The sequence below is a fragment of the Salmo trutta genome, chromosome 31, assembly GCF_901001165.1.
Source record: "Salmo trutta chromosome 31, fSalTru1.1, whole genome shotgun sequence".
Taxonomy (NCBI): domain Eukaryota; kingdom Metazoa; phylum Chordata; class Actinopteri; order Salmoniformes; family Salmonidae; genus Salmo; species Salmo trutta.
In genome coordinates, this window is record NC_042987.1 from 42,633 (window position 1) to 114,721 (window position 72,089).

Here is a 72,089-nt window from a genome sequence, read left to right on the forward strand (position 1 = left end):
CCAGCCGGACAATAGCATATTCATTCAAGAAGAAAAATAATAATATGCATATACTAGTTTCTGGGCCAGAGTAGTAACCTGTTTAAATTGGGTACGTTTTTCATCCGGCCGGGAAAATACTGCCCCCTAGCCCAGACAGGTTTTTAAGCTAGTGAGGGAGATATGAGTCTCCAGCTTCAGAGATTTTTTCATTTCGTTCCAATCGTTGGCAGCAGAGAACTGGAAGGAAAGACGACCAAAGGAGGAATTGGCTTTGGGGGTGACCAGTGAGATAGATATACCTACTGGAGCGCGTGCTACGAGTGGGTGCTGCTATGGTGACCAGTGAGCTGAGATAAGGCGGGGCTTTACCTAGCAGAGACTTGTAGATAACCTGTAGCCAGTGGGTTTGGCGACGAGTATGAAGCGAGGGCGAACCAACGAGAGCATACAGGTCGCAGTGGTGGGTAGTGTATGGGGCTTTGGTGACAAAACGGATGGCACTGTGATAGACTGCATCCAATTTGTTGAGTAGAGTGTTGGAGGTTATTTTATAGATGACATCACCGACATCGAGGATTGGTAGGATGGTCAGTTTTACGAGGGTATGTTTGGCAGCATGAGTGAAGGATGCTTTGTGCGATATAGGGAGCCGATTCTAGATTTAATTTTGGATTGGAGATGCTTAACGTGAGTCTGGAAGGAGAATTTACAGTCTAACCAGACACCTAGGTATTTGTAGTTGTCCACGTATTCTAAGGCAGAGCCGTCCAGAGCCATCCAGAGATGCTGGGCTGGCGAGCAGGTGCGGGCAGTGATCAATTGAATAGCATGCATTTAGTTTTACTTGCGTTTGAGAGCAGTTGGAGGCCACGGAAGGAGAGTTGTATGGCATTGAAGTTCGTCTGGAGGTTAGTTAACACAGTGTCCAAAGAGGGGCCAGAAGTATACAGAATGGTGTCGTCTGCGTTGAGGTGGATCAGAGAATCACCAGCAGCAAGAGCGACATCATTGATGTATACAGAGAAGAGAGTCAGCCCGAGAATTGAACCCTGTGGCACCCCCATAGAGCCTGCCAGAGGTCCGGACGACAGGCCCTCCGATTTGGCACACTGAACTCTATCAGAGAAGTAGTTGGTAAACCAGGCGAGGCAATCATTTGAGAAACCAAGGCTGTCGAGTCTGCCAATAAGAATGTGGTGATTGACAGAGTTGAAAGCCTTCGCCAGGTCGATGAATACGGCTGCACAGTAATGTCTCTTATCGATGGTGGTTATGATGTTTTTTAGTACCTTGAGCGTGGTTGAGGTGCACCCATGACCAGCTCTGAAACCAGATTGCATAGCGGAGAAGGTACGGTGGGATTCGAACTGGTCGATAATCTGTTTGTTAACTTGACTTTCGAAGACCTTAGAAAGACAGGGTAGGATAGATATAGGTCTGTAGCAGTTTGGGTCTAGAGTGTCACCCCCTTTGAAGAGGGGGATGACCGCGGCAGCTTTCCAATCTTTGGGAATCTGACAATACGAAAGAGAGGTTGAACAGGCTAGTAATAGGGGTTGCAACAATTTCGGCAGATACTTTTAGAAAGAGAGGGTCCAGATTGTCTAGCCCGGCTGATTTGTAGGCGTACAGATTTTGCAGCTCTTTCAGAACATCAGCTATCTGGATTTGGGTGAAGGAGAAATGTTGGAGGCTTTGGCGGGTTGCTGTGGAGGGTGCCGGGCAGTTGACCAGGGTAGGGGTAGCCAGGTGGAAAGCATGGCCAGCCGTAGAGAAATGCTTATTGAAATTCTCAATTATAGTGGATTTATCAGTGGTAACAGTGTTTTCTAGCCTCAGAGCAGTGGGCAGCTGGGAGGAGGTGCTCTTATTCTCCATGGACTTTACAGTGTCCCAGAACCTTTTTGAGTTAGTACTACAGGATGCAAATTTCTGTTTGAAAAAGGTAGCCTTAGCTTTCCTAACTGCCTGTGTATATTTGTTCCTAACTTCCCTGAAAAGTTGCATATCACAGGGGCTATTCGATGCTAATGCAGAACGCCACAGGATGTTTTTGTGCTGGTCAAGGGCAGACAGGTATCTATATCTATATCTATCTATATCTATTCCTAGTTCAATTTTTTTTGAATGGGACATGCTTATTTAAGATGGTGAGGAAAGAATAGCCAGGCATCATCTACTGGCAGGATGAGGTCAATGTCATTCCAGGATACCCCGGCCAGGTCGATTAGAAAGGCCTGCTCGCAGAAGTGTTTTAGGGAGCGTTTGACAGTGATGAGGGTTGGTCGTTTGGTCGCAGACCCATTACGGATGCAGGCAATGAGGCAGTGATCGCTGAGATCTTGATTGAAAACAGCAGAGGTGTATTTGGAGGGCGAGTTAGTTAGGATGAGATCTATGAGGGTGCCCGTGTTTACGGATTTGGGGTTGTACCTGGTAGGTTCATTGATAATTTGTGTGAGATTGAGGGCATCAAGCTTAGATTGTAGGATGGCCGGGGTGTTAAGCATGTCCCAGTTTAGGTCACCTAGTAGCACGAGCTCAGAAGATAGATGGGGGGCAATCAATTCACATATGGTATCGTAGGCCCCAGCTGGGGGCAGAGGGAGGTCTATAGCAAGCGACAACAGTGAGAGGCTTGTTTCTGGAAAGGTGAATTTTTAGAAGTAGAAGCTCGAATTGTTTGGGTACAGACTTGGATAGTAATAAGGAACTCTGCAGGCTATCTTTGCAGTAGATTGCAACACCGCCCCCTTTTGGCAGTTCTATCTTGGCGGAAAATGTTATAGTTAGCGATGGAGATTTCAGGGTTTTCGGTAGTTTTCCTAAGCCAGGATTCAGACACGGCTAAGACATCCGGGTTGGCAGAGTGTGCTAAAGCAGTGAGTAAAACAAACCTAGGGAGTAGGCATCTAATGTTAACATGCATGAAACCAAGGCTTTTACAGTTACATAAGTCAACAAATGAGAGCACCTGGGGAGTGGGAGTGGAGGTAGGCACTGCAGGACCTGGATTAACCTCTACATCACCAGAGGAACAGAGGAGAAGTAGGATAAGGGTACGGCTAAAGGCTATACGAACTGGCCGTCTAGCACGTTCGGAACAGAGAGTAAAAGGAGCAGGTTTCTGGGCACGATAGCAGAGATTCAAGGCATAGTGTACAGACAAAGGTAAGGTAGGATGTGAGTACATTGGAGGTAAACCTAGGCATTGAGTAATGATGAGAGAGATATAGTCTCTAGAGACGTTTAAACCAGGTGATGTCATCGCATATGTAGGAGGTGGAACAACATGGTTGGTTAAGGCATATTGAGCAGGGCTGGAGGCTCTACAGTGAAATAAGACAGTAATCACTAACCAGGACAGTAATGGATGAGGCATAGCATAGCCTTCCCTGTGGCTCAGTTGGTAGAGCATGGTGTTTGCAATGCCAGGGTTGTGGGTTCGATTCCCATGGGGGGCCAGTACAAAAAAATAAATAATGAAAAATGAAATGTATGTATTCACTACTGTAAGTCGCTCTGGATAAGAGCATCTGCTAAATGACTGTAAATGCATATTGATATTAGAGAGAGGCATGCGTAGCCAAGTGAACATATGGGTCCAGTGAGTGGTTGGGCTGACTGGGGACATGGTGATTCAGACAGTTAGCAGGCTGATGCTAACAAGCTAACACTTAGTTATCTGGGGCTAAACAAGCAAGTGGTTAGCAGACTGGGGTTAGCAAGCTAGCAGTTAGCAGACTGGGGCAAGCAAGCTAGCAGTTAGCAGATTGGGGCAAGCAAGCTAGCAGTTAGCAGCCTGGGGCAAGCAAGGTAGTAGTTAGCAGACCGGGGCTAGCAAGTTAGCAGAAGGGCCTTTGGGGGATGTCGCGATGGAGGTAAGTCTGTTTTTGTCTCTTCGTGCGGTGACGTCAATAGACCAGTCGTGGATTAGTAGGGTTCCAAGTAGCTCCATTAATGCTGATCTTGAATACACAAAACATACATGTCAACATCAAAGGGAGAGTTTCGCAAGACGTTCTGAAGTTTCAAGGTTCAAGTCATGAAAGCAGATAGCGTGGGAGTAAGATGTGGGAAGTTGTTGGTAGCAGAGACAATTGATAAGGTTTATGGTTATTCCTGCAGGGTTTGATTCCACTCTGCAGCACCAGAACCTCTTCACAGACACAACCACACATCCAGCCATCCGGTTCAGTGTTCTGTTCTTTCTCCTCCTCGCATGTCTATATGTCACCCTGGCACAAGGTACATGGTTTTGAATATGATGAACATTAACTTGAAGACATGTTTATCAAATAACTCTCTGTAATTATTATTACGCGATTAAAATCATTTATTTACTAAACTAAGTAATTCACAGAAAGCATACAAACAGTAGGTATCATTACAAAGAAATGGTAGAGTAATGTGCCCTAGTGGGCTAAACTGGCATGGCGGCTTGTTAACCTCTTACATCTAGACGCTCCGCTAGTGGAACACCTGCTCCAATATCCAATGATGGGCGTGGCGCGAAATACAAATTCCTCGAAAATCCGAAAACTTCAATTTTTCAAACATATGACTATTTTACACCATTTTAAAGACAAGACTCTCCTTTATCTAACCACACTGTCCGATTTCAAAAAGGCTTTACAGCGAAAGCAAAACATTAGATTATGTCAGCAGAGTACCCAGCCAGAAATAATCAGACACCCATTTTTCAAGCTAGCATATAATGTCACAAAAAACAAAACCACAGCTAAATGCAGTACTAACCTTTTATGATCTTCATCAGATGACACTCCTAGGACATGATGTTATACAATACATGCATGTTTTGTTCAATCAAGTTCATATTTATATCAAAAACCAGCTTTTTACATTAGCATGTGACGTTCAGAACTAGCAGTTTTCAGACCCCTTGACTTTTTCCACATATTGTTATGTTACAACCTTATTCTAAAATTGATTAAATAAACTTTTTTCCTCATCAATCTACATACAGTACCCCATAAGAACAAAGCGAAAACAGGTTTTTAGAACGTTTTGCAAATTTTGTAAAAATAAGAAACAGAAATACCATATTTACATAAGTATTCAGACCCTTAGCTGACACTCGAAATTGAACTGAGGTGCATCCTGGTTACATTGATCATCCTTGAGATGTTTCTACAATAAGAAGTCCAACTGTGGTAAATTCAATTGATTGGACATGATCTGGAAAGGTCTGTATAAGGTCCCACAGAGCTAAAACCAAACCTTGAGGCTAAACTAATCGTCCGTACAGCTCCGAGACAGGATTGTGTCGAGGCACAGATCTGGGGAAGGGTACCAAAACATTTCCGCAGCATTGAAGGTCCCAAAGAACACAGTGGCCTCCATCATTCTTAAGGAATAAGTTTGGAACCACCCAGACTCTTCCTAGAGCTGGCCCCCCGGCCAAACTGAGCAACAGAAGGGCCTTGGTCAGGGAGGTGACAAAGAAGTCAGAGCCAGAGTTCCTCTGTGGAGATGGGAGAACCTTCCAAAAGTACAACCATCTCTGCAGCACTGCACCAATCAGGCCTTTATGGTAGAGTGGCTAGATGGAAGCCACTCCTCAGTAAAAGGCACATGATAGCCCGCTTGGAGTTTGCCAAAAGGCACCAAAAGGACTCTCAGACCATGAGAAACAAGATTCTCTGTGAAACCAAGATTGAACTTAGTCCTGAACGTCAAGTGTCACATCTGGAGGAAACCTGACACCATCCCAACAGTGAAGCATGGTGGTGGCAGCATCATGCTGTGCGGATGTTTTCAGTGGCAGGGACTGGGAGACTAGTCAGGATAGAGTGAAAGATGAACAGAGAAAAGTACACCATTGGTGGGTCATGTAGGCTTACGCAAACATTGGTCAAACTGCATCTCAATCATTACCCTCACCATGGCAACAGCCAAGAGACAGAGCAGCAGCTTGCTTGTCAACAGTGGCACATGGCTCCAGAACAGCATAAAAATGCCCAAACGCAAATGTAAATTCACAGACGATTTACAGAGAAAATTCCTGTGTTTTCGTCTTGGTCGGGATCCGTGTGAAGCAGAATGCATGACCTGCAAAGCTGGCACGTACGTGTCAGTGTCAAATAAAGGTGCTAGCGACCTAGAAGCCCACATAAGCTCCGCAAAACACAAAATTGCAGCTAAAGGAGAGAGTTCGTCAGGTAAATTAACTGACTATTTTGTGAGAGTAGGTAAAACAGAAGATGCTGTTACTGCTGCGAAAGGGAGTTTTTGCATTCCACAACACGAAGCATCACAATAGCTACAGATCAATGGACTGCACGTCTGCCTTGTTAAAAAAGGCTTTCCCTGATTCCGAGACTGCGCGAAAATGTTCAAGCGCTGTGATAGCACCACATTCTGTCGACATAGCTCAGAAAGCACTAGAAGACATACCTTACTGTGGTGTTTCTACTGATGGGAGCAATCGCGGTGCTGTGAAAATATTCCCTCTGCTTATTCAGTATTTTGATTGGAAGAATGGTGGCGTGCAAAGTAAATTAGTCGAAGTTAAAAACACTCCAAATGAGACAGCTGATACGATCGCGCAATACATCAAAGAAACACTGGAAAATAATGGGATTTTTTTCCAAATGTATTGCATTTACAGGTGACAACTTCAATACAATGTTCGGGGGAATCCGACGTGATGAAGAAGGAAAGAATGTTTTTCGCAAACTTAAAGAAGTCATTGCAGAACAAGTCTTTAATCGGTGTGGGCTGCCCAGCACACATCTTGAACAATTGTGTTCATTACGGGGCAGACACACTAGATGTCGATATTGAGAACATCATCTTCAAAATATGTCAATACTTTCACATCTACACTGTGCGCACAGAGAATCTGAAGGAGTACAGTGAATTTGTTGATGTCTACTTTCTCACAGCAAGACGCGATGGCTGTCATTATTCCCAGGTATTGAGAGGCTGCTACAGATGTTTCCAGCCTTGAAAGCATTCTTTTTGTCACAGGAAAAAACACCCTCCTTGATCAAGAAGTTTTTTGAAGATGAGTTCAGTGAAATTTACCTCTGGCACATGCACTCACTCATGTGTGTGTTTCATTCACACATTCAGTGTGAATGAAACACACACATGAGTGAGTGCATGTGCCAGAGGTAAATTTCACTGAACTCATCTTCAAAAAACTTCTTGATCAAGGAGGGTGTGAAACACACACATGAGTGAGTGCATGTGCCGGTCGCGACAGAGTAATTCAATTGTGGAAGTGAAGAACCTTTTGAACAAAGTCCACACCATGCTTCTTGACCTCTGCTGGTGAGATAGGTAGTATGAATCCGTACATAAGGCAAGTGCAGCCAGACAGACACTCGATGATGGGTTGGGCCAAAGCTGTTTATTTTTAAAAAAACTCCCCGAGTTGGTAGTTACAATTGTAATACAGTCCCATCGCTGCAACTCCCATACGGACTCAGGAGAGGCGAAGGTCGAGAGCCATGCATCCTCCGAAGCACAACCCAGTAAAGCTGCACTGCTTCTTGACACAGGAAGCCACCCGCACCAATGTGTCAGAGGAAACGCCATACACTTGGCAACCGTGTCAGCATGCATTGCGCCAGGCAGGAGTCGCTAGAGTGCAATGGAATAAGAACATCCCTGCCGGACAAACCCTCCCCTAACCCAGACAACGCTGGGCCAATTGTGCGCTGCCCCATGGGTCTCCCGGTCGCAACAGAGCCTGGACTCGAACCAGGATCTCTAGCAGCACAGTTAACACTGCAATGCAGTGCCTTAGACCACTGCGCCACTCGGGAGGCCCCGGGAAGTTACTCTCTAACAGGGTACATACGACCCCTGTTGGACAGATGTATGAGTAGGCCTGTATGAGTAGGCCTACACGTGAGGCTTGACGTTAACCTACTCTCTATCCGGCTGTGACTGAGCTCTCCTAGATAGCCATGGCTGTATGAATCAAAGACTGTACATAAGGTTAGGTATGAATATATGTGCAGCCAGATAGGTGATGAGATGACAGGGCCAGAGCTGTCCAGAGAAGTTAGCTACTCACTTTCAAGAGGATTGTTACTGAACTATCCTAGCCAGATGGCTGAGACTGGGTCAGTAGTACTAGTCAGTAGTCAGTCAGTACATAGATGTGATGGAACCAATACTGAATCATGTGATGGAACCCATACTGCAGTAGAGGCTTAGTGTTAATCATGGATATCTCAACAGAGACATAATCTCAAAGCCAGTCATACACCAAATCATCCAGTACATGAAGTAGGTTTATACAGGAGCAGACACGCAGGCCAGGCAATATTCATCATCAGTAATCAAGGGCCGACACAGAAATAGAAACACAGTCTTGATGAATGACTAAGAGAGTGGGATGAATCATGGATGGAATGGAGTTAAATTGAATGAATTTAGGATATGGGGAGATTTGAGGTAAGGATAGCTTAACTAAATCTTCTACTATAACTAATATTATTTTTTATAATTACAACATTTTATATCATGGGAGTTTTATACCATGGAAGGAAAACCCCTCAAATTATTTATTGGGTTATTTTCAAATGCAGAATTCTTTATTTTCTCTAACACTGACATTACATTAACATGTACAGTATAACTTTGATGTCTGAAAACCACTAAACATTCTGGTACAGCTCACATTACAGATTCCCCTTACAATTCAAATGCTGCATTGAGAAAGGCCTTCCGGTTGAGGATTCAGGCCAATATAATGGAAAATATGATTTGAGACGCACATCATGCAATGCCTTGTGTATCTTTCAATCTTAGTAAATTGTATACAACTTGAGGACAATAGTAAAGGCACTGTTAATATTGTAAATCATTGCTCATTATCTTTTTTGCTTTGTATTCAAGAGAAATAGCTTGTGTTCACAGTACATGTAAGCTAATCTTTAATGTAAAATCATAAATAAATAGTCCCAGGTCCAGTGGTACTGATGTTGCCATGTTCCATTTATGCTTTTTTTCCCTGTGATAATTTCATAAGATTATTGGGATTAGGGTAAAAAATGTATCATAATTTTGATTAGACATTAAACTGCATTATACACTCTAACCTGAAGAAGGGAGGTTCAATAAATACTCGAGCTGGGTGTTGTCCTAATCAGGGTGTCTGATCAGTGGTTAGGTGTGACCCCAGTCACCTGATGTTGATCCAGTGATGTAGGTGAGACAGGAGAGGATCAAGACACATCCAGCACATCAAATACTAATTATTACCTTATTAATACAGGCTTACGGGATCAACATTGAGATAACAAATAAGAGCGTTAACAATATACACAAATGTTGTTTGTACTTATGTATTATCATAGACTTAATTTGAAGCACACTTCTAAAATAAAGATACAAATGGATCTAGGTAAACTCATGAGCATTACTATGGAGTTCTAGAATGTTTTACTTGATTCTAAAATAGCCAAACTTGTCTTTCACATTTTGGAATGTCTGGGCTTGAATCAAATAATTTTCTGAAATAGATTACGGTTCAACCTTGTTCTAACAATACATGTTTGGCGAAATCATATCAGTTTTTCTACATCTAAAACTTTCCCTCCCTCTTGCTCTGAGAGAAAACAAGAGTGAAAACAGAGAGAGCAGCATGGGGACATGGAAGGTCCCTGGGAGGACCCTGACCATTTGGCTTGATGTTGAATAAACACAAAGGTGTCTCCCCCCTCTAAAAACAGGCTCTGCTCTGCCCCATGCTGATCCTGTTTATGTGTTTTTGCCAGGTTTCTGTTTTAAGTCCAGGTGCTAAACACCTTCCCTCTGAGATAAGAGATGATTAATGCCTTTGAATGAGCAACGGTTTAATGGCCCAAAGCTTAATTAAGCTGTGGATGGACACACTCACCAATGGGATCCCACGGCATATATACAAGGGCCAGCCCAGCCAGCCGGCTGGGGTGAAAGGAAAACTCCATACTTTGGATATCATCCCTTTGATGTGAATGATGACCCCCGCCTTTTAGGACCCATCCTTGTCCCCTACCACCATGGAAATTTGATTAGCTTGCCCTTTTTAGCTCCACACCACTTGCAGAGAGGGTCCTTGGGCTGGTGGTGACATTTGTGACCAAAGCCTGATCCCATATAAATATCAGAGGGTGTGGAGACCAACAGGTCACTCGGTCAGGGACTAGCTATCAGGGAAGCTGTGCTTTGAGGAGGAACCATAAGGGAACATAAGGAGTATTTACCATGGATATACTGCAGCCCTACCTACTGCTCATTCTGTGGGCTCTCAACGTAGCCTGTAAGTACTGTTGTTTGTTTCTCTTTCTCTATTTGACCATAAAGCTCAATTGTGTACAGTGATGATACCTACTGATGGACTTCAATCAACATTAAGACTTTATAATCCATTTTGATACACAGTAGAACCGAGGCACTGGTACAAAGTGTGAACAGAACAGCCGTGTGACCTGCTGATGTGTATCTGAGTCTGATACTGGCTGTTTGATTTAAACTGTTTGATTTTCAGAACCTTGTTATGTGATGTGCTATATTATAGATAGTGCCTATGATATGGTTCTTAGAAGAATACCAAAGGATTTTACTAGTTTTATAGCAGTTAAAATCAGCCAAATCCCTTTGTGCATACAGACATGCTATACGTGAGAATATTGTATGTCACTATTATTAGGTAGTGTCCTGGAACTGGCCATGACCACTAAGGTCTGGGCCTTCCACAATTAATGGAAAGGGAGGATCTGATCCTAGAGCAGCACTCCTACTCTAAGATGATATTATACTTGACCAAGGAATCAGAGCCCTGACAGCTCAGGAATGCTGATGTGACCTTGGACTGCTATACAAGGTGTTGATGTGTCTGTGTTTATCTTATCCAGCAGCTTCCTTGTTGAACAAACATGTGGAGCACAGGAACCCGTTTGCACTGAGAGCCTGCTGCAAGAGACAGAGCCACTTTGTTTACATCGGCCAAGGTAAATCAATGGTAAAGCACCATAAAAGGGCAGCACTGTCTCATTCCCCATACATGACTTCTAAAGTGGTACTCAGAGTCTAGTCCCATACTGTAGCCAACTCTTCCCAATGGACTAGGCTACTACAATGCAAAGTCTTCCAAAAACCCTTGACTATACATTCCCTTGTTTTATCATAGACTTATCTCCTCCTATTCAACAATATTTGTCAGCAGAATTATGTGGTTTGATAAATGCAAACAAAACGATATCTTCATGTAAATTGGTGTAAGATACATGCGTCCATAGAGACGTTTAGGGGCTTACAGAATTTGGGGGGAGAGAAATTGGGGGGCGTAGCAATGATTGTTGTTATCATGGAATGTTTACCTTGTGTCCTCAGACATCTCTGGTAGTCCTGTGAGTGTGGATGTGGGGATGTGCAGGACGCATTGTGGGGGAGAACAAAGCAGGACATCACATGAGGCTGGACTACAGCAGGGCTATTCGAAACATTCCTCCATGTTGGAATACCTCAGGAGCAAAAAAGTAATTGAGCAGTTCCTCAAATGACCAAAAGAGAGCGCTACAACTTCAGGATTGTAAAGAGTTTAGGAATTTTAAGGAATAAAATCAGGACTCCTTATTTGAGAATTTGATCAATAAATTACAAACATATATTCGATGAAGACAAAACTAACTTTTTTTCTTAGTTAAATATGGTTACTATATTGTTGCATTACTAGGGACATTATTATCTCAACACTAGGGTGCTGAGACCCAAGATAAGAACACCATTACAACTTAATAGGCATATAGTCTTGACTAAAAACATCTCTTGACATGTTTTCTATTTTTCCCATTATAAAAGGTAAGGGTCCGCAAACCTACCACTCCAATCAGTGCCAAGGGTTCTGGTCAGGTTACGTCCTGCGGGGTGAACCATAACTGTGAGCCGACCGGGGTGAGGGTGGACCAGATGCTGCTGTTCAAGGGTCCCCGGGAGGTTGAGGTCATAGAGGAATGCCACTGTGAAAACAAACTGACCCAATGTGTCCGGGTTCCGGCGCTCAAAACCTACTTCTTTAAGACCCCATACGAGACTGTCATCGATGTGGGAAGCTGTTCGGGTTCGAAAGGTTCTCCAGGTGTGTAGGCTTATCTTTCTGAATGACAAAACAGCCAACAAAACAGCAAAACAAAACAGCCAACATTTTGAGAACATTTTGAGAAGGGTCTGACCACGTCCAGGGAAGAAGTGCCTTCTCTTTCTGTTGTCTCCCAGCTACTTCCTCGTTCTACGGGTCGACTGTAGCATTGTAGCTAAACCTAACCCTGATCCTAACCTTAACCTAATTCACCCAACCTGTTGTGTTAGTTCTCATATCCTGCTCTGCTAATTATCCTAACCTTATACATGAATTATCCTAACCTGCTATGTTAGTTCTCCTAACCTACTACGTTAATTATCCTTACCTGGTACGTTAATTATCGTAACCTGACAAAGAGGGGGCTTGGTTTTCCCTGGGCTGTTCTTCCCTGAGCGGTTCTTCCCTGGGCGGTTCTTCCCTGGAGTTTCCCTGGAGTTTCCCTGGATGCAGTCAGTCCTTATTAAAACTTTATGGTCGCAAAAAAGTAATGCGTAAAAAAAACAGGTATGGGAGATAATGTACAAATGTACAATGTGCATAAAAGTGTTGCTCGCATAGGGGTTAGGATTGAGCCCAGAAAGAGTAGATTATTATTTTGTGTCATTGCTGTAATACATGGTATAACATTTTTCATAGCACTCATTGCTGTACCAACAATTTGCACACAAAAATAAGTTCCTAATGGTAAAGTTCTACTAATAATTCAGTGGTAGCATAATTACAAAGTCCATATCACAGGACGCATGGAAGACAATAGTATTTGAATAAGAAATATCAGACTGAAACAGTTAATGGACACAGAGCTCATGAAACAGACAATCATCATGGTTCATGATCATGTTCAGAATCTAAGTAACTCTAATAATATTGAATAACTATTTCCTTCTCAGATGGGTTCTCCTGCGTGCCCACTAAATTTGACTCAGCCTTAGTGGAGACCCCTAACAAGGTAGACCTGGTCCAGACGGTGGAGGTCTGTGAGCTGAGTAAGAGCTGCTATAGAGTTCCCTACATGGAGTACTACTATGAAATAGTCTATGATGCTAACGGAGTCAAAGAGGAGAAACTCAAGGTGAGCTCACGTTCCGGTATCCTGTATTTTTATTAGTAACGCCCTGCCCTGTCAATATGCCAACGTTACCTGTGCTACACTCTAGGAATGTATCATTTTCTTTTTCATAAAAAAAATAGCAAAAAGAAAAGCTTGCAGTAACACCTATGCTTTTTTTACTTGTCTTTTGGTCTCATTCTTTATAGAAACTATTTTGCCACTCTTCTTTTTTTAATAATGAACTTTAAAGCTATGCACAGACTACATAAGATTAACCCTGAGCTTATTCATTTATCAGCTAGGCAGCTTCACACCAATCAGATGTTTAATCAGAGAGCAGAGGAAGTTAGTGATTCTATCTGAGTGTCAGACACACTAACAAGTCACCTCAATTTGTCAGATAGATCTGGAAGTAAAAGGTTATTGGCCCGCTTTAATCAATTTCCCCCGCACATCCAAACCACTCCCCACTGGTTGGCACCGCACAGTCAGACACAGCAGGTGTGAAATGTGGTACTCTTAATGTACACGTCTGTGACAGCCCAAAAAAGTGATGTCTGTCTCTTTGGCTGGGAAATAAAGAGATGGAGTCTCTTCAATGGGTTCAGCTCTCAAAAAATTGAAAAGTTTAACTGGATGGATGCCATGTGCACAGTGGCTTTTTATGGGGCACATTGCGAACAAAACACTTACACTGCCTTCAGAAAGTATTCACAGCCCTTGACTGACATTTTATTGGGTTACAGTCTGAATTTTAAATGGATTAAATGTAGATTTTTTTGGTCACTACACACAATACCACATAACGTCAAAGTGGAATTATGTTTTAAAAAATGTTTACCAATGAATTACAAATGAAAAGCTGAAATGTCTTGAGTCAATAAGTATTTAACCCTTTTGTTATGGTAAGCCTAAATAAGTTCAGGAGTAAACATTTGCTTAACATGTCACATAATATGTTGCACGGACTCAGTCTGTGTGTAATAATAGTGTTTAACATGATTTTTGAATGACTACCTCATCTCTGTACCCCACACATACAATTATCTATAAGGTCCCTCAGTCGAGCAGTGAATTTCAAACACAGATTCAACCACAAAGACCAGGGAGGTTTTCCAATGGCTCGCAAAGAAGGGCACCTATTGGTAGGAAGGTAAACATTTTTAAAAAGCAGACAATGAATATCAATTTGAGCATGGTGAAGTTATTAATTACACTTTGGATGGTGTATCAATACACCCAGTCACTACAAAGATACAGTCGTCCTTCCTAACTCAGTTGCCGGAGAGGAAGGATAATGCTCAGGGAATTCACCATGAGGCCAATGGTGACTTAAAACAGTTACTGTGATAGGAGAAAACTGAGAATGGATAAACAACATCGAAGTTACTCCACAATACTAACCTAATTGACAGAGTGAAAAGAAGGAAGCCTGTACAGAATAAAACATATTTCAAAACATGCAATAAGTTTGCAATAAGGCACTAAATTAAAACTGGCAAAAATGTGGCAAAGAAATTAACTTTATGTTCTGAATACAAAGCGTTATGTTTGGGGCAAATCCAATACAACACATCACTGTGTACCACTCTTCATATTTTCAATCATGGTGGTGGCTACATCATGTTATGGGTATGCTTGTTATCTAGGCAAAATCCTATAGGAAAACCTGGTTCAGTTAGCTTTGCAACATAAACTGGGAGACAAATTCACCTTTCAGCAGGACCATAACATAAAACACAAGGCCAAATATACACTGGAGTTGCTATCCAAGACAAAATTGAATGTTCCTGAAAGACAACATTAAATATTCCTTAGTGGCCTAGTTACAGTTTTGACTTAAATTGGCTTTTAATTCTATGGCAAGACTTGAAAATGGCTGTCTTGCAGTGATCAACAACCATCTTGACAGAGCTTGAAGAATTTTGAAAAGAATAATGTGCAAATATTCTACAATCCAGGTGTGCAAAGTTCTTAGAGACTTTCCCAGAAAGATTCACTGGTGTAATCGCTGGCGAAGGTGATTCTAACACATATTGACTCAGGTGGGTGAATACTTATCTAATCAAGATATATTAGTGTTTATTTTTTACAGATGTTCGATTTTTCCTACACTTTGACAATACAGAGTATTTTGTGTAGATCGTTGACAAAAAAATGACAATTAAATACATTTTAATCCCACTTTGTAAGACAACAAAATGTGGAAAGGTCAAAGGGGTGTAAATACTTTCTGAAGGCACATGCATATATAAGAGCAAACAAAAAATACACAGGGTTCAAGCGTGTACAAGGGGGTTCACCATTTTCAAGTCTTGCCATAGATTTTAAAGCCGATTTAAGTCAAAACTGTAACTAGGCCACGAAGGAACATTCCATTTTAGGCCTCCCGAGTGGCACAGAGGTCTAAGGCACTGCATTGCAGCGTCACTACAGACTATGGCTCGTTCCCAGGCTGTGTCACAACTGGCCATGATCGGGAGCCCCATAGGGCGGCGCACAATTGGCCCCGCGTTGTCCGGGTTAGGGGAGGGTTTGTCCGGAGGGTAGGCCATCATTGTAAATAAGAATTTGATCTTAACTGACTTGCCTAGTTAAATAAAAGTTAAATAAAAATAAAATACAAAAATAAAAACCTCAACCTGCAGCACCTTCTTGTTTAAGTAAATTGTATTTACTACTATTGTTTAAGACTAAGTATTTTTTATTTTATTTTTTGCAATATTGTTTGTTGACAAAGATAGAGCTGGCAAAATATAGTTATTTAACTAATCTAATTCCCAGGTCTGTTAAATTGAGCCTATAGGCCAGGAGTATTCAAATCTTGCCCTACGAGGTCTGGACTACTGATGGTTTTCTGTTCTACCTGATAATGAATTGCACCCACCTGGGATCCCAGGTCTAAATAAGTCTCTGATTAGAAGGGAAAAGAGGGGAAAAATGAAAAAAAATGCAGTGGAACTGGCTTCAAGGTCCAGATTTGAATTCGAGGGCTATAGACTGTCTGCTACCTCCTCTCACAAAAGGTGTGAGGAGAGCAAACACAAATGGTACTTGCAGGTGTTAAATCAAAGCATTTAACATAGAACCCCCCCCTCCCTGCTGGTGGGTTGGCCTGGCTGGTGTTTTCAGCCTGTGGTGATTTGATTGCTGATGGCCTTGTCTCTGTATTGCTAATGTTCCAACAGGAAATAGACGTGGGCAGATGTTTAGGAGGCTGCACCACAGGAAACCGCTGTCTTCTCAGGTAAGCTGAACACATGCAGCTGCTCCCTCCCTCCCTGAAGCACCCCAGCCCTCCTCTCTTCTCTTCCTCCATCATTCTACCACCCCTATCCTAACAACTGCCTGCTAGCTTATAGCTCTAACACTCTGTAATACCCATAAAGTGTAGCTGTTGTGGTTTAAATACGGCTTGTTTGGTTTGGTTTCTGATTTACACTCCCTCCCAATTGTCCTCAAGGTATTTTCCATTTTCAAGTTTTGATTTGTGATTTCGGTGTATATTTTAGGGATAGGTCTATATTTTAACATTTGAAAGTGTGTCTGCCAGAGAAATAGATAAGACTTCAGTATTTGGAGTGCTTTTTATGACAAATGTTCAGTCTTACAACTTCTGTTTTCTCTCTCTGTATTGCAGAAGCCACTCTGATTCCGAAGTGTGCTATCTGTGGGCAGAGAGACCCACCAACTCTTGTGTCCCTCGGGGCTACGACAGCCACATGTCCCTCAACCAGCATGGCCAGATCCGTACAGTTCTTTCCATCTCCTCTTGTTTCTGTCAGTCCTGAACCAGTCCTCAGTATGATGCCCTCTAGGTGGAGCAGAAACACGCTGATATCCCCTGAGAACAAGAGGCTTCTGCCCTGTCAGGACCAGAAACAACCCTTATAGTCTCTAACCCTTATCAAGTAATGTAGATCTCAAATACTTTGATAGGTAAAAGCAATGAATGATTGTAATCTCACTTGCCAATCCACTTGTCTATCTAAATGCAGCATTGAAGTGCCACATAAAGTGCCCAAGGATTAGGGGCTAGGGATTATATTGTGTGGTGTCTTCAAATCTTCCTTGGTTTAGACTGCAGTCCTATACAATTAGTTTCTCCACAGTGTAGAGCTAATGATCTCATTGCAACAAATTGCTGGAAATATTATTGTATTGTATGTAATATATGTATAAAATAATTTTCTAAATAAAATGTATTCCAAAACCATTCATCAACTGGCTATCAGCCATCAAATTATTGAGTGAACCCCAAACTGGCCCAAATTCTCCCATAACAGAACCAGTCAAAATTGGGACACACCTACTCATTCAAGAGTTTTTCTTTATTTTTACTATTTTGTACATTGTAGAATAATAGTGAAGACATCAAAACCATGAAATAACACATGGAATCATGTAGTAAAAAGTGTTAAACAAATCAAAATATATGTTATATTTGAGATTCTTCAAAGTTGCCACCCATTGCCTTGGTGACAGCTTTGCACACTCTTGGCATTCTCTAAACCAGCTTCATGAAGTAGTCACCTGGAATGCATTTCAATTAACAAGTGTGCCTTGTTAAAAGTTAATTTGTGTAATTTCTTTCTAAATGTGTTTGAGCCAATCAGTTGTATTGTGACAAAGTAGGGGTGGTATACAGAAGATAACCCTATTTGGTAAAAGATGGCAAGAACAGCTAAAAGATGGCAAGAACAGCTCAAATAAGCAAAGAGAAACGACAGTCCATCATTACTTTAAGACATGAATGTCAGTCAATGTGGAAAAATTTCAAGAACTTTGAACGTTTCTTCAAATGCAGTAGCAAAAACAATCAAGCACTATGATGAAACTGGCTCTCACAAGGCCCGCCACAGGAAAGGAAGACCCAGAATTACCTCTGCTGCAGAGTATAAGTTCATTAAAGTCACCAGCTTCAGAAATTGCAGCCCAAATAAATGCTTCACAGAGTTCAAGTAACAGACACATCTCAACATGAACTGTTCAGAGGAGACTGCGTGAATCAGGCCTTCATGGTCGAATTGCTGCAAAGAAACCACTACTAAAGGACACCAATAATAAGAAGAGACTTGCTTGGGCCAAGAAACACAGGCTGTCTAAGGGCTATTTGACCAAGAAGGAGACTGATGGAGTGCTGCATCAGATGAACTGGCCTCCACAATCACACGACCTCAACCCAATTGAGATGGTTTGGGATGAGTTGGACCGCAGGGCGAAGGAAAAGCAGCCAACAAGTGCTCAGCATATGTGGGAACTCCTTCAAGACTTTTGGAAAAGCATTCCAGGTGAAGCTGGTTGAGAGAATGCCAAGAGTGTGCAAAGCTGTCATCAAGGCAAAGGGTGGCTATGTTTTTACCATAGATATAAAAGCAGATTTAAGTCAAAAATGTAACTAGCCCACTAAGGAACATTGAATTTTAGGCCTTGTCACACTGGTATAAAGGATTTGGAGACAGGTGCAGGAATACACAATAGGGGTTTTTAATACACCCAAAACAAACACATATACAAAAACACTGAGCTGTACCCAAACAAAAGAGCGAGGGTAAACCACATTGAATGACACCGGACGATACCCGTAATACACAATATATAAAGCACGCAGCATAACAGCTGCACCAACGCATAAGTACTCACACAACCAACAGACATGGGAACATTAACTGACAAAGACAGAGGGCACATATATAACATAATAATCAGGGGAAATGGGAACCAGGTGAGTGTAATCAGACAGTTCAGGGTTGATGATAATAAATCCTGTTCAGTGAAGCCTAGAAAGCAGGTGAAGTAGACCTCCGGAATTTACGAACAGAATGAGCAGCAGTACCATGGGGATCCATCACAGGCACAGCGGTCTAAGGCACTGCATTTTTTAAAACTATTTGCTACCTACCACCCAAGTGGTGACTGTCATTTTACAAATTCTTCATTTTACAGGACTTAGAATTTTTCTCAATTTGCTAAAAACATGTGTGTAATGATGAAAGGAACCAAAAGGCATACCACCGGTAGTTCTTAATACTCACTATAAAACTTTTCTTAACCAGTAATAATGATAACTACAACATAATGTAAATAATAAATGAATAATAAAAACCAATCTAGTGCCTAGTTCTGTTGCTAAAAATAGCCCATGTGTAAGAAGATAGAGACTGCTAGAATAGTCGAAAACAGCTGAACGTGAAAGACTACATTTAGCAACACAATTCGATTGCCACACACAATTGGCAATCAAAAAAGTGGATTAAGATATTTTACAAGAGTGTTCTAGTCTGGATATAAATGATTAATAGCTTACTGGAACTAAAAAAGCCAACTGTAATGCATCCTGTAAAATCCCTTAATTCCACGAGGGCGCACAAGCCTGAATTTATCCACACTAATAAATGTTGAATTTACACATTTAGAGATGGGTTCAATTATTGTAGCAGGATTTCAAAAATGAGTTTAGCGAGGTCAAAATAGTTGGTGTTGTGTTTGACCAGCTGCCAAGACATAATTAAAATGTAAATGAAGTGTACATCCCCAAATAGGTGGCCTCCTTATATTTATACAGGTAGGCAAATTGTTGTTCCCGTAAGACGTTATCCCCATTTGTCTAAATGAATGGATTAATTTGGTGGCGGTTAACCTCTTCCTCAGGTATGCTGTCTACAGAAAGGTTTAATCATTTTCTGGATCTTTTACATTTAATGTTTTAATTTGACCCAAATTACCATGAAAACATTATTTTTTTCTCATCAGACATTGAGAGGAACGTTTGAATGAAATCTACAATCGGGTTCACACCTTGTTAAATTAGCCTTCCTTTACAATCGCTGATTGTTGATTTACATTTGCGACTAAAGAGCATTCTTTTTTTATGGTTGTTGTCCGAGGGTTTAAGAACACTGTAGCCAATGCTGGAGCATTTGATAAAAACTTGGGACTGCTGGAGGACAAGACACTGATGCTTCAAGGACCCACAACAATAATAATGCATCACCACTCTGAGATGTTACCTGTTGCCATGATCATCGCCACGTTAGTGGGCTTGGCTACTGCAAAACCATCACTACATTTGGAAAATCACTTTTCCATGGAGAACAAATCTGAAGAAGTGTGTTTAGCTGCTATCAAGAGGCTCCTGGAGGTTTTTGGTATGGAGGACCCTTCTCTCCTCAAGGGCGATAAGCAGCCGCCTCAGTACATGCTCGACCTGTACAACGCAGTCGGAGATGTGGACAACGTTACCAAGGACCCCTACATTCTGGGAGGAATACAGTTTGCATTTTCTTCGACAAACGTACGATTGGCGATAGATCATCTCTGTTATACCTACCTGCCAGAATGTATGATTCGCTTCATACAATGGTTGAAATTATTTGTCTTTTATGCAGAAATTACACACAGAAATGATGCACGGGTAGTAAGCCCAAAGTTGATCTATCATCAGGAAACTTGTGTTGCGTTCTCATCTTGACAATACGCATCCTTCTCTCATACAGTGCACAATGAACAAGTGGAGTTCGTTTTAGGAAGGAACCATCCCCATGCTGGTGCTGTTCACTAATGATGGCCGCCGTGCTGCTGCTCTGGAGAACACACTCAAAGGTAGATTTTGACACCGCAACTGTGTTATTACTTTGGTATTACAACATGATTCTCACTGTGTAGTTTTACTTAATCTTTTATTTGCACTAAAATCATAATTTACTCTATCACTACTCTATTTAAGTATTCTATTTGACTATGTCTTTACAATAACATTTTATCACTTTAATCTTCTTTTAACATACACTACCGTTGAAAAGGTTGGGGTCACTTAGAAATGTCCTTGTTTTTGAAAGAAAAGCACATTTTTTGTTCATTAAAATAACATCAAATTGATCAGAAATACAGCATAGTGTAACGGTTGTCTTCATAAATGGACCAAGGCGCAGCAGGTATGTGAATACTCATGGTTTTTTATTACCAAAAAAGAGTAAAGCATCCACTTGAAAAAACAATAAAGGTGACAACAGTAACAGTTTTACAGGCTATAAACGCAGTGCAAAAACAACCACCCACAAACCCCAGTGACAAACATACTCCTACATATATGACTCCCAATCAGGAACAACGATCCCCAGCTGTTCCTGATCAGGAGTCACAAGACACACAGAACAATCAAACACACACACAAGACTGCCACGTCCTGACCCCCAAACTACTACAACAGCTCCATCTGCTGGTCAGGACGTGACACATAGTCATTGTTAATGTTATAAATGACTATTGTAGCTTGAAACGGCTGATTTTTAATGGAATATCTACATAGGTGTACAGAGGCCCATTATCAGCAACCATCACTCCTGTGTTCCAATGGCATGTTGTGTTAGCTAATCCAAGTTATCATTAGAAAACCCTTTTGCAATTATCTTAGCACAGCTGAAAACTGTTGTCCTGATTAAAGAAGCAATAACACGGGCCTTCTTTAGACTAGTTGAGTATCTGAAGCATCAGCATTTGTGGGTTCGATTACAGGATCAAAATGGCCACAAACAAAGGCCTTTCTTCTGAAACTCGTCAGTCTATTCTTGCTCTGAGAAATGAAGGCTATTCGATGCGAGAAATTGACAAGAAACTGAAGATCTCGTACAATGCTGTGTACTACCCCCTTCACAGAACAACGCAAACTGGCTCTAACCAGAATAGAAAGAGGAATGGGAGGCCCCGGTGCACAACTGAGCAAGAGGACAAGGACATTGGAGTGTCTAGTTTGAGAAACAGACGCCTCACAAGTGCTCAACTGGCAGCTTCATTAAATAGTACCCGCAAAACACCAGTCTCAACATCAACAGTGAAGAGGCGACTCCGGGATGCTGGCCTTCTAGGCAGAGTTGCAAAGAAAAAGCCATATCTCAGACTGGCCAATAAAAAGAAAAGATTAAGATGGGAAAAAGAACACAGTCACTGGACTGAGGAACTCGGCCTAGAAGGCCAGCATCCCGGAGTCGCCTCTTCACTGTTGACTGGTGTTTTGCGGGTACTATTGGTGACATTATGTCTATGAGCATCCAACAATATCACATTTCCTGGACATGGCTTTATGCACAAGGTTCACATGAAACTTATATGCAAGCCTCACAAAGAGCTCTCTCTAAACTGGTGGCAGGCTGTGTTATTCTCTGTGTGCAGGAGGGGTTTACCTCTCTAACTAAAGGGTCCACTGCTGCAATCTAGAGAGATGCTCCACGATGCCCACCCCCAGAGAGTCACCCAGCACGCTAGTGGTGGTCCTCAGATGATCTCTGGAGAGACAGAGAATATGGGTTAAGAAATTATGAGGACAATGATATGGAATGTTGTAGACAGACAGACAGCAACACGCACACTCACATGCATGAATGTACACAAACACACTTTTCATGACATCTACAGGAACCAGTAGAAAGCTATAATGAGGGTGATGTCATTAGTGGGCAGACCGACAGAGTACAGTACGATCACCATGGTGTCGTGTCTTTGGCTATGCCGGATTAACCTCTCTGGCGCATGTGGGACGAACTCGTCCCACCTACGTAACAGCCACTGAAATCCAGTGGCGCGATTTTTGAATCGTTAGAAATACTATTACTTCAATTTCTCAAACATATGACTATTTTACAGCTATTTAAAGACAAGAATCTCGTTAATCTAACCCCACTGTCCGATTTCAAAAAGGCTTTACAACGAAAGCAAAACATTAGATTATGTCAGCAGAGTGCCCAGCCAGAAATAATCAGACACCCATTTTTCAAGCTAGCATATCATGTCACATAAACCCAAACCACAGCTAAATGCAGCACTAACCTTTTATGATCTTCATCAGATGACACACCTAGGACATTGTGTTATACAATACATGCATGTCTGTTCAATCAAGTTCATATTTATATCAAAAAACAGCTTTTTACATTAGCATGTGACGTTCAGAAAAAGCATAACCCCCGCAAACTTCCGGGGAATTTACTAACAGTTTGCTAAATTACTCACGATAAACGTTCACAAAAAGCATAACAATTATTTTAAGAATTATAGATACATTACTCCTCTATGCACTCGATATGTCCGATTTTAAAATAGCTTTTCGGATGAAGCACATTTTGCAATAATCTAAGTACATAGCCCGGCATCACAGGGCTAGCTATTTAGACACCCACCCAGGTCAGCCTCCACCAAAATCACATTTCCTATAAGAAAAATGTTCTTACCTTGCTTGTTCTTCGTCAGAATACACTGCCAGGACTTCTACTTCAATAACAAATGTTGGTTTGGTCCCAAATAATCCATCGTTATATCCAAACAGCGACGTTTTGTTCGTGAGTTCTAGACACTATCAGAATGCTACATCACGGTCTTGCGCATGGCGCATTGGCGTGACAAAAAAATTCTAAATATTCCATTACCGTACTTCGAAGCATGTCAACCGCTGTTTAAAACCAATTTTTATGCCATTTATCTCGTAGAAAAGCGATAATATTCCGACCGGGAATATGCATTGAGCCTAAACAGCCGAATTAAATTTCTCCTCAGGAGCGAATCGTGCACGCGCCTCATTCAAAGGTCCTCTGATCCGCCACTTACCAAAGGCGATAATGTGTTTCAGCCTGAGGCTGCCTCGTCAACCTTCAGGTATTTCCCGGGTTCTGAGAGCCTATCGGAGCCCTGGGAATTGTCACGTTACAGCTAAGATCCTTACTTTTCAATAAACAGATGCAAGACGCACGACTCCTTGTCAGACAGGGTACTTCCTGCATGAAACCTTGTCAGGTTTTTGCCTGCCATAGGAGTTCTGTTATACTCACAGTTTTAGAAAATTCAGAGTGTTTTCTATCCAAACCTGAACAATAATATGCATCTTCTAGCTTCTGAGTTGGTGTAGGAGGCAGTTAAAAATGGGCACATATTTTTTCCAAAATTCTCAATACTGCCCCCTATCCCAAACAGGTTTTAAGTGATATGACATGCTAACTTATAAAATGATTTCTCTGTAATTAATATTACCTGATTAAGCTAATCATGTAAATGTAATTAACTAGAAAGTCGGGGCACCACAGAAGAACGTTTATAGAGCTGTTATCTTCCGAATAAACTCTTAAAATACTTAGTAATATTTTACATCGATAGCAGTCAATATTAACCCTTATCTTATTTTCAGTCTCATAATGAAAGTTGTAAATTCTTGGTTATCTTCACGAACCCTGGCTAACAAGTTGAATCAGGAATACAAAATTGGGTTTAATTATTTATTTACTAAATACCTAAACTAATCACACAGAATTACAAATACACAGAATACAATGATGTCATACAGAATTCACCCCTGGTGAACGGAACCTGTATGAAAGTTGGTTACACAAAGGAAAGGGGGTTGGGCTTGAATGAAAGAGCGGGAAGATTTAGGAACAAAGAAACAGCAGCTATGCTATCGTAAATACATTATCTTATGCATTCTAAATTACCGCCCATTTGGAAAAGGAAAATGCAATAAATATTTACTCTGAGCTGCGCTTCGGTAGATTGGTCGTAGATGCTGGCCGGGTTGGCCAACAGATCTTCCTGTAGTGGAAGAATGTCAATGGTGGTAAATTGGATACGTGGTGGTATCTTCGTCTGGTTGTTAGACTGGATCCGTCGTCCGTCCTTTCCTAGCCCCCGTCAACAGCGGCCGCTGCTAACTCAACGGCTAGGAAGTATCCCTTCTGTAGTGAATAAGCTCAAAGTTCATACCAGTTCATACCATAGCTCACGCCGAGGTTGGCTTAGTTCTGTCCTTGATATGTGTCTGTCCTTCTAACGTAGAGGCTGCAGACCTCCCGTACTGGAACATGTGAATGTCTTTTCGTCAAAGGCTTATATAGTGGAGAGGAGGGAAGGAGGTGTTTCATCGTTTATAACCCCTGTCTCTTCACAGGGTTGGCCACTGATTGAGCAGGGCACTTTCCTTAAGAAAACCCAATTCTCTCATTTGGAAGCTAAAATTACATTTAATCTCCTAACAAACAATTTCAATATCAAACATTTCAATTGCATAACAATTCCATGTGACTCTGATAACTAGAGGGTGTATACTTTCTCAGGTACAGTTTATGTCGTCCTGTCATCAATCATAATGTCTCAGATAACAATGAACTGACATACATACTCGTTACGTTATCAAGCATATTTCCAACTGGTTTTATTATCAAAAGATGGTTCCTTTCCCCATTTGTTTGATGTTCCCAGACTCTCTATATTTAACAGGACAGCAGTCCTTCAGTAGGGTCAGTAAGAGAGGGGAAGGGAGAAAGGTATTCATGGGGGGGTCATAAACCTTACCCACAGGCCAACGTCATGACAGTCCCCCCATGTTGGGTTCAATCTTGCGATTAAACTGCATGTTGTAAACCAACATAAAAATGAACGTGGGTTGTCATGGTTGTGGATCATTGTTGTGGTCACCATCTGGCGGTCGACCCGGGTAGGGTGTCTGCAAATGAAGAAGTCCGCTCCAAGGCTGGGCAGCAGATGTCCAGTTGGTGGTTGCTATTGCAGTCCCCCCTCTGGTGGTCGACCCGGGTAGGGTCTCTGCAAATGAAGATGTCCGTTCCATGACTCGGCAGCGGATGTCCGGATTGGGATCGCCGTTCCGGACCCGTCGTCTGGTCATCCAGACTGGAATATCTGGGCAGTAACTTAGGCAGAGGTTAACAACGCACACACACTCATGAAATATATCATTACATTTCCTCCCAAATGAGCGGCGTTGTGGCACTAACTGATGGTTGTATGGGGGAGTTGTTTATAGCTCTATCACTTTCTATGTGCCAAAGAAAATGAAACAAAATTAATGAAAGCATAAACAAAACAAAATAGTTATGCCACCTTAATCATCTAATTGGACTGTATTCTATCTACGTCCATGGTCTTGGCAAAATGACCCTATCATGGCATTGTCTAATGACATATTTAGGGCTTTCCTAATTTGCGGGGTGGCGCTTAGGGTACTATCCTAAGTTGACAACTATATGATAAGTCTACAGCTGTAAGGCACTAGTTTTGGGCAGTCTACAGGATGACCTATGGACTTCTGGTTAGAAAACTGGTGAGTGCTGTAGAGTCAAAGGCCTAGAAGTAAATGTTCAACTTTACTAAGGCTGATATTTTGCTTGGACCCTTAACTGATCCTAGCATAAATCCTAATTGGATGTTCCGTTGTGCATGTGCGTTTATGCTTACACAATCGCGCATGTCAAGGGAAGATAACCAAGTATCCTGGCAGATTACAACTTGTTCAGAATGAGTCTGACTTAGTCAGGTAATTTTCAGGTCAATGCCTGGAGGTCAGTCAGAATTGGTGTCAAGGGAGTCTGTAGTAGTTTTTCTACAAGTCACTGTGTCTTCCACTATTGTAGTGGCGGTAGGTATGAAGTCTATTTCATAGCTATGTTATCCACGGAGGAGCTAACCTCACGACGGAAGTACTCTAAGTATTAGACCAGTCGTACGTGGTGTGATCATGGTTCATGACTTCTAATAACTTTTCTCCTGAACGGAGGGTTCTATTTATTAGTGGCATGTGTTAACCATTGGAAGAGTGCAATGGAGATTCCCTTCCCCGTGTTGCACTCTGAGTGACTCCTATGTCGCTATTATCAATAGCAATTTAACTTGTGAGGTTACTAATCCTCTTACTGAGTGTTGCTGGACTGACTGTGGTATTGGTACTGGTATTCAAGGGGTCCAGTTGTCCTACCGATTTATTCTGAAATATTATCTACCGGAACACATGATTGGAGCATATTACTAGTTGTATTGTAGTTGAACCTACACATGGCAAGGAATGATTATTGTTGACATTTGTTTTGGAGGTGGACAAGTCCATTGGACTTCCTTTACGACCAGTGTGGTACACCTCAGTACTATCTTAGATGTGTTCTAAGATAATCCCCGTCTAGGGGCCTGTCTGCTCCTCACTGTTCTCATAGGGGAGTTTACAACTAGATTTGATTTATGCTCTGGCGGCCTTGTACGGTGTTGTCCGTAGTCTCGATCCCCCCACCGGCCTCGATAAGGCTCATCATGGGCCTGGGCTGCTATTCCCCCCCTTTGTGTCTCGGGACCCCCCCACCAGCGGGTGGTGTTGGTGTCCGAGGCGCAAACAAAAAGGTCGGACCCTATGTACGAGTTGTCAGTGGCCGCGTTATTATGAGAATGGCTGTAACCTTTCAACCAAATCTCCTGGTGTTTGTGCTTCAACACCCTCAGTGGCTGTCGAGGTCTGTCAGTCACCACCGCGTCCGCGTGTGGCAACCTCTTCAGTACCTGCAAACTGAGACGAGGATATCGGTCTGTGATATCGCAAAGTGTTTCACCAGTGGGAGTCATCGGGTCAGTTGCTGGACTGACGCCATTAGTGTCATTGTAAGGGGTGACAGTCCCCAACAAAGCAGAAGGTGTATCATCGGAAGCAGAGTGTACTCTGCACATCAATGTTTTTCTTGCTGAGACAGCCGCAGTGCTTGCGGAAGTGTCCGAAGGGCCAGAGAAGTTCATCTCAACTACCGTATTGCACGACTGCAAGAAGGAGGGAAGTTGCTCATTCACAGAGACAGCTGGCTCGAAATCATGAAAAGAATGGTCAATCAGATTGGCTGATGGAATGTGTCGAGATATCGTAATATCTCCTTGGATCGGCTTCTGCACCAAGAGGTTTCTAAACGTCTTTTTCCCAAGGGGTGCTTTTGACAGATACCCCTCGTGAATGACTGCATTGCAGCTAGCGTTAGGGGAAGACAGTGTGGTCAGTGGAGAAGGCACTGTGGCCTGTGACCATACCTGGTTGGTTTTCCAATCCATCAATGAGAGTAACCGATCCATCAAGTCTGCTCCAAGTAGCAGGGTTACAGTTTCGAGGCTGGTAACATACACAGGGTGAACGAGCGATACGTCCTGGAAGGGTAGTTTCAGCATGACTCTCAATGTGAGAGGCGAGGTAGTCTGAGTGACCCCTCGAAGTTTAGTGTCGCATCGTTCCACTTTTAACCAACGTTTAGTTGGCTTCAAAGCCCTTTTGAGATCATCAAACAATGTTTGAGAGATGAGTGATATTGTCGCACCCGAATCAATTAGCGCATGACAAGTTAAGCAGTCCTCCAGGACTGTTTCCAGGTATGGCCATTTAGATTCGTGGTTAGTGGACATATTCCCCACAAAGTGGAGTGGTCGTTCGCAACGACGTGATGTGCCATTTCTGTTCAAGGTGGAAGCAGATTGACCTATTCCGATTTTGAGTGGGCTTGGCTTTAACGAAGCGTTTGACCTTTATCTTCGCAACTTTTGTATCAGAGTCTACAGACAAAGCCCGGGGGCTTGTTTCTTGATCAAGCGGGCCCTGGATAGGGTCTTGAATGAGAGCGGGAGAAATTTGAACTTTAACGTCCATGCTATGGGTGTTAATTCCTGCGGACCTGGTGTCCAGTAATTCCCCGTCTAGTCCTTGTGACTTATCTTTTACCCTTTTCTCAAATTGTTCTAGCTTTAGTTCTTCACGTAGTGGAACTTCTGGAGAACATTGGTCTACGTTTTGATCGTCCTTCAACCCTTTGTTACCCTTGTGTTCTGACACTTTGTGTGGGTTGGGTGCAGGAACGTAGCGAACGGGTCGATTGTAGCGGTAGTCGTTTTGAAGGCGACGTACTTTACAGTTATTTCGACCGCGGCGGTTATTGGAATCATGGTTTCGTGGTAGAAACTGTTGTTGTGCGTGAGCTCTCGACGCTCCAATACCTGATAATGCACCCTCTAACTGGAGTGAGTGCTCCTGGTCAAACTTCAAAACCGAGTGGCCAGGGCTCTTAGCGTTGCGAGCTTTTGATGCCTCAAAAGCTGTGCTTGCAAGCTCTCTGAGTTGTAAGATAGGCAAGCCAACGTGGGCTGCAGGGCCCAAGTAGGTAATGAAGGTGGGATATATGTTCGACAGAAACATTTGTTTGAATGGTAACAGCTCTTCCATTCCTGTTTCCGTGAGTAGGCCAAAGTAAGCTGAACGAAGCCTATGATTGAAAGCTTGTGGGTGTTCGTTCCGAGCTTGTTTGACCGTGTTAGCCAGTGAGCTATCGTGTTTGCGAGTCGCAGAACCACTGAATTCTAATTTCAAAGCTGTGGCAAGTTTAGCGTAGTCATTTAGCACGTGTTGCTGTTGTAGGCGAATGAACCTCGTCACGTGTCTATTCGACGTTCGCTTCAACAGGTAAACCCTGTCAGAACCCGTAGCGTTCGGGTAGCCACCCAACGCGTCCTCTATGTCAGCTAGGAACGTCTCAGTATCGTTTGGCTGACCTGGAACGGGGTCAAAGGTGGGGAAATTCTTGACGAGTTTGTCAAGGTATTCCGCGCCAAGCGGGCGGAGAGGATTGGCTTCATCCTGTGGAGAAATTGGGGCCGAAAGGCCAAGCTTTGGCTTTGTTGGCCAAGAGGCTCCATATTACTCAGTGCCGAATGGCCAAGAGGAGAAGACTGAGGGACACATGATGGATGCAATGTCTGATACCTATCGTCTTCACTCCTTTGAGTACCGGACTCCGGTTGCTTGGATGGGTAGTCATGCTGTAGAGCGTGACCATTCTGGATTTCCTCCAGATGGTACCTAAGGGTGGTCTTCTGCTGCATTGCAGAGTCCACTTGAGCACTTAGAGTACCAATTTTGGACACGTGAGTGTCACACCTGCTCCTTTCGGTCTCAAACTTATCTGTCATGGTTTGCAGATAGAGGTCTCGAGTACGGAGCGAGAGATTCAGTGATGAGATTTCCTTTGCTTGCTTAGAAATCAATATTTCCATCCTCATCACCTGAGTCCTCTCATCATTCAATTGGTCAGCGACTTCAATAAGTTCTGCTGACTTATCATCCGACTTTGTCACTGTGTTCATTAACTGATCGTCTTTGGTCTGCAGCGCTTTGAGGAGCACCGTGTTATTTTGAGTAACATTCAACAAAACAGCATGCATGTTGTCAAGTTGAGCGCTCCTGTTTGTAGATAACTTCAGATTTATCTAGTTTGGCGTGGACATCATCGTATTTAGTTTTGGCTAAATCGAGTTGTTCCTGTAGCATATGATTTTGTTGAAGAGCTTGTGCTCGTTCATCGTCATAAGTATTTGCAATTACTTTTAATTGTTCCGATTTCAAACACAGTTCCTCGACTAGCAGAATGTTTTCATTTCCTGCTTTTGTCAATAGTTGCTCAGTTCTCTCCACCTGTGCCCTCATGTTAGCCATGTCTTGCACGTGCTTCAGCTGTGCACTGTGGTATTGGATAGATGCCAACCTTTGATGGCGATACATACGTGCTAAAGTGGAGAGAACCATCACAAAGCCTGTGTTTGATGGTTGATTTTGGACAGCGTTCGCAATTTCGGCTGATTTTTCACTAATGGCATAATTAGGGTTGGTATCGCTGCTGAGGTCAGAGATCAATCCTTTTATGGGTGGAGGTTCCCTAATTAGCGGAGGAGTGGTGACCACCTCCTTTGGTAGCTTGCACATTATTAGAAAAATTTAGAGGAAAAATGTTCCTATTTTATTCAATGTTTGGGTTGGAATTCATTGGAAGCTGCAAAGACAAGTTTAATCTATTTATAGATGTTGACAAACCATCAGTACTGTACCAGTAATGTGGAAGTTGGGTGTGAATGAATTTGCAAAAGCAAATTGAATTAATTAATCAATGCCAATGATTAATCCTACCTGGGTATTAAACTTGAATTAACCTGAGGTTGCTTCATCCAGGTTAATATGGGAAGTTTAAAAGTGTCTCATTTGATTGCAAGAACATTAAGGTTTGTTCAACAATTTAACTTATTAAATTGAATGAGATGATAATCCATACAATCTCCATTGATTGGATATCATAAGTGTAAACAGTAGATTAAATGTTGGGAACACTTCCCACTATGGTACACTTCTTCCTTGGGCCGAAGCCACATGGGATTCCCGCTGGGGCGGGACTTCTGTCAGTACTGGATTACTGAATGGGTTTTGCAAAAAACCAAATTTTACTGATTGATCAATTTTAATGATAAATCAAACCTGTATAGGCTATTTGGGATTTAAACTTTAATTAACCTGAGAGGTTTATTCATCTAGGTTAATGTGGAAAAAAAAGATTACAATGTCTCATTTAGAAACCTCATCAATTTGGATATTTTTTTAAAAGATCCACTTGAGAATGTAAATCTGGCAATTTCACTTATTAGTTCAATTGAATAAGACATCGATATCCATCTGGATATCATGAGTAACAACTTGAGTGTCACCTGACTAATTATTTGACGGAAAGTACTGGTGACTCTCATAGGGGAGTCTGCTGGCACACACTGAAATCAAACAGAAGTACCCAGGGCAGGACTTTCGTTCCGCAAGTCGGATGAATTACAATGTGGCACAAACAAAATGGCTGTTTTCCCTTTTGTTAGCTTAGCATCTCAAGCAAGCTAATGCTACTTGATGCCTGAAAAATGCTCACATAGGATTCCCTTGGCAAGGGAAAGGTTTTACTTATAACGTATTATGTTCAAACCCTTTTCGGCGATATTTGACGATGTTTTAACCGGAACTCGCGGTAAACAACAAAATGCACCGTGGTCTCCTCGCATCGAAACGCGAGAGACAGACAGAGAGATACTTATAAACTGGTCAAGCTAATCTCTCCTCAATTTCAATCGGCTGGGTCTTTGTCCTCGCTCGAGAAATTAATAATGACCTAGCCAACACGCGTCTGAAACGCGCGAGGCAGAAATAGCTCAGCGTTTGGCCAAACGCGCTATTTCTCAGATAGCTTTATCAGTCCTCCTACAGAACTGTATAGCTTATGCTCGCCACTGACTACGTCAGAGCACAACACGGAGGCGATTCTCCAGAGCACACACGCACCAATAATTCCGGTCTACAATTCCCATAATGTATATAATCAACTTGGTATATTATGTCATCTGCTTTTCAATTTTATCTAGGCTGAATCAAAATGAAAGCTTCATCCTATTTTAGATTCCTCGCACGGGGGCTCCATATGTCGTGTCTTTGGCTATGCCGGATTAAGTGATATGACATGCTAACTTATAAAATGATTTCTCTGTAATTAATATTTCCTGATTAAGCTAATCATGTAAATGTAATTAACTAGAAAGTCGGGGCACCACAGAAGAACTCTTAAAATACTTAGTAATATTTTACATCGATAGCAGTCAATATTAACCCTTATCTTATTTTCAGTCTCATAATGAAAGTTGTAAATTCTTGGTTATCTTCACGAACCCTGGCTAACAAGTTGAATCGGCAATACAAAATTGGGTTTAATTATTTATTTACTAAATACCTAAACTAATCACACAGAATTACAAATACACAGAATACAATGATGTCATACAGAATTCACCCCTGGTGAACGGAACCTGTATGAAAGTTGGTTACACAAAGGAAAGGGGGTTGGGCTTGAATGAAAGAGCGGGAAGATTTAGGAACAAAGAAACAGCAGCTATGCTATCGTAAATACATTATCTTATGCATTCTAAATTACCGCCCATTTGGAAAAGGAAAATGCAATAAATATTTACTCTGAGCTGCGCTTCGGTAGATTGGTCGTAGATGCTGGCCGGGTTGGCCAACAGATCTTCCTGTAGTGGAAGAATGTCAATGGTGGTAAATTGGATACGTGGTGGTATCTTCGTCTGGTTGTTAGACTGGATCCGTCGTCCGTCCTTTCCTAGCCCCCGTCTACAGCGGCCGCTGCTAACTCAACGGCTAGGAAGTATCCCTTCTGTAGTGAATAAGCTCAAAGTTCATACCAGTTCATACCATAGCTCACGCCGAGGTTGGCTTAGTTCTGTCCTTGATATGTGTCTGTCCTTCTAACGTAGAGGCTGCAGACCTCCCGTACTGGAACATGTGAATGTCTTTTCGTCAAAGGCTTATATAGTGGAGAGGAGGGAAGGAGGTGTTTCATCGTTTATAACCCCTGTCTCTTCACAGGGTTGGCCACTGATCGAGCAGGGCACTTTCCTTATGAAAACCCAATTCTCTCATTTGGAAGCTTAAATTACATTTAATCTCCTAACAAACAATTTCAATATCAAACATTTCAATTGCATAACAATTCCATGTGACTCTGATAACTAGAGGGTGTATACTTTCTCAGGTACAGTTTATGTCGTCCTGTCATCAATCATAATGTCTCAGATAACAATGAACTGACATACATACTCGTTACGTTATCAAGCATATTTCCAACTGGTTTTATTATCAAAAGATGGTTCCTTTCCCCATTTGTTTGATGTTCCCAGACTCTCTATATTTAACAGGACAGCAGTCCTTCAGTAGGGTCAGTAAGAGAGGGGAAGGGAGAAAGGTATTTATGGGGGGGGGTCATAAACCTTACCCACAGGCCAACGTCATGACAATGGTGACCAGGCCAGCTTGAGGGATCCCTGCTGCTCTGATACTGGCTGCTGTAGCCGTGATGCCGGTAACAGGAAATAGTCTTGCGTATTCATATCCTGAAATCACGTTATCACGCTTCCTTTGGAGGTCTGGAGAATTTTGTATTAGCTGAAATGGTTAGAATGGTCTGCTACATTATTGGATGTAACATTTCAAGAACCCTCACCCCACATGCCTGTAGAAAGGGTGCTGTGTGTTTTGTTCATCACTGTTTTTCGACCGGGTAGGACACATTTTGCAGAGAGTTGTTGCATATGCTAGTTTGCAGCATTGCAGAAAATGGAAGAAAACCTGGAGGAAAAACGTAATTCTGTTTTGCCAGAAGTGTGCTCTATACACAAAATCGAGTCGATGAAGGCATTAGAATCTCTCTGCTTGAATACTCTCCGCTCAAGCAAAGTATTTGATTGGTTTGTCGTGTTGCGAGGCGTCACTGATTTACAACGGGTTTGGACCCCTTTCTAGCTACTTCCTGCCATTCACTTCATCAGGCTTTCCAATTAGGGAAGCCTGGTACTTGACAAAGATAGATAACTACAGAATATGACTATAGGGCCCTGAGGTTTACTGACTTCAACTTGCCTGGTCCCCCCTCCAACACAATGTAATTCACTTTAGCTTCAACAGTACATAACTGTAATGTAACCAAGAAAAATGTATTTTCAGGGACTATAAAATTACTCCAATCTTAACTCCAATCCATTATTATTCAGTATCGTAATCTAATGGTAATGACCTGGCCAAAGTTGAGGTCCATGTGAGGATAGTCGCCACAGCCTCGTAGACCTCCGTCCCGTCCATGGCGCCCACGGGGAGCATGAAGCGCGTCACCCTCTTGTCTACGCCATTTGTATCCTCCAGATAGCGGAAGGTGATGGGTAGGGTGGCAGAGCTGAGGCTGAAAGAAGCAGATGGTTTGGAACTAAATTACATGAGTGGATGGATAGATTAATGAATTTCTGTTTCAATCATAAGACCTTCATCAGGACCCTGAGTTTATTATTCTATGTTATTCAACATAATAACACTGATAATAGCAAATAATGTGTTGTTCCTCTTCCTGAAGTCCAACCCAAAGCTCCAGGGTGTGCAGTGTTTCCTGAGTAGCCTCACCTGGAGGAGGTGCCCAGTGCAGTGAGTAGGGCCTGCAGCAGGCCTCCTATAAACAGGTAGGGGTTCCTGTGTGTGACAGTGAGGTAGAGCAGGGGCAGGGAGATCAGGCTGTGGACCAGCAGACCTGTTATCACAGAGTGTACATGCCTAGCTGACCCCCCATCTCCCCAACATCACACATCTCAACGATTTTTCCAGCAATTAGGAACAAGATTCCTACCTGTGGGATGGAGACCAGGGTGGGGCAAGATTAGTAAAGAGAGACAAAGGGAGCTCAGCAGATTTCCACCATTCACATACTGTAAGTTGTAAAAAAATAAATATATATATTAAAAAAAAAACATTGGCCTGTTCTTGTAGCCCTGGGTCTTCAGGAAAAAAGGTATACAATGTTTATCTATAAACAATGTTTAAAACAAACTATACATACTAATATACATTATAATCCCTTACCAGATGATGATGCTGACCAGGCGCATGATGGCTTTATTCAGGCAGTCAAAGAAGTCCTTCAGTGGCTGTCCCTGTCACGTCCTGGCCAGCATAAGGGTTAATTAGTATTGTAGTTTGGTCAGGACGTGGCAGAGGGTATTTGTTTTATGTGGTTCAGGGTGGTGTGTTGGTTAAAAGGGTGTTTGAATAAGTATTCCGGGGTTTTTGGGCACTGTTTGGTTTTCATGTATTTCTATGTTTAGTCTAGTGTGTGTGGTTCTATGTTGAGTTAATTGGGGTTGGACTTCCAATTGAAGGCAGCTGTTTGGTGTTGCCTTTGATTGGAAGTCCTATATTAGTTGGGTGTGTTTGTCTTGTATTTGGTGGGAGATTGTTCTGTGTTTAGCCTTGTGCCTTACCAGACTGTTTTTTGTCGATCGTAATTCTGTTTGTTATTTTGGGTGTTCATTTTGATAGTTAATAAAAGTCAAGATGAGCCTGCACATACCTGCTGCGTTTTGGTCCTCCTTCACCGATGACAACCGTGACAGTCCCCGTGTCTTCATCCTTCCCAGGACCAGACCAAAGGCTGTAGAGAAGACCACCAGACCCAGGGCATTCATTTCGCTGGATGAGCCTGCTATAGGCATCATGTCCATCCCCTGTTCCTCTGTGGGGCTGTCTGGGATGGAGGAGGTGATGGTCCCACTGGTCTGGGCAAGATTGACCATGGTGGTTATGTTCTTCTTGGAGATTCTCTTGGAGTAAAGGGTTTTATGCTAGATGGATATTGATAGAGATTTATGTTAATGTTACTCGTTGATTTTCCTATGAAAAGAGATATGTAAATCATCAAATAATCCTAATCTTGGTGGGCCTTTTGAGATACAGGAAAAGAAAAGGCTTGACCTCACCTGTTTGAAACAGGCTTCCACCAGATTAGAAGGGAACATGTTTCTAGAACAAAAACAACCATTTGGTGAGCAACACTGACAATAAGCACTCAACAAAATACATACATACATACATGTGGAAAATAGATGCTTAACCCTCTACTTACTTTTAGATTTACTACAACATTATAAATTATTTTGTCAGTGTCACGTCCTGGCCAGTATATAAGGTTAATTGTTTTGTAGTTTGGTCAGGGCGTGGCAGAGGGTATTTGTTTTATGTGGTTCAGGGTGGTGTGTTTGTTTAAAGGGTGTTTGATGTAGTATTTCCGGGGTTTTGGTTTATAGTCTATGTTTATGTATTTCTATGTGTAGTCTGGTGAGTGTGTTTCTATGTGTTGATTGGGGTTGGGACTCTCAGTTGAAGGCAGGTGTTGTCTATCTGCCTTTGATTGAGAGTCCCATATATTGGGGTGTGTTTGTTTGTGATTCGTGGGTAATTGTTCTGTGTTGAGCCTATGCTTTGCAGACTGTCAGTTTATCGTTCGTTTTCTTGTTTATTGTTTTTGTATTCGTGTTGATTTAATTAAATGTTCAAAATGGAATATATCGACTCTGCTGCGTATTGGTCATCCTTTTCCGACGATGATTTCGTTATATCGTCAGAAGACGAAGATACTTGTGACAGTCAGGAGTTTTTCCCTAACAACATTAGCTGACCAGGGAAACATTGATCGCCCTATGAATGATGAATCACCTTTAAAAATAGGAATATTAAAAGGTAGGCAGGCTCATGTCACTCACAAATCTGTGAAAACATGTTTAAAAAATCCAAACAGTTCTTTAACTGACCAGATCCATGAAGGAGTCTAGAGTCTGCACCGTCTTAATGGTGCCACCAGAGGGTGCTGTTGCAGCCCTGGTGCCTTTCCCTGGCTGGAGTATTATCACCAGGATGATGCTAGTGAACACAGCGATGATGGTGTAGTAGATGATAGCCTGAACACCCATCCTCCCTGATGCTTTATTGTCCAGAGAACTAATCCCTTGAAGATAGAAACCAAGGAATGGCTGAAATAGTAGTCTAATAATAGTATGTGATTGCGTGCATGCGTACGTGTGTAATTCCATGCATGCATGCGTGGGCATGTGCACTTCCTTTACCTGTGACAAGGCTGGAGACGATGAGAGGAAGCACCAGCATCTCCAGGGAAAGATAAATATTTATTCTCTCTGGCCGTCATGTCCCGGGAGCGCAGAGCGAAACCCAGACCAACCCCTAGAGAGAAATAAACTAACAATAAACAAATTGAAGTCACTCAATTCAGGAAGTGATTTGAATTTTAAAAAACGAAAACAAAAAAACATTTTGATATAAATAGATTCTCCTTTTCAGTTTATTGAGAAATCATTGCAAATTTATGTAATTTTTTCAATTACTGAATTGGAATTTCAGTTTATTTCCTGAATTCTCTGAATACAATATACAGTACAATATAATATAGAAACATTTATAATTGAATTGTATATATTATACAATAAAGAGAAATGTGAGCTCTGTATTTTGAAGATTTAATTTCACTTCCCTATTATGGCTGCAGCCACAGTGAGGACCACAAAGGCATTCTTCATGAGGTGGCTGATAGCATGGTCAGAGCTCCGAGTCCCGTGGCTCTGCCCCTGCCTGGGTCTCTGTGCCCCGTTCTGGGCTGGGCATCCCTCTTCTCTATGTCCTCAGCAGCCAGAGAAGAGCCATTACAGCTGGGAGGCATCAAGGTCAAGACACAGGATATGGTTTATTATTTCTACCTGACCATAAGGATCATTTTAATACCATAGAATAAGCTATAGAATGTAACAAAAACATAACCAACTTTCGTTGTTAAATTAAACAATAATCAAATTTTCAATTGTTAGAAACCTTTTGTCAAATTTGACCAAAACTGTCACTCATGTTTATCCAAACATTAACATGGTAAGAAAATATTTGCTCACCTTTTTTAAATGTAAATATTCCAGATGTCCTTCCCTGTTTATTTGCCAGCGCTTTAGATTACCATCTGAATAATCTTTACACGACGTGCGGTTCTGTCTGGGGCTCTGGGCGTAGGCCAACCATGTCTCCTTCAGATTAGGAAAAGGCACTCAACACAAAACTACTGAATATCCACCTGTCATCCAATGATATGACTTATTTTAAAGTTAATTACAAAATACCATCTAAATGTATAGGACATGTACTGTTTCCAAGGCATGCTCGCAGACTATACATTCCCATAGCTACAGTTGAAGTCAGAAGTTTACATACACCTTAGCCAAATATATTTAAACTCAGTTGAAAAATTCTTGACATTTAATCCAAGTAAAAATTCCCTGTTTTAGGTCAGTTATGATCACCACTTTATTTTAAGAATGTGAAATGGCAGAATAAAAGTAGAGAATGATTTATTTCAGCTTTAATTTCTTTCATCACATTCAGAAGATTACATACACTCAATTAGTATTTGGTAGCATTGCATTTAAATTGTTGAACTTGGGTCAAACGTTTTGGGTAGCCTTAAGCTTTCCACAATAAGTTCGGTGAATTTTGGCCCATTCCTCCTGACAGAGCTGGTGTAACTGAGTCAGGTTTGTAGGCCTCCTTGCTCGCACACACTTTTTCAGTTCTGCCCACAAATTTTCTATAGGATTGAGGTCAGGACTTTGTGATGGCCACTCCAATATCTTGACTTTGTTGTCCTTAAGCCATTTTTCCACAACTTTGGAAGTATGCTTGGGTTCATTGTCCATTTGGAAGACCCATTTGCGACCAAGCTATAACTTCCTGACTGATGTCTTGAGATGTTGCTTCAATATATCCACATAATTTTCCTCACTCATGATGCCATCTATTTTGTGAAGTGCACCAGTCCCTCCTGCAGCAAAGCACCCCCACAACATGATGCTGCCACCCCCGTGCTTCACGGTTGGGATGGTGTTCTTCGGCTTGCAAGCATCCCCCTTTTCCCTCCAAACATAACGACGGTCATTATGGGCAAACAGTTCTATTTTTGTTTCATCAGACCAGAGGACATTTCTCCAAAAAGTATGATCTTTGTCCCCATGTGCAGTTGCAAACCGTAGTCTGGCTTTTTTAATGGCGGATTTGGAGCAGTGGCTTCTTCCTTGCTGAGCGGCCTTTCAGGTTATGTCGATATAGGACTCGTTTTACTGTGGATATAGATACTTTTGTACCTGTTTCCTCCAGCATCTTCACAAGGTCCTTTGTTGTTGTTCTGGAATTGATTTGCACTTTTCACACCAAAGAACGTTCATCTCTCAGAGACAGAACGCATCTCCTTCCTGAGCGGTATGACGGCTGCATGGTCCCATGGGGTTTATACTTGCGTACGATTGTTTGTACAGATGAATGTGGTACCTTCAGGTGTTTGGAAATTGCTCCCAAGGATGAACCAGACTTGTGGAGGTTTACAATTTTTTCTGAGGTCTTGGCTAATTTCTTTTGATTTTCCCATGATGTCAAGCAAAGAGGCACTGTGTTTGAAGGTAGGCCTTGAAATATATCCACAGGTACTCCTCCAATTGACTCAAATTATGTCAATTAGCCTATCAGAAGCTTCTAAAGCAATGACATTTTCAGGATTTTTCCAAGCTGTTTAAAGGCACAGTCAACTTAGTGTATGTAAACTTCTGACCCACTGGAATTGTGATACAGTGAATTATAAATTAAATAATCTGTCTGTAAACAATTGTTGGAAAAATTACTTGCATCATGCAAAAGGTAGTGGTTGAACAACGAGTTATAATGACTCCAACCTAAGTGTATGTAAACTTCCGGGGGGGGGGGGGGGGGGGGGGCCTGTGGGGAGGCCTACAACAGTTCATTTTTCTTTGCACCTGTTGTTTTTACACACAGACCATTTTCTGATATATTGATAACAAAGCCAGAGCAGATTTCATAATATACAAAATAGATATTACAAAGTCTGACTCTGATGTGATATCTGATATTGTATGTAGTCAACTTCAACTTTCTTTCCCCCTCGTAGACTATTCTACCGTTATTGTGACTTGGCACCACTGACCAGCCAGATGTGAGACTACCATACGAGCAGTATGCCAGAACTGAAAGTATACCCCCATTAGTGGATACGTCCCAAATGGCAACCTATTCCCTAGACAGTGCACTACTTTTGGCCAGGGCCTTAGTGCTGTGGACAAAAGTAGTGCACTATATAGGGAATAGAGTCCCATTTGGGATGCAGCCAATGTGTGATTATTAATACACAACTAATTGATAACAGTCTCTGAGCGTCTATGTGTTACCTGACTCTATTAAACTTGAAAGAGGCCAGTGAGGACCTATAGGGCACACTTGGTACGATTGGGTCTATTATGCTCATCTTTACACACACACACACACACACACACACACACACACACACACACACACACACACACACACACACACACACACGTCATCTCACAATGACAACAACAGAAACAACTGATATCAGTGCCCTCAGGTCTGTTGTTGTGGCACCTGAGCGAAAGGGAGATGCCCTTCAAGCTCTGTACTCCTCTTGGCTATTTCCTGTTCCTCAAAGAGGTTGTGTAGTAGCCGGAGGTGGTTTAGTGAACCTTGCCTTAACACAAATCTTCAGGACTAACTCCCCGCAATATTACCAAGTCTTTAGCTCAGTGAGCTAACACAGTTGTGTTAGAGTTCAAATCTTGTGTTAGTCACAGGGTTTGCTTTCTCCAACTAAGGATCATTGACTTGTGTTAGCTCCCCAAACTAATGAGGCTTTAGCTCAGTGAGCTAACACAAACATGCAGGGGAATCCGGGTTAAAATCCTGTTTCAGTCCCAGTGTTTGGTCTCTCCTCAGGACAACACATTTCAGAGGCTTGCTTACTTATGTTTGCTCCCCAAGTTAATGCCAAGGTTTTAGCTCAGCAGTCTAACACAGCAGGCTAACACAGCAGGCTAACGCAATGACCTAGGTTCAGTAACAGTGTTGCATCTCTCAAACAGAAGCGATGCCAAGGCTTTAGCACAGTGGACTAACACAGACGTGTCTCTCCTCAGGACAACCCATTCCGCCAGAGGATCGCTGAGGTTTTCTCAGAGGACAGAGAAGGAAACATGACTCTAGATGACTTCCTAGATAAGTTGTTATTGCTGAGTGAGATGTCTCCACGAGACCTGAAGGCCTACTACACATTTAAAATAAATCGACAGTCAGTGGGCCAAAATTCATATTGTCTAGTCAATCATAGAAAGGGAAGTTAATTAGCAAACAGACACACAAAGCAATGTCCAAGACAAAGTCCATAGAAGATGGGATCCGACCTGGGTTCAAATACCAATTAAAGTCTATGGTCATGGATAGCTATTAATATTTAAGAAGCAACTTACAAAAAGGGCCTCATTCTTGTAGCCATGGAGGTGAGCAGCTGGAGCAGAGGCTATAGATGTACAGTATAATAACCACGCTTGGAGGACCAAAAGGTTGTGAATGATTGATAAAGGCATTATAGAAGAGTCCAGGCAGCCTACAGTGCCTTCAGAAAGTATTCACACCCCTCAACTTTTTCCACATTTTGTTGTGTTACAGCCTGAATTAAAATGGATTAAATTGAGATTGGGGCATTGTGTGTAGGCCAGTGACACACAATGTCAAAGTTTTTAAAAAGTATGAAAAAAGGAAAAGAAGTTCTTGCGTCAATAAGTATTCAACACCTTTGTTATGGCAAGCCTAAATAAAAAGTGTTTTACAAGTCACATAATAAGTTGCTTGGACTCAATAAGAATGTTTAACATGATTTTTTAATGACCTAATCTCTGTACCTCACATATACTGTACAAATATCTCCAAGGTCCCACATTCAAGCAGTGAATTTCAACCACAAAGACCAGGGAGGTTTTTCAATTCCTCGCAAAGAAGGGCATTTTACATTTGACATTTTAGTCATTTAGCAGACGCTCTTATCCAGAGCGACTTACAGTAGTGAATGCATACATTTCATACAATTTCATACATTTCATACATTTTTTTTTCTGTGCTGGCCCCCCATGGGAATCGAACCCACAACCCTGGCGTTGCAAACACCATGCTCTACCAACTGAGCTACAGGGAAGGCTGTAGGGCACCCATTGGTAGGTGGCTGTAGGGCACCCATTGGTAGGGCACCCATTGGTTAAAAGCATACATTAAATATCCCTTCGAACAGGGTGGTTATTAATTACACTTTGGATGGTGTATCAATACACCCAGTCACTACAAAGACACAGGCGTCCTTCCAAACTCAGTTGCCGGAGAGGAAGAAAAACGCTCAGGGATTTCGTCATGAGGCCAATGGTGACTTTCAAAGCAAATCAAATTAAATTGAATTTGTCAAATGCGCCGAATACAACAGGTCTACTTACAAGATCTTAACCAACAAAGCAGTTAAGAAAATACCTATAAAAAAACAATTATAATAATAAAAAAACATTACATAAGTATAACAGAATGAAAATGTTATAAAAAATAAATAAATAAGTAAGAGTGTCACGACTTCTGCCGAAGTCGATGCCCCTCCTTGTTTGGGTGGTGCTCAGCGATCGACGTCACCGGTCTTCTAGCCACCATTGATCAGTTTTTCATTTTCCATTGGTTTTGTCTGGTCTCCTTACACACCAGTTTCTTATCCCTGTAATTACATGTGTATTTAACCCTCTGTTTCCCCTCATATCCTTGTCGGTGATTGTTGTTTATGTATCGGTGTGCGACGGGTTATTGTTTACCCGGATTATTTACTACGTTGGTTTTGGAGTGAGTTTTTAAAAATAAATACTCCATTTTTTACCACTTTGGTTTCTCCTGCGCCTGACTTCCCTGCCACCTACATACACGGATAATGACAAAGAGACAAGAATAACAAATGATTAAAGAGCGGCTGTAGATGACAATAGCGGGGCTATATACAGGGGGTACCGGTATAGAGTCAACGTGCAGGGGCACAGGTGTTGAGATAATTGAGGTAATATGTGCATGTAGGTAGAGTTATTAAAGTTTAAAACAGTTACAGAGTTTAATGGCTGTGATAGGAGAAAACGGAGGATGGATCAGCAACATTGTAGTTACTCTACAATAATAACCCAAATGACAGAGGAAAAAGAAGAAAGCCTGTACAGAATAAAATATACCAAAACATGCATCCTGTTTCAACAAGGGACTAAAGCAATACTGCAAAAATGTGGCAAAGCATTTAGGTTTTTGTCCTGAATAAAAAAGTGTTATGTTGGGGGCAAATCCAATAGAACACATTACTGAGTACCACTCTCCATATTTTCAAGCAGAGTGGTGGCTGCATCGTATTATTGGTATCCTTGCAATCGCTAAGGACCGGGGAGTTTTTCAGTATAAAAAGAAAACGGAATGGAGCTAAGCACAGGAAACCTGGTTCAGTCTGCTTTCCACCAGACACTGGGAGATTAATTCACCTTTCAGCAAGACAATAACCTAAAACACAAGGCCAAATCTACACTGGAGTTGCTTACCAAGAAGACAGTGAATGAGTGGCCAAGTTACAGTTTTGACTTAAATCTACATGAAAATCTATGGCAGGACCTGAAAATGGTTGTCTAGCAATGATTTGACAGAGCTTGAATAGAGCTTTGAAAATAATAAATGGGCAAATGTTCCACAATCCAGGTGTGGAAAGTGCTTAGAGACTCACAGCTGTAATCACTGCCAAAGGTGCTTCTACAAAGTATTGACTCAGGGATGTGGATACTTATATAAATTAGATGTTTCTGTATTTCATTTTCAATAAATTAGCAAAAATGTCTTTCCCACTTTGTCATTATGGGGTATTGTGTGTAGATTGGTGAGAAAAAAATATATTTAGTACGTTTTGAATTTGGGCTGTAACACAACAAATGTGGAATAAGTCAAGGGGTATGAATACGAACAAACTGTGTATATACACAGTGTACAAAGCATTAGGAACACCTTCCTAATATTGAGTGGCACCCCTTTTGCCTTCAGACAAGCCTCAATTCGTCAGGGCATGGACTTTACAAGGTGTCGAAAGCGTTCTAAAGGGAACCAAGTTGACTCCAATGCTTCCTACAGTTGTGTCAAGTTGGCTGTAGTGAATCTACTCCAAATAGCTCGTTCTATCTCATCCCACAGATGCTCAACTGGATTGAGATCTGGTGACTGGGCAGGCCACTGCAGGAAGCTGAATTCACCCATGTTCGTGGAACCATTCCTGGACAATCCTAGCCTTGTGGCATGGGGCATTATGGGACAATGATGTTCAGATATCCTGCGACATTCAAACGTTGCCCCACTTTTATCAAGGGGCCCAATGTGTGCCATGAAAACACACCCCACACCACCACTAGCAGCCTTTTCTCCATACCCTAGTCCTCCCATCAGTGTGAAACAGCAGGAACCGGGATTCATCATACCAGGCAATGTTTTTCCAAATCTCCAGTGTCCAGCGTTTTCGTTCCTTAGCCCACTGCAAGTGCAGTTTCTTGTTTTTTGCTGAAAGAAGTAGAACTCAAAAGTCGTCAGCTGCCATACCCCATTCGTGTCAAGGTAAGACAAGTTGTGCCTTCTTTTATGGGTCTTTGGGCACCAATGTTGTACTGGACTGTCAGTTGACTAACTGTAGCCCGTCTGTTGCTCTGCACAAAGTGTCAGCCTCATTTGGCCTCTTATCAATTACCCACTTTCAACCACTGGCCAGCTGTTGGCTGGATGTCCTTTGGGTGGTGGACTATTCTTGATACACACGGGAAACTGTTGAGCGTGCAAAACCCAGCAGCGTTGCAGTTCTTCACACAAACTGGTGCGCTTGGCACCTACTACCATACCCCATTCATAGGCACTTCAATATTTTGTCTTGCCCATTCACCCTCTGAATGGCACGCATACACAATTCATGTCTCAATTGTCTCAAGGCTTACAAATCCTTCTTTAACCTCTCCTCCCTTTCATCTACACTGATTGACATGGATTTAACAGGTGACATCAATAAGGGATCATAGACTGACGAGGTGAAAGCTATGTTATGGAAAGAACATTCATAATGTTTTGTACACTCAGTGTACATGTAGCCTGGCTGTACAAAAAAGGACTTGTATGGTTTGTGGAACCATACCGGTTAATTAACCGGCGATGACAGATAAAGATGTTTCACCGTAGGCGGTGGAGCGGAGACAACCACGGTCATGGGTCAATTAACATTTTCAGCCATTCATTCATAAAAGAAAATGCATAGGAAATGTAGGAAAGCTCCATTCAGAAAGGCTTAGCTACTGGACGAAAAGAAAGTAAAAGCATCTGAACTGGCCTTTTTTCGCAATAGATATGAGGTCTGTTGGTTATGTTAAGGAACATGGAAATATGATATAGTAAGCAACCTAGTCATCATACATAGTCATCAGTCATACATCATATACAGTATTATACAATGACAGCTTCTAGTCACAATTGTTGATTAGACCCTTTCACCACCTCTGTGGCCTGACTGACAGGGTTAACAACCTCATTGAAGAGAAACAATCAACAGAGGCCACGACATCAAACCAGGACTTAGTGCATACATATTGGCTAAGTGAAAACAGACAAAGTCCTTGAGACTAGTAGACTACCTAGCTTACTCTGTTCTTCCTGCTCTCCTCTCAGACTTCAACAATAACTTCCTGTGTAAGTCTGACCTGGAGAAGACCCACGAGCAGATGGAGGACAAGGTGAGGACGGTGTGTGAGAAGGTGATCGACAAGGCTGACCTGGACAACGATGGAAGGCTCTCGGGAGGACTTCCAGCACGACTGTCCGCACACCAGACTTCCTCAGGTCTGTCTGGTGTGCAGAGTGCCTTCATAGTTAGAGCCAGTTGCAACCCGTCATTCAAAAAGTTGCCTGTTTTGCATGTTATTTTGGCATTAATACGTGTCACATATCAGTTTGCAAACAATGAAACAAAAATCAATAAATCCTTGAGTTAATAAACATGGTCTCTTTTGTCGCTTTCTTGAGTAAGCGAACTCCAAAATGCAGCCTAGCTCAGTGATCTCTGTGGTGATGGTGCAGGCGGTGGAAAATACAGAGCGTAGGGGTTGTTAAGTTAATGTCGTCTAGTTGCGCCGTGATTGGCTCAGTGTTCTGTCACTCATGGGGACATTACGTCGCCGCGAAGTCTACGGGGAGAGCTCGAAAATTCAAGCCCCTTGGGTGCTGCCATAGAGTTACATTAGAAGTGTTGATCCACGAAGGAACAAGGTTATTGACCACAGGTAAAATTACATCCAACCTTTATTTATCTTACAGTTCTGACCTGGTGTACAGGAAGAATACTGTAAGAACTGCCCATGTTCTGAATTCTGTCGCTGTACATTTCAAAAGTGCTGAACAAATAGCTATATTGTCTACATCTGTCCTAGCTCGCTCTTTAATGTCTTAATCAAAATTACGGATTGCCTCTTATCTGCTCTTCGTCCCCGTATGCCATAGTTTGTACATCTCAATAGTCAGTAGAAACCACATTTGTTTAAACAAGTCAGCCATAGTGGCTATGTTTTTTAAAAGGCAGTAAATGAGGCTGAATGAACTGTTTCACTGCCAGACAAGGTTCCACTGATAGCCAGGTGTAGCAGTGATAGTTGTTGGGACTCTGCTGTTGGGACAGCTGTATGTAGGCCGTAACAGTTGATGGGCACTGTTCGTCACCACTATAGTGCAATTAATGTATTGTTTAGTGTTGTGGCTTTCTTGGCATGTATACACTTTTTTGGGGGGGGGTTTGCCCCACCAAGATTTACATGCTAAAATCACCACTGGTTAGAGCCATGAGTTTTTCCTGACACATAATGGGGAAATAACAAGCCATAACTTCATACTTGTTATTTTGAGGGCTGGTTTTCATACACAGATTTAGCCCAGTCCTGGATAACACATGAGCATGCTTTTTTTAGTCCAGGTACAGTTCTTATTTAGCCAGGTAAGTCAAAAACCTGTATTCTAACATGTATGTTGTCTTTATTCCCAAAGTACCTTCCATAGGATAGGATATGAAGACTAAAGAGATGCCATAAACACTAGCAATGAAAAATACACTTTAGGAAGAATTACATTGGATTCCACCTTGGATCGATCTAGAGTGCCTTCGGAAAGTATTCAGATCCTTTGACTTTTTCCACTTTGTTAGGTTAAAGCCTTATTCGAAAATGGATGAAATCGTTTTTTCCCCCTCATCAATCTACACAAAATACCCCATGATTACAACACAAAAAACAGGTTTTAGATTTTTTTGCTAATTTATAATAAAAAAAAAATGAAATAACATTTACATAAGTATTCAGACCTTTACTCAGTACTTTGTTGAAGCACCTTTGGCAGCGATTACAGCCTCAAGTCTTCTTGGGTATGACGCTACAAGCTTGGCACACCTGTATTTGGGAAGTTTCTCCCATTCGTCTCTGCAGATCCTCTCAAGCTCTGTCAGGTTGGATGGGGAGCGTCGCTGTACAGCAATTTTCAGGTCTCTCCAGAGATGTTCCATCGGGTTCAAGTCCGGGCTCTGGTTGGGTCACTCGAGGACATTCAGAGACTTGTCCAGAAGCCACTCCTGCGTTGTCTTGGCGATGTGCTTAGGGTTGTTATCCTGTTGGAAAGTGAACCTTCCCCCCAGAGGTCCTGAGCGCTCTGGAGCAGGTTTTCGTCAATGATCTCTCTGTACTTTGCTTTGTTCATCTTTCCCTCTATCCTGACTAGTCTCCCAGTCCATGTCACTGAAAAACATCCCCACAGCATGATACTGCCACCACCATGCTTCACTGTAGGGATGGTGTCAGGTTTCCTCCAGATGTGACGCTTGACATTCAGGCCAGAGTTGAATCTTGATGTTCATGGTCTGAGGCCTTTTAGCAAACTCCAAGCGGGTTGTCATGTGCCTTTTACTGGAGTGTATTCCGTCTGGCCACTCTACCATAAAGGCCTGATTGGTGGAGTGCTGCAGAGACAGTTGTCCTTCTGGAAGGCTCTCCCATCTCCAGAGTGACCATCAGGTTCTTGGTCACCTCCCTTACCAAGGCCCTTCTCCCCCGATTGCTCAGTTTGGCCGGGCGGCCAGCTCTAGGAAGAGTCTTGGTGGTTCCAAACTTATTCCATTTAAGAATGATGGAGGCCACTGTCTTCTTGGGGACCTTCAAAGGTGCATTAATGTTTTGGTACCCTTCCCCAGATCTGTTCATCGACACAATTCTGTCCCGGAGCTCTACGGACAATTATTTCGACCTCATGGCTTGGTTTTTGCTCTGACATGCACTGTCAACTGGGGGACCTTAGCTACACAGGTGTGTGCTTTCCAAACAATTTCCAATCAATTGAATTGACCACAGGTGGACTCCAATGAAGTTGTAGAAACATCAAGGATGATCAATGGAAACAGGATGCACCTGAGCTCAATTTAGAGTCTCATAGCAAAGTGTCTGAATACTTATGAGAATAAGATGTGTTTTTTATTTTCAATACATTTGCAAACTTTTTTAAAAACCTGTTTTTACTTTGTCATTATGGGGTATTGTGTATAGATTGATGAGAACCTTTCTTATTTTAGCCATTTTAGAATAAGGCTGTAATGTAACAAAATGTGGAAAAAGTCAAGGGGTCTGAGTAATTTCTGGATGCACTGGAAACATTCTCTAAAATATGTTGTATGAGCATTATACAGTAGTGTGTGGGCCTTCTTGTTTCTTCATGGCATTGTAGGCCAGCCCAGAGCCTTATGTTTTTATCCAAGTACATTGGCAGCTGACCTGCTATTGCAGCTAAATAGTATATTATGAAGATCTAACTCCTATGGCTATCAGGATTGGGCTTCTTAACTATGATGACCAACAGTACATTTGTATTCTCGTCTACCGGGTCTCAGTTACAGCAGGCTATAGCAACATCTGCCATGATATTTCACTGAACCATGGAGGAGTAATGGAGGGAGAGGCATCTGTGTCATGGACGTATAAGCACTCCATTCTAAACTAATTTGTTCAGCTGACACTCAATAGTCCCTATCCACAATGTATGTCGTCACTCATTAATGCACACACCGTAGGCAAAGGTTTTGCAATGAAAATGAGAGAACAACCAAAAGTTCAGGTAGTCCCTCCCTGTTTTGGTCATCCCCCCCCCCCCCCCCCGTTTAGTTTCCAGTAAATAAGGCCTGTAACAGTCATTTAAAATGGAGAAAATCATAATTCACACCTTTACTGACAGAAAGAACAAGGAGACATGGATAACACATTTTACTGTTGTAAGATTAAAGCTATCAAAAGAAAGAAAACAGTAATCTCTCATTTGTGCCAACTTCTGTCTACCCATCTTCAGTATCACAAAAAAATCTAGCATATCATTGCATTGAAAGTACCAAAAATAGAAGGGGAAAAACAAGTATAAATTGGTCATATGCTTGGTTCAAGGCAAGACAAACAAGTCCATACTCTTTCAATAATAACGTCATCGAATTCCACGTCAAGAGACAGGTTTTTAAAGGAAGAATGTATGACATGTGGGGCAACCATTTCACAGATATAGAACTCTAAAAATAACAAAATCACAGAAGTCCAAATGTCATAATGCATAGCTTCAAACTAGGCTGGGTGACAGCCTGTTTCTGCTCTCTTGCCAACTCCTTCTGGAATTCTCATGTCAAACACTTGCAATGGCTTGACAATGACAGTGATGGAATTGACAAGAGCACAGACAGATCTGGGACCAGGCTTGCTCCAAACTGGAAAAGACTGAGTATTAGTTATTATTAAGACATGTGGTTTAGAGGAGGGTGCAATATTAGGTCCCAGTACAGTAGTAGATATAGAAAAGTGCAGGCTAGGATAAAGGAGTTGGCATGATAGCACAGTCTGGCACTCAGGCATGTAAAATAACAGGAAGTGGAAAACTGGAAAGTCTGGGGTAAAGAGGACTCGATGGTACAGATCAACAAAGCAAAAATGTTTACATTACACATGCACATTTTTTCTTCCATTTCCAAAACATTACACAGCATTTTAATGGAATTGTCAGTGCATACTAAGGATATTTTCTTGCTGTTAGAACACACAATGTATTGTTCCCATGTTATAAGTGTCAGCTGGTGATATGGTGCCACCTAGCTGTCAAACAAGGTTCTGACCAAAAGGACAAACAAAACAGAGGACATACTACAACAAACAAAAACTTGAAGTTGACTGGTTTTAACTTGACTTCATAAGCCAAGAGATCATCACATAAGGAGTATACTCAAATCTGTCAGGGCAGAAGCATACAACTAAAACTGTAAACACCATACCATAACAAATTATTGTTGGAACAACCACCATGACAATGTAGGATTTCTTTACTGATACCAGGGCCTATATTCATCAAGTGTATCAGAGTAGGAATGCTATTCTAGGATCAGTTTTGCCTCTTAAATCATAACAAATAAGAGGGAGTACCAGATTCTAGATTAGCATTCATATTCTGAGACATTTGTCAACACATGCCCTAAACCGTAGAACACTAATTAAAAGTAGAAAAGGATCGAAAGCCATTTATAAAAAGGTGTAAGAATTGTCTAATAGAATTCATATATTATCAAAGGTATGGACAAGGTATCTACCACTCATTACCATAATCCAATCAAATAGATCAGAAATGCCATTCAATTCAACCAAAATAAAATGCTCGTCTTGTATTACGAAATAATCACTTGGCACAGACTTCACACAGGTTACTGGTAAAGTGCAAGTAATGGATTGGAAGGTGTTTTGTCTGTCCACACTGTAACATTGATGTTTGTACAAGCAGACAGACAGATACACACCCCTGTTCAGAGATGTCATATAGCTGGGGATAAACCAGATCTCATGAATGGATGTTGTTGCTGTGCTGCCCTGACTGAAAACAAATACACTATGGGTGTGTCTGAAAAGGCAACCTAATCCCTATGTAGTGCCCTATTCTCTGGCTGGCTAAGTGACAACTCTGTACAATATTACATTTCAACAAATTTTATACTACTGTTCTAAAGAAACAACAACACTGTAGAGCTGGAATGTAGTCCCAGGCCTTGTCTTAAGAGGTAAACCTTCAAGGACATTCATGTGTGAAGGTTCTCAAGCCTGAAGAAAAAAGACCAGGGACTGGCAGTAAACAAGTCAAACAACAACGGAATAGCTACAGCACAAGAACATTCAGAGAAAGCGGCTTGTTGCAATTCAGGCATCTCATGTTTAGAGTACTGTAGCATTAAACTATTGTCTTAAAAGGAACAGAATAGAATGCACATGGAACAAATTGTGTCTTTCTTTCAGTCTGAATAATCAAATGATTTAGTGATCACTTTCCTGAAAGAAAGTGCATCTTCAAGGCAAATTTCATCATTCATTAAACAACTCTGTTTCATCAAACCAAAAAAAGCTTATCAGCCTCTGGACCATGTTAACAATGTGGCTAGAGAGTAAATATCATCTAAACATCCACATCATGTTCCCTAACCCAAACCTCTGAGGTTATTCAAGCTACTCTAAGAGGGAAGTAAGTGGAGCTCCAACTTTGGCAGTTGTGCATCCAGGTGGGTGAGTGTGAAAAATGTAAAATGTTATACGTAGAGAGACCAATGTGAAACAGAAGGAAGGAAGAGCCCATCTTTGTGTGAAATTATATTTTAACAAAGTTTTGAAAAACGAGTGTTGTCTTCACCGGTTGGTCAGTCTGTCTGACTCGTGGAGAGAGAAACACGAGCTTGGTGGGCGAGCTGGAAGAACTGCAGCATCACCAGGTATCATGTGGACGTTGTGAATGGGAGACGTGGAGTAGTCAACCTGCCCTTGAGCATGATGTTGGGAGAGGAGGACAGGGAGGTAGGCAATTTCCAATTCTCTCCCTACCAATTCCCATTGGTCCTAAGTCTTCAATGTTCAGATCTGTAAGGTGTAAACAGTATGGTGGAAGCTCCAACACTAAACTGCTTATACCTATCCAAACACTTCAGATGCACAAACATCTAACAGGTTAGGTCCAAGGGGAAGAGGTAGGGAATGAATTGGGACTGGTTGAAGAAAATAGGTAGAAGGAGAGGGGGTGCTGGGAGCAAGCACAGTCCAGTTGTGTCCAGCTAGCCAGCGCCCCAGCCAGGGAAGGGCAGGCAAGGCCTTGGGTGTACATCCCAAACAGCACCCTATTCTCTACATAGCGTACTACTTTTGACCAGAGCCCTATAGGCCATGGTCAAAAGTAGTGCACTAAATTGGGAATAGGGTTCCATTTAGGATATAACCTTGGTCTGGTCCTCACAGTAGGGCACAGGGGAAGAAGCTGATCTTCTTCTGGGGCTCAGAGATCTTCACCCCGTGGCTGCTCCCCTGGGGACTGTCGCCCTCCTGGAACAAAGACAGTTTATTTTAAATTTCTTTAAAAAAACTATATACTGCTCAAAAAAATAAAGGGAACACTTAAACAACACATCCTAGATCTGAATGAAATAAATAATCTTAAATACTTTTTTCTTTACATAGTTGAATGTGCTGACAACAAAATCACACAAAAATAATCAATGGAAATCCAATTTATCAACCCATGGAGGTCTGGATTTGGAGTCACACTCAAAATTAAAGTGGAAAACCACACTACAGGCTGATCCAACTTTGATGTAATGTCCTTAAAGCAAGTCATTATGAGGCTAAGTAGTGTGTGTGGCCTCCACGTGCCTGTATGACCTCCCTACAACGCCTGGGCATGCTCCTGATGAGGTGGCGGAGGGTCTCCTGAGGGATCTCCTCCCAGACCTGGACTAAAGCATCCACCAACTCCTGGACAGTCTGTGGTGCAACGTGGCGTTGGTGGATGGAGCGAGACATGATGTCCCAGATGTGCTCAATTGGATTCAGGTCTGGGGAACGGGTGGGCCAGTCCATAGCATCAATGCCTTCCTCTTGCAGGAACTGCTGACACACTCCAGCCACATGAGGTCTAGCATTGTCTTGCATTAGGAGGAACCCAGGGCCAACCGCACCAGCATATGGTCTCACAAGGGGTCTGAGGATCTCATCTCGGTACCTAATGGCAGTCAGGCTACCTCTGGCGAGCACATGGAGGGCTGTGCGGCCCCCCAAAGAAATGCCACCCCACACCATGACTGACCCACCGCCAAACCGGTCATGCTGGAGGATGTTGCAGGCAGCAGAACGTTCTCCACGGCGTCTCCAGACTCGGTCACGTCTGTCACGTGCTCAGTGTGAACCTGCTTTCATCTGTGAAGAGCACAGGGCGCCAGTGGCAAATTTGCCAATCTTGGTGTTCTCTGGCAAATGCCAAACGTCCTGCACGGTGTTGGGCTGTAAGCACAACCCCCACCTGTGGACGTCGGGCCCTCATAGAGTCTGTTTCTGACCGTTTGAGCAGACACATGCACATTTGTGGCCTGCTGGAGGTCATTTTGCAGGGCTCTGGCAGTGCTCCTCCTGCTCCTAATTGCCTATAATTTCCACCTGTTGTCTATTCCATTTGCACAACAGCATGTGAAATGTATTGTCAATCAGTGTTGCTTCCTAAGTGGACAGTTTGATTTCACAGAAGTGTGATTAACTTGGAGTTACATTGTGTTGTTTAAGTTTTCCCTTTATTTTTTTGAGCAGTGTATATTGTTCACATTCTTAAAGTTCCTTCTTTAAAACCTAAGTCATTATTGAACTATAATCTATTGTTCATATGGAAAAGTGGAAGAAAGGGAGGTTGAACTTACCAATTTTGTGTCCATCTTCGATTTGATGTCTCTGGCAAGTGTCAAAAACGCATTTTCCACATTGATATTGGCCTTTGCACTGGTCTCCATGAACTTGATACCATACTCCAACGCCAGCTGAGAAAAAAAGGGAGTAATGCTTTGACTCTACATCAGGGACATCAGAATTTATTTTGCCCGTGTCTTCAACGAAGTTTGGAGGTTCGCACTGCCTTGCCGCAGAAAGTTGTGGGGGATAATTCCTCTATCCATCAATTTTGCCATTTCTGATGCTTTCTGAAACTGTAGCCTTTGTTTTCCATCAGTTCTGTAATGATTTCAGTGGTTATTACCAGGCTAATGTTACTATTAGGTTTGGGCCGTATGCCATATACTGGGGTATTTGGAAATAGCCACTAAATGTTTTTGAATTCAGTCAAAACTATTTATCTCAAGTTTTTTAATACATTTTAAGATTTGTAGCTACTTAAGTAAATACCTGCAGTCAACTTGTGCAATACTTTAGGAGATAAAGCAGATAGCATTCTTTATTTCACCGGTCACATTATGAAGCTTACCATAGTTCACCAGAACAGTTGAGCCAGTGAAGTGTTTGTTTGTAAATAGCAAAACGGGAGAAAGTGATAGCAGGCGAGTCCAGCTGTGTATTGACGGGTCGCGTTTTATATTGAAAGTCAGTGTTTTTCTTGCGTCAATAGAGTGATCAGGGGCCTGCAACTATAGTTCTTTCACAGAGAATACATTAGTGCAACACATTCGGCATAAAATAGCATCATTTTCATCAGATGACAACAGAATTGCAGCGCTATTTGGCTGGCAGCCACACAAATAAATGAGCTTAGAATGAAAAAGCAAGGTCTTTTGGCAAATATGATACATGGCCATCATATTTCTGTTTTCCATAGAAAGAATGTAGCCAGTTACATTTCCTAATGTATTTCTTAAAGTTAATCTTGCATTTTACAGGAGAAAAGTAGGATACACCTAGAAAAGAACCATAGAAAAGTAGCTACACATCAGTCAGAGCGTGGTCTGCTGATAGAATGCCTGTTCGTGAATTCTCACCAGAGCGGAGAAGTGCAACTGAAGCAAAGATGTGTCGAGCAGGAATTACAAAGCATTTTAGATCAGTATTTACAAAACGCAGCCAGATATTCCTTATACAGTCCCTTTTTTTCCGCGTGACAAACACAGAATTCTGTGTTAACTAGCAAGTTAAACTTAGATGCATTTTCTAATCCTGCCTGTTCTGGTCAGAGAAGAGGGGGGAATAAAAGGAGACGAGGTATCATATAGTGTTATCTTTCTGCCGTGTTTGAGAAGTCAAAGCCATTGGATTAATTATATGTACAGCTGCCACTTCGATCTTGATTTTTTGTTGTTTTTTCTCCTCTCCGTTCTTGGCCCGTCTGCTCCTCCAACCTCTTCTCTGACCAGAACAGGCAGGCCTGTTGCCCTAGCCACTCCAGACAGACAGTGTGTGCACATGCTGCACCAGAGCCAGTACAGTTCTTCCTTCAGACAAGCAGACATTTGGCAGCTACTATCTATTTATGTATAACTTTATGAGCTGATTGCCTGTCATTACAATTAGTTTATTCGTTTGTGCTCGATAACATATTTAGCAAGCAACCTCATAGAAATTCGCTATTACTTGTGCTAATTATGTTAGCATTCTGGTATAGACGACCAATGATCTTTTTTGCATTTTTGCCACCCCCTTGTGTACTAAGCCGGTAATACCGTAAATCCTGGGATGAGAGAAGGATGGTATGATGACATGAAAATCTGGATACCGTCAATCCTAGTTACTATCGTCGTGTGTTACTAGTTACTATAGTCATCCTAGTTACTATCGTCAGTTTCTCTTTTTTGTATTTTTTTAAATGTACCTACACAACATGGCAGGCCACATGGCGGACCTTGTTGTTATACAATGCTCTACATCAGTGGTCGCCAACCGGTCGAGCGCGATCGTATTGAGCTGTTGCCGGTAGCTGCACTTGATTCAAAAGTCCTGCCCAATCAGATATCTCAAATCACTGTGGCTACAGAGCTTCCATGACCCTGGCCACAGCCAAGTTTAATAGGCTACTAGCCTGTGTAAGATTTAACAACTTTTAAAACCATGACTACAGAGAGAATGTCAACGAATACAGCAAAGACCTGCTGTTTTTATGAGTGAGTTCATGTTGAAGTTCATATTCAGGATTGTCACAGTTTTTATTCAACACTATTACAAAACGCGCTTCTCAGTACTTCCGCTCGGGCTGCAGCTGCAATGAATGAGTAGCCAAGAATTGATAGCCCTGTGTTTAATTATTATTAGCAGCTCGTCATGTCGATTTTAATATTAAGGAATATTTCACTTTCTCTGGTCATAGGAACAACATGAATTTGTGCATGAGGCAGATGCGGTGCAACTTGAGTTTCGCCATTAGGTGGAAGACCGTGTCCCTTCTCTCTGGTCAGTCTCACCGGAGGGAAAGGAAGGAGAGAGCAGGGACCGTGAGAGGCGGTTGGCAAAAATAATTTTGAACGGGCATCCAATTCGGAAACTCGGGCATCTTCCCAGAGCTCAGAATTTTCAACCTGAAGATCACTGACGTCGTGACCTTAACAATATTGGCAGGCCAATCATATAGCCAATATGCTGTGATAATGTATTAGGCCTACTGCCCAAACCTCATTACTAAAAAACTGTTTGTGTGAGGTTAATGAAAAAAAATTATAATATGAGCAGTAGTTCTCAGCTTGCTTTTTGACTGCAAAAGTGATCTTGACTCAGAAAAGGTTGGTGACCACTGCTCTACATCATCCAAGCCATTTAGGCTGTACAGTGACAACCACAAGAACTGAGCTTGTGATTCATTACATGATTGCAGCAGAACTCACCTTCTCTCCCCTTTCTTTGGACACCTGCCGTTTGTCATTGATGTCACATTTGTTACCAAGGACCATCTTCTCAACATCAGCCGATGCATGCTATGGAGAAGACAAGAGTGGTTTACTACTAGGATACAAATACTACATACTGTTGACTTTGACAGATTAAACTAGAGAACTACTAGTCAGTCAGTATGTGGGTCGTGTTTAGAATAGAAAATAATACAATAGAAATGTAAGCAAACATACCTCCTCTATGTTACGTATCCAGTTCTTGATGTTTTCAAAGGACTTTTCATTGGTGATGTCGTAGACTAGCATGATACCCTACAGAGAGATGCGAGACAATGAAACGTCAGAGGATGGAAAACCGGAAATCAAATCTTCAATGTTGACTCAATGCCTCAAGGAAGAAGAAAGATGTGTTTACCCACCTCTATAGTATGCTGTTGTGATTGTTCGAAAACGCTCCTGTCCTGCAGTGTCCCTGCAAAAGACACATCATAGGACAACAATCAGCTGAATTACATGGACATTATTAATATCCTCCAGGATAGTTACCTAGCTATACAACGCCCATTCTCTCTGTATGGGCTCCAAGTGGCACAGTGGTCTAAGACACTGCATCTCAGTGCTAGAGGCGTAACCTGGTTCGAATCCAAACTGTATCACAACCGGCCGTGATTGGGAGTCCCATAGGGATTGGCCCAGAGTCGTCTGAATTTGGCCGGTGTAGGCCGTCATTGTAAATAAGAATTTGTTCTTCACTGACTTGCCTTGTTAAATAAATAAATAAAAAATAACAGCAAAGCAAAATCCTTCGTGGTGTAGCCTAGGCCTACCCTTTCTCATTCTCTCTGTATGAAAAGCAGTCGACGCTCAAGGAGAAGTGCATGAAAAGGACACAACTTACCATATCTGTAACTTTATCTTCTTGCCATCTAGTTCTATTGTTCTAATCTTAAAGTCAATGCCTACAGGAGAATAATAAGAGCGACAGGGAATATGAATTTAGATACTATTGTGTGTAATGGCTAGGTATGACTCATCTACAACTTCCTATACAATAAAAAAATGTAAAAGGTTCATGTTTATGATACGTGGCATCAACAGCATCCAGGGTAAACTAGCCGAATTGTTAACTAGCTGGATAATACGCCATTGAATTATGTTCTGCACACGCCCACTTCACAGAGGACGCTCTCTAACGGAAATATGCAAATACATGTTACAACGCACAAATAGGATCTCGCTAGCTCATGCCTGGCTCTGCCCATCTCCGAGTTTGTTCGGCCCACTATGTTTCATTCGCTCCCACTATAAACGACAGATGAACTATCTTGAGTTAGAAATATATTTGGCCCGTAGCTACACTTTAACATTTGGATTTAACTAACATCAGCTATCTACTAGCGCTAACAATTAGTAAACTATAGAAAGTTCAGTAAGTAAAAAAAAAAAAAAAAACAGGCTAACAATCTTCAGTATCTACTTAACTTTAACTAGCTAGCTACAAAGCTAATGCTAGCTAAAATGTTTGAAGATATAGCTATGTACTACAGCTAATGTCAATGGCATTGTAACTTTACACTGTATTCAATGTGATTGTAGATAATCAGTTAGCTAACCAACCTTATTTAGTCCATTACTCAATAATCAAAGGCTAATAAGCTAACTGCTTTATGTGGTGATGAGACGTTTTGTAAACATTGAATTGTGTGGCTAACCAAAGTCACACCTATTTATGGTTTAAAAAAAAAAAAAAACACCTACCTATGGTGGAGATGAATGTGGAGTTAAATGCATCCTCTGAGAACCTGAACAACACGCATGTCTTCCCGACACCAGAATCTCCGATTAACAGTAATTTAAACAAATAATCGTATGTCTTAGCCATACTTGATATTGCGTAAATCCCAACCGCTGTGAAACCAGCAAGGATAACTAAGTAGTTCCGGGTCACGGACGTTTCTTCTTCTTGCGTTTTTTTTTATTTTTAGGCAAGTCAGTCAAGAACAAATTCTTATTTACAATGACATCCCCCCCAAAAAAGGGTATTGCCGCAACCTACTGTTTGGGGTGAAAGCAGATACTTTAACAATTTTTAAATTCTTTTTTTGATAAAGAAATATAAACACTACCATTCAAAAGTTTGGGGTCACTTAGAAATGTCCTTGTTTTTGAAAGAAAAGCACATTTTTTTGTCCATTAAAATAACATCAAATTGATCGGAAATACAGTGTAGACAATTGTTAATGTTGTAAATGACTATTGAATCTGGAAACGGCAGATTTTTTAATGGTGTATCAGGAGTACAGAGGTCCATCAGCACGCATCACTCCTGTGTTCCAATGGCACGTTGTCTTAGCGAATCCAAGTTTATCATTTTATAAGGCAAGTTGATCATTAGAAAACCTTTTTGCAATTATGTTAGCACAGCTGAAAACTGTTGTCCTCATTAAAGAAGCAATACAACTGGCCTTCTTTAGACTAGTTGAGTGTCTGGAGCATCAGCATTTGTGGGTTTAATTGCAGGCTCAAAATGGCCAGAAACAACAACCTTTCTTCTGAAACTCGTCAGTCTATTCTTGCTCTGAGAAATGAAGGCTATTCCATGTGAGAAATTGCCAAGAAACTGAAGATCTTGTACAACGATGTGTGTTACTCCATTCACAGAATAGTGCAAACTGACTCTAACCAGAATAGAAAAAGGAGTGGGAGGCCCCAGTGGACAATTGAGCAAGAGGACAAGTGCATTAGAGTGTCTAGTTTGAGAAACGGATGCCTCACAAGTACTCAACTGGCAGCTTCATTAAATTGCACCCGCAAAACACCAGTCTCAACGCCAACAGTGAAGAGGCAACTCCGGGATGCTGGCCTTCTAGGCAGAGTTGCAAAGAAAAAGCCATATGTCAGACTGGCCAATAAAAATAAAAGATTAAGGTGGGCAAAAGAACACAGACACTGCACAGAGGAACTCTGCCTAGAAGGCCAGCATCCTGGAGTCGCCTCTTCACTATTGAGGTTGAGACTTGTGTTTTGCAGTACCAGTCAAAAGTTTGGAGCGGCAGGTAGCCTAGTGGTTAGCGTTGGGCCAGTAACTGAAAGGTTGCTGGATCGAATCCCCGAGCTGACAAGGTCAAAATCTGTCATTCTACCCTTGAGCAAGGCAGTTAACCCACTGTTTCCCGGTCGCTGAAGACGTGGATGTCGATTAAGGCAGCCCCTCACACCTCTCTGATTCAGATGGATTGGGTTAAATGCAGAAGACACATTTCAGTTGAATACATTCAGTTGGACAACTGACTAGGTATCCCCCTTTCCCTTTCCCATTTAGAGAAGAGACGAGGCGTCCCATTTAAAATGGGCATAGGTGAAGTGTGAAAGGTGAAAGGTCATCTAAATGTCAGTGAGGGTGTGGTCCAGCTCCTCAGTGATGGCCTTGTACTTCAGCTGCTGAGCATACAGTTAATCTAGAGGTCAAAGTTCAGCCAAATGTCAGCAGGTCAGAGGAAAGGACCAGATGCAGCAGGTGTGGCAGGATGCAGCAGGATCAGAGGTTATAATTTATAGGGGTGCCAGGTAGGTTGTGCCTACCAGAGAAAATATTAGTTTCTCCTTTTAGTTTGATAGGGAATGAGTCCCATCTGGTCCGTCAAGTCTACACCAATACAAAGGACTCATGTAAATGTCAGGATGGAAATACACTTTTCATGAACCCTTAAAACATTGGAAAGAACTTACAAAACAACTGTATTCTTTTGCATGGATGTATTAACAACATAAATGATCACACACAACAATATAACAATAATGAGCTTTAAACAGCTCTGGTTCCTTCAGAAATGTCCTGTACCTCGGGACTAAAAAGAGTCCAGCCCGGTAAACAAGTTCAGGGAACTCAACTGACCTTAGTCACGCAATGGTTGTCCGTTCATATAGTGTAGCGTAAACCCAGTGTCAATCATACAATGAAAATAACACATTTTACCACACATTTCAATAAATCCTCAACTACAACTAACTACATAAATCATCACAGTATACATCACCCCAAAACAAATGAAATACCGTATACAAAAAAGGTTGTAGTCAGTCGGTCAGTCAGAGAATCCAATCCGCCGACAGATCTCCAGCGAGAAAGGCCACAAAAACCAATGGAGAGGTGTAGTCCACAGACGCAAGAGTGGATCCGATCCTGGGTAGATTTTCTATTAGGCTACACAAAGCACACTTTTACAGCAACACAACAAACGGAAGAGAGACGCTTCAGAACTGAGGGTCGAAAACATCCTCATTCATGTTTCCATCACAACTCCACTTTTGCGCAGCTGATGCTGGCTATTTAATTGGGAATTAAAGGGGAAGCGCTCTATTGGAAGAAGCACTAATTAATTGGGAATTAAAGGAAAAGCGCTCTATTGGAAGGAGAAGCACTGAGACGGTTCAGGAAAATTCAGGGCCGTCACAACACACACAGGGTAGAGATTCTTCACCTACAGTATGAGAAGAAGAAGGGAAATGGTATATAGCTCCTTAAACTATGGGCCAGTTTCTTGGACACAGATTAAGCCCAGACCTGGGCCCATATTCATAAAGTGTATAAGAGGAGTGCAGATCTGTGATCCGTTTAGCCATTTAAATCAATCAAAATAAGAAGGAGGACCTGATCCTAGATCAGCACTCTTACTCTGAGACATTGTGTAAATACGGGCCCTGGACCAGGAGTGATGCATGGCAACTTGTTGTAGTCCTAAACTGACCTCTCGCTCACGTCAGCAGCATTCTCAGCTTCCTCTAGTTTCTGCAGAGCAGAGGCCAGCCTCTCCTGAGCCCGGTCCAACTCCTCCACCAGCTGAATCCTGCGGTTCAGAGCTGCTACATCACCCTCAGCCTGCAGGGGGGAAAAGCCTGAGGTTAAAGGTCAGAGGTCACAATAAAGTAAAGCACCATAAATAAAGGGTTGGAGTTACTGTTAATCTGTTCATAACTGTGCATCTGTGTTGAAAGTCATTCCTCAAATTACACTGTGTATGCCAATGTTTTCTCAATAATTAAGAAAGGTTGATAAATTGAACGTTTATAAGAACGTTCAGTCAGTTTGTGTGGGTTTACAACAACCCTGATGTCTCTCTGTCTGACAGAAGAGGCTGGAGAAGATCTACCATAGTAGTTTCTGCAGATTCTGCTTCACTCCTGTCATGTCCTTTCATTCAATAGGGAATACTGTTTATCAATAGAGGGTTAAAACATCCTTTGCTTGACACATGCCTTGACTTGATAAAGTTGACTTCTGACCTAGTGTACAGTGTAGTCTATTTGAATGACTCATAGGTTGTATAAGGTCCTATAAAACATTTTCTATAATATCACCATTTTTACAATATCTACAGCAGCAATCAGCAATTGTAATAATGTTTCTGTAAAAATATGAAGGATGGGGCTGGAGAAATCTCACCCATCTCAAATGTATAGACAGAGCTATGGATGCTAGGACCATCAATGATAAAACAATTATAGTTTTAATAATGTTTTGAGGCTATATGACTGAGGTACTGTAGGTGGTTGTACCTAGTTATCTTAAGATGAATGCACTAACTGTAAGTCGCTCTGGATAAGACTGTCTGCTATATGACTAAAATGTAAATGTATGTATATTGTGTTCGTTTACATTTACTTTGTTTACAGACATTTGAGTAAAACAATTTGATATTTTTCCATTAATGCATGGTTTAAATTTTTTAGGTAGGCTATATTATGCCAAATCAATTTGTTAGAATAAAATTATTGCAATGCACTTGACTGTTTGTTGGCAATGGCAAGATACTATTTTAAATTAGTTCATGCAAATACGTTGCCCAGATAACAGAAAAGAACCAACAAAACTAAACACTGTAGCAACATTCTCACATTTTTGCACAATTCCCGTTCATCAACTAACTATTTCTGTAAAAGTATTGAGTGATTGCTGTTGAAGCGCATGGATATTTATTTTCACCATGTCCAATGATTCACCTCTCATGTTGAGATAAGTGATAGATCTAAAGTTGAAGTCGGAAGTTTACATACACCTTAGCCAAATATATTCAAACCCAGTTATTCACAATTCTTGACATTTAATCAGAGTAAAAATTCCCTGTCTTAGGTCAGTTAGGATCACCACTTTACTTTAAGAATGTGAAATGTCAGAATAATAGTAGAGAGAATGATTTATTTCAGCTTTTATTTCTTTCATCACATTCCCAGTGGGTCAGAAGTTTACATACACTCAATTAGTATTTGGTAGCATTGCCATTATATTGTTTAACTTGGGTCAAACGGTTTGGATAGCCTTCCACAAGCTTTTCACAATAAGTTGGGTGAATTTTGGCCCATTCCTCCTGACAGAGCTGGTGTAACTGAGTCAGGTTTGTAGGCCTCCTTGCTCGCACACACTTTTTCAGTTCTGCCCACAAATTTTCTATAGGATTGAGGTCAGGGCTTTGTGATGGCCACTCCACTACCTTGAGGAAGACCCATTTGCGACCAAGCTTTAACTTCCTGACTGACATCTTACATTTACATTTACATTTAAGTCATTTAGCAGACGCTCTTATCCAGAGCGACTTACAAATTGGTGCATTCACCTTATGATATCCAGTGGAACAACCACTTTACAATAGTGCATCTAAATATTTTAGGGGGGGGGGGGGGTTAGAAGGATTACTTTATCCTATCCTAGGTATTCCTTAAAGAGGTGGGGTTTCAGGTGTCTCCGGAAGGTGGTGATTGACTCCGCTGTCCTGGCGTCGTGAGGGAGCTTGTTCCACCAAGCTCAACATTATGGATACATTATGGATACACACAAAGCTCAACATTATGGATACACACAAACTGTGCAGGTCTGCTCACTACAGAGAGAAGTGTTTTGACGTCCATCTCAGGGTGGAACGACATCAACGTGGTTCACTGATGCTATAATCTGTGTAGTCTAGGTCAGTTAGCGGCCCAACGCAGAATTTGTTTATATGGAAGGCATGTGCAACCTTTACAGATGCTAAATACCTTTTAGTTCAAACCTGAACGTCCAAGCCAGTTCTACTGCATTTTTTCATGCTTCCCCTCTAATCAGGGACTGATTTAGACCTGGGACACCAGGTGTGTGCAATTTAATGATCAGGTAGAACAGAAAACCAGCAGCAGTCTGGCCTTTTGAATACCCCTTCCTGAATACTACTACAGGGGGCTCCTTCTGCAGTATGGGAATTACGGGAAAAACATGAACAAGAGTGAGTGAGTGCTACGCGAGTGCTACAAGAGTGAGTGCTACGCGAACAAGCATAACACAGTATATACAACGACAAAAAAACAGAAGGCAGGGAAACAGGAATCCTGCACGTTTTCAAATTAAAAGTCTCCATTGTCTATTACTCCTCAGCTGACTTCACATTTAGGTAACAACTGTCATGGATTTGTTTGCCAGCGTAAGCTAAAAATCACTAGCTGTATTGCCTACAACAGCGAAGTTTCATTCCGCTAGGAATATCTCTACAGGATGGACATATCTCTGGGTGACGTGGACATCCCCATGCATGCACCTTATCAAAATATGACTAATACAATATTGCACCATCCCATTCTCTGGGCTCTTTCTGCAATCATAACCAGTAGTATCTACCAGGAATAATGATTCATAACCAGTAGTATCCACCAGGAATAATGAATCATAACCAGTAGATTCTACCAGGAATAATGAATCTACCAGGAATCATGAATCATAACCAGTAGTATCCACCAGGAATCATGAATCATAACCAGTAGTATCTACCAGGAATAATGATTCATAACCAGTAGTATCCACCAGGAATAATGAATCATAACCAGTAGTATCTACCAGGAATAATGAATAATGAATCTACCAGGATGTTGCTTCAATATATCCACATAATTTCCCTTCCTCATGATGCCATCTACTTTGTGAAATGCACCAGTCCCTCCTGCAGCAAAGCACCCCCACAACATGATGCTGCCACCCCCGTGCTTCATGGTTGGGATGGTGATCTTCGGTTTGTGAGCCTCTCCCTTTTTCCTCCAAACATAACGATGGTCATTATGGCCAAACAGTTCTATTTTTGTTTCGTCAGACTAGAGGACATTTCTCCAAAAAGTACGATCTTTGTCCCCATGGGCAGTTGCAAACCATAGTCTGGCTTTTTTTATGGCAGTTTTGGAGCAGTGGCTTCTTCCTTGCTGAGCGGACTTTCAAGTTATGTCAATAAAGGACTCGTTTTACTGTGGATATAGATACTTTTGTACCTGTTTCCTCCAGCATCTTCACAAGGTCCTTTGCTGTTGTTCTGGGATTGATTTGCAAAGTACGTTCATCTCTAGGAGACAGAACGCGTCTCCTTCCTGAGTGGTATGACGGCTGCGTGGTCCCATGGGGTTTACAGTCGTATGAAAAAGTTTGGGCACCCCTCTGAGGCTGCATAATAATTTACTCTGTCGTCACAGAAAATGATCACAGTGGCATGCCATTCATTTTCTAATAAAAGCTGAGTTCTGGGGTATTGTCCAGACAAAGATTTTTAGTGTAGCAATATTAAGTTGTATGAAATTAAATCAGATGTGAAAAATAGGCTATGCAAAAATTTGGGCACCCTTGTCATTCTGTTGATTTGAATACCTGTAACTACTTAGCACTGATTAATTGGAACACACAATTGGTTTGGTGAGCTCATTAAGCCTTGAACTTCATAGACAAGTTCATCCAATCATGAGAAAAGGTATTTAAGGTGGCCAATTGCAAGTTGTTGTTCTCTTTGACTCTCCTCTGAAGAGTAGCAACATGGGGGCCTCAAAACAACTCTCAAATGACCTGAAAACAAAGATTGTTCAACATTATGGTTTAGAGGAAGGCTACAAAAAGCTATCGCAGAGATGTAAGCTGTCAGTGTCCACTGTGAGGAACATAGTGAGGAAATGGAAGGCCACAGGCACAGTTCTTGTTAAGGCCAGAAGTGGCAGGCCAAGTAAAATATTGGAGAGGCAAAGGCGAAGGATGGTGAGAACGGTCAAAAACAGCCCACAGACCACCTTCAAAGACCTACAACCTCATCTTGCTGCAGATGGTGTCACTGTGCATCGTTCAACAATTCAGCGCACTTTGCACAAGGAGAAGCTGTATGGGAGAGTGATGTGGAAGAAGCCTTTTCTGCACACACGCCATAAACAGAGTCGCTTGAGGTATGCAAACGAACATTTGGACAAGCCAGCTTCATTTTGGAATAAGGTGCTGTGGACTGATGAAACAAAGATTGAGTTATTTGGTCATAACAAGGGACGTTATGCATGGCGGCAAAAGAACACAGCGTTCCAAGAAAAACACTTGCTACCCACAGTAAAATTTGGTGGGGGTTCTATCATGCTGTGGGGCTGTGTGGCCAGTGCCGGTACTGGGAATCTTGTTAAAGTTGAGGGTCGCATGGATTCCACTCAATATCAGCAGATTCTTGGGAATAATGTTGAAGAATCAGTCACAAAGTTGAAGTTACGCCGGGGCTGGATATTTCAACAAGACAACGACCCAAAACACTGCTCAAAATCTACCCGGGCATTTATGCAGAGGAACAAGTACAATGTTCTGGAATGGCCATCCCAGTCCCCAGACCTGAATATCATTGAGAATCTGTGGGATGATTTGAAGCGGGCTGTCCATGCTCGGCAACCATCAAACCTAACTGAACTGGAGATGTTTTGTAAGGAGGAATGGTCCAAAATACCTTCATCCAGAATCCACACACTCATTAGAGGCTATAGGAAGCGTCTAGAGTCTGTTATTTTAGCAAAAGGAGGCTCTACTAAATATTGATGTGATTTTTCTATTGGGGTGCCCAAATTTATGCACCTGTCTAATTTTGTTTTGATGCATATTGCACATTTTCTGTTAATCCAATAAACCTCATTTCACTACTGAAATATTACTGTGTCCATCAGTTATTTGATAGATCAAAATGAAATTGCTGATCCAAACACCCAATTATTTATAAATGGAAATCATGGAAATTGTCAGGGGTGCCCAAACTTTTTCATACGACTGTATATGTCACGTCCTGACCAGTAATAGGGGTTATTTGTTAGTTATATATAGTTGTAGTTTGGTCAGGACGTGGCAGAGGGTATTTATTTTATGTGGTTCGGGGTGTTGGTTTGTTTAGTAGGGTATTTGATTTATGTATTCCGGGGGTTTTTGGGCACTGTTATATGTTAGTGTATTTCTATGTTCTGTCTAGTCTTTTGTATTTCTATGTTTTGTTAATTGGGGTAGGACTCTCAATTGGAGGCAGGTGTTTTCTAGTTGCCCCTGATTGAGAGTCCTATATATAGGCGTGTGTTTGTTGAGTACTTTGTGGGAGATTGTTCTGTGTATAGCCTTGCGCCTGGTTTCTTTGTTTTTGGGTCTCATTCTTGTCCGTTTATAATAAAGAAGATGAGTGCACATTTCCCCACTGCATTTTGGTCTATATCCGACGACAACCGTTACATTATACTTGCGCACTATTGTTTGTACAGATGAACGTGGTACCTTCATGCACTTGGAAATTGCTCTCAAGGATGAACCAGACTTGTGGAGGACTACAATTTTTTTTATGAGGTCTTGGCTGATTTCTTTTGATAGTTCCATGATGTCAAGCAAAGAGGTATGTAGTGGGAAGGTAGGCCTTGAAATACATCCACAGGTACACCTCCAATTGACTCAAATGATGTCAATTAGCCTATCAGAAGCTTCTAAAGCCATGACATAATTTTCTGGAATTTTCCAAGCTGTTTAAAGGCACAGTCGTGCCTGTTTAAAGGCACAATAGTGTATGTAAACTTCTGACCCACTGGAATTGTGATACAGTGAATTGTAAGTGAAATAATCTGTCTTTAAACAATTGTTGGAAAAAATAATTGTGTCATGCACGAAGTAGATGTTCTAACCAACTTGCCAAAACTATAGCTTGTTAATTAACAAGAAATTTGTGGGGTGGTTGAAAAACGAGTTTTATTGACTCTAACCTAAGTGTATGTAAACTTCCGACTTCAACTCTAAGTATCAAAAGTAAAAGATGGTATAACATTACTGTAAGACAAACACCACCTCATTTCTTATGAGATTTTAGAATGATTGAGCAAATGGTGACATTTTTCTATCATGGCCTAAACTCAAAAGCTCACGCCAATCGGCAAAATATGTGCTTTGATTTCAATTAAACACAGGTAGGCTATGCTACATTTTGTTAACACCATCTGTTCTAAAATTCAATCACTGCACATAATTCAGAACACTGTAGGCTATTTCGAAACAACACTATTACTCAAGAAGTTGTAAATTCATACCCCCATCAAAATGATTGAGATAAAATGGTTGTTATGCTGGTGCTGCATGGACATTTCACCGGTAAAACTAGAAGAATTATCCTTCAGGATAGACAGTGAGAAATGTGAAGGGAGGGTGAATACACACATTTGTGTGAAGTTTAAGAAACACATGCGCAGAACACGATTTGGATCTTCAGTGCTGAGGAAACGGGATCCAAGAAGGGGGTGACGGGGGCAAACCTGCTGTTTTCAACTCTCTAGAGACAGCAGGAGCAGTAGAGATACTCTCAATGATCGGCTATGAAAAGCCAACTGACATTTACTCCTGAGGTGCTGACCTGTTGCACCTTCGACAACAACTGTGATTATTATTTGACCATGCTGGTCATTTATGAACATTTGAACATTTTGGCCATGTTCTGTTATAATCTTCACCTGGCACAGCCAGAAGAGGACTGGCCACCCCTCATAGCCTGGTTCCTCTCTAGGTTCCTTCCTAGGTTTTGGCCTTTCTAGGGAGTTTTTCCTAGCCACCGTGCTTCTACACCTGCATTGCTTGCTATTTGGGGTTTTAGGCTGGGTTTCTGTACAACACTTTGAGATATCAGCTGATCTAAGAAGGGCTATATAAATACATTTGATTTGATTTGAAGGTGGGGGGGGGGGGGGGGCAGGACAGGGCGGTTACCTAAGGATCCTCGGCCATAAAAGTATCCACTGACGCCTAACACTCACAAGACCGAACTCAGCTGCCTCCCCAGAAAGACGTGACATAACCAACATTCTGCATTTCATATTACAGTACACTTACTGTAATATAAATACGGTATCAAACCTACTACTGTGTAATGACACACAGTACAATACCATAAAATGGACTGTATTATATTGGAAAAAGTAAATACTATTGTAATTGAAATGAATCAATGAATGGATAAATGAAATTTGTGTATTTCACGGTACTTACCGTAATTAGATGGGATTGGTGCAAGCAGGTTGGTGCTTGGTATAGTGTTTACACATTCATTAATATTTTGTGTTTTATATCACTTGCATTTCTAGAGGCATTAAAAGGCTTCCAAAATGGCACTGACTACAGGGTGAAACAGGCTAATAGGACATTTCAAAATGCTCAACCATTTAAGGCAGGGATCATCAACTAGATTAAGCCGGGCTGATTTTATTTCTTGAGCGGATGGTCAGGGGGCAGGAACATAATGACAAATAATTTGTAGACTGCAAATTGACCGGAAGAAGCCCAAACAGATATATCACCTCTCCATTACCTGACACTATAGAGCAGGCCTGGGAAACTCCAGTCCTCGGGGGCCTGATTGGTGTCACACTTTTTCCCCAGTCCCAGCTAACACACCTGATTCCAATAATCAACTAATCATGATCTTCAGTTTAGAATTCAATTGGTTTAAATCATCTGTGATTGCTAGGGATGAGGGAAATGTGTGACACCAATCAGACCCCCGAGGACAGGAATTGCCCAGGCCTGCTCTAGACCCACTGCAATTTGCATAGCACCCCAATAGATCCACAGACAATGCAATCGCCATCGCACTGCTCACTGCATATCCAGATGCAATTCTGTTTATTGACTACAGCTCAGCCTTCAACACCATAGTACCCTCCAAGCTCATCATTAAGCTCGGAGCCCTGGGTCTGAACCCCGCCCTGTGCAACTGGGTCCTGGACTTCCTGACGAGATGCCTCCAAGTGGTAAAGGCAGGAAACAACACCTCCACTTCGCTGATCCTCAACACAGGAGCCCCAGAAGGATGTGTGCGCAGCCCCCTCCTAAACTCCCTGTTCACCCATGACTGCGTGGCCACGCACGCCTCACACTCAATCATCAAGTTTGCAGATGACACAACAGTAGTAGGCCTGATTACCAACATTGACAAGACAGCCTACAGGGAGGAGGTGAGGGCCCTGGCTGAGTCAACATCAACAAAACTAAGGAGCTGATAGTGGACTTCAGGAAACAGCAGAGGGAGCATGCCCCTATCCACATCGACGGGACCGCAGTGGAGAAGGTGAAAAGCTTCAAGTTCCTCTGCGTACACATCACTGACATCACTGACAATCTGAAATGGTCCACCCACACAGACAGTGTGGCGAAGAAGGCACAACAGCGCCTCTTCAGCCTTAGGAAGCTGAAGAAATTTGTCTTGGCCCACTCCACTTTCTATTCTGGTTAGAGTCAGTTTGCACTGTTCCGTGAAGGGAGTAATACACAGCATTGTACGATATCTTCAGTTTCTTGGCAATTTCTCGCATGCAATAGTCTTCATTTCTCAGAGCAAGAATAGATTGACGAGTTTCAGAAGAAAGGTCTTTGTTTCTGGCCATTTTGAGCCTGTAATCGAACCAGCAAATGCTGATGCTCCAGACACTCAACTAGTCTAAAGAAGGCCAGTTTAATTGCTTCTTTATTTAGGACAACAGTTTTCATCTGTGTTAACATAATTGCAAAAGGTTTTTTTAATGATCAATTCGCCTTTTAAAATGATAACTTGGATTAGGTAACACAACGTGCCATTGGGACACAGGAGTGTTGGTTGCTGATAATGGGCCTCTGTATGCCTATGTAGATATTCCATAAAAAAATCTGCAGTTTCCAGCTACAATAGTCATTTACAACATCAACAATGTCTACACTGTATTTCTGATCAATTTGAAGTTATTTTAATGGCCAAAAAAATGTGTTTTTATTTCAACAACAAGGACATTAATAAGTGACCCCAAACATTTCAACGGTAGTGTAGATCTCTTATCTCTCTATTGCGTGGGAACACTGGAACAGATTTCCTAAATTAGAATCACTTGGTGACGATTTGCTGGTGTTTTTTTACAGTCTTTAATGTCCAACAATAAAACAAAAAATATACAGTACCAGTCAAAAATTTGGACACCTCATTCAAGGGTTTGTCTTTATTTTTACTATTTTCTACATTGTAGAATAATGGTGAAGACATCAAAACTATGAAATAACACATATGGAATCATGTAGTAAGCAAAAAAGTGTTCAATAAATCAAAATATATTTTATATTCAAAGTAACCACCCTTTGCCTTGATGACAGCTTCGCACACTCCAGGGTGCATAGGACTCTTACAGGTGCAAGTTAATTACTTTTGACAAGAGCCCTATGGGTTTCAGGGTTGAGTCGCATAGGGCCCTGGTCAAAAGTAGCATACTATGTAGGGCTTATTCAACCAGTTTCATGAGGAATGATTTTCCAACAGTCTTGAAGTGTAATCGACCTGTGTGTAGCTGGTGTGGAGGAGTGAGGCGCAGGACAGCAGAAATGAGGAAGGAACGTAATTTACTCAAGGAATCAATAAATACAACTGTCACAACGTCCACCGAAGGTGGCTCCTCTCCCTGTTCGGGCGTTGCTCGGCGGTCATCGTCGCCGGCCTACTAGCTGCCACCGATCCCATTTTCCTTTTTCGTTTAGCACTGTCTGGTTTGTCACGCTTGTGTCTTGTTGTCTGATTCGGTGGGTTTATATTTCCCCGCTGCAGGTTAGGCTGTGTGCGGGATTGTTACTAATTAGTGTGTGTGCCTGCACCACGGGATTTTGTTTCGTTTTGAACGGTATGTGTTTCACCGTGGACATTTGTGTTCGCTAGATTTCGGAGTTGAGATTTCTCCTCTGTGTGAACTGTATTCCTATCCCTGTGGGTGGATGATACATTTCGTGTGGTTACCTTGTGCGTTTTGTGCTGTGCCTTTGGACCGCCTGTATTAAAATACATTTGATTCCCTGGAACCCTTCTGCTCTCCTGCTCCTAATTCCACACACACACACCCCTCTTGAAAGAGGTTGTTACAACAACACAAACTAGCCCACAATAACGGACCGTATACATAAATACAATCACTCAAAAACATGGGTGAACAGAGGGTTAAATAATGAACAAGTAATTGGGGGATTGAAACCAGGTGTGTAAAACAAATGGAAAATTAAAAGTGGATCGGCGATGGCTAGAAGGCC

General features: G+C 41.9%; 3 protein-coding genes and 1 pseudogene across 3 annotated transcripts; 2 read left to right on the forward strand and 2 right to left on the reverse strand.

Annotated features, from left to right (window-relative positions):
- The first annotated feature begins 9,958 nt into the window (after positions 1-9,958).
- pnhd (pinhead) lies at positions 9,959-16,927 on the forward strand. The gene is made up of 7 exons (XM_029724703.1): positions 9,959-10,264; positions 10,860-10,955; positions 11,338-11,483; positions 11,806-12,082; positions 12,976-13,157; positions 16,325-16,383; positions 16,777-16,927. Exons 1-7 carry the CDS (start codon positions 10,210-10,212, stop codon positions 16,925-16,927), a joined length of 966 nt encoding a protein of 321 aa, XP_029580563.1. The 5' UTR covers positions 9,959-10,209.
- A 5,396-nt stretch (positions 16,928-22,323) lies between these two features.
- Positions 22,324-37,694, reverse strand: LOC115169147 (excitatory amino acid transporter 1-like; annotated as a pseudogene).
- A 2,484-nt stretch (positions 37,695-40,178) lies between these two features.
- Positions 40,179-45,958, forward strand: LOC115169148 (calcium and integrin-binding family member 3-like). The gene is given in 5 exon segments (XM_029724652.1): positions 40,179-40,193; positions 41,154-41,313; positions 45,754-45,880; positions 45,882-45,896; positions 45,898-45,958. Coding segments are annotated over 5 exon segments (378 nt in total).
- A 3,358-nt stretch (positions 45,959-49,316) lies between these two features.
- LOC115169279 (ras-related protein Rab-8A-like) lies at positions 49,317-58,852 on the reverse strand. Its single transcript, XM_029724736.1, has 6 exons — positions 58,508-58,852; positions 57,169-57,221; positions 56,984-57,061; positions 56,744-56,833; positions 53,849-53,965; positions 49,317-52,487 (listed from the first exon to the last, which is right to left on the reverse strand). Exons 1-6 carry the CDS (start codon positions 58,629-58,631, stop codon positions 52,398-52,400), a joined length of 552 nt encoding a protein of 183 aa, XP_029580596.1. The 5' UTR covers positions 58,632-58,852; the 3' UTR covers positions 49,317-52,397.
- Positions 58,853-72,089: the final 13,237 nt, after the last annotated feature.

Excerpts from the sequence above, each read along its gene's own strand:
- LOC115169279 (XM_029724736.1), bottom strand. The coding sequence starts at position 58,631 with ATGGCTAAGACATACGATTATTTGTTTAAATTACTGTTAATCGGAGAT. Across the intron at positions 57,222-58,507 it reads CACATTCATCTCCACCATAG|GGACACTGCAGGACAGGAGC; the intron begins GTAGGTGTTTTT and ends TGTCTTTTGCAG. Across the intron at positions 52,488-53,848 it reads CGAAGATGGACACAAAATTG|GAGGGCGACAGTCCCCAGGG; the intron begins GTAAGTTCAACC and ends TCTTTGTTCCAG.
- pnhd (XM_029724703.1), top strand. The coding sequence starts at position 10,210 with ATGGATATACTGCAGCCCTACCTACTGCTCATTCTGTGGGCTCTCAAC. Across the intron at positions 11,484-11,805 it reads AATACCTCAGGAGCAAAAAA|GTAAGGGTCCGCAAACCTAC; the intron begins GTAATTGAGCAG and ends CCATTATAAAAG. Across the intron at positions 12,083-12,975 it reads GGGTTCGAAAGGTTCTCCAG|ATGGGTTCTCCTGCGTGCCC; the intron begins GTGTGTAGGCTT and ends TTTCCTTCTCAG.